The following is a 72,089-nucleotide window of genomic DNA, read 5'->3' on the forward strand; positions in this document are numbered from 1 at the left end:
TGTAGTCGGCTCTCTGTCCTTTCTTAAAGATAATCAGCATAATTTCTATCCTGCGCTATTCTTCTTAAGCCAAGAAGCGAATAAAAGAGCGAAGAATGTTGGTGTTGGTTAAAAAACTATTTTTCTTCTGGAAAGAAAAAACTCAAAGATATTTTGAAAAAACAAAACAAATTAAGTTATTCGAGTTTGTTGAACAAAAATGTAATGCGTACAAGATGAAAGTAGATTTTTTTTTCTTTTGATTTGACCAGTAATTTAAAAAAAAATTATTAGTGCTGGAATTCTTGTACTTTTGTTTTTTAAGTAGTAATTTTTTTATTTGCACAACAGTTTTATTCCCACGAGTAGTAAAATCTTCTGTAGAAACTTGAATTTCAAATGAAATAGGGCTTTTATAAACTATTAAAGTAACGCAGGGCTCCAATGGTGTCAATTAAGTTGTCTCCAAGTTAATAAACCGTTTTTCCCATATGACTTTGTCTACTATAATATAATAAAAAAGTTAAAATTTAATTCACCTTTCAAAAAAAGGTAGCTATAAATTTCATTGCTCCAACACAAACCGACTGAAAGTAAAAGAAAAATCACAAAAGGATTCAGAAAATCGCTTAATTATTACTTTGTTTGTCCACTGTTTCCTGCTTGGTATCGTCATTTCATTGGCCAATAGGAAGGACGTTTTAATTGCGAACTCACTGATAAACCGGATTTTGCTATCACTGCGAGTTCTCGATCGGTGGTATCCTTATGACCCGTCCGATTTCTTTGGAGAAGTGATCGCCAATAAAATGAGAGATTCACCTTGAGAAAGTGGCGTGATATGGTTCTACTTCAGTGTTGACGAATAACCAATTTTTCAAATATCGAAAATTCGTCCCGTCGTTTGTAAGAAAATTGTACTATGATAGACTCTATACCAGGGGTGGCCAACCCAAATGTTTTGCGCGCCATTTTGAAAATGTATGATTATTTCGTGGGCCGCATATAAAAAGTATATCCCCATATTAGATTTATCCTCTCTATAGACTTAATTTGAATTATAAAATTGAAACTTAATTAGTTATTACGATTCTGCTTGTTGTTATTCTTTTACATACACTTAAATAATATAGTAATAAAGATAGTAAGTGCACATTGAAAAGATATTTACTACTCTAACAATATAAATTAAATTGAAAAGAAATGTAATAATTACAAAAATATTTACTTTACTAGTGAGGCATTTGTTTCTCCTATCTTTCACTTAGCTTTTGCAAATCGATCTCAACTTAGGCATTTGCACACCACAATTGGTGTTGTAAGTTAGCGTCCTTTATATTTGAGTGTCTTTTGGGTTTGGTCAAATACTGTATATTTTTAACACAATAGTTTTCATTACTTTGGCCATTATGTATTATAAATGTGATCAATAACGCGGGCCAGTATCTGAGTTCAATGCGGCCCGCCCGTCAGCCGTTCCTGCTCTGTACCTTAGAAACTAAATCAGTGCAGGTCGCGTAGATTTATTAGATATATTCAACATGCTTCGGAACGCATCGATGGGAAAGTAATGTTTGTGACGGGATGGTAAGGCAAAAACCCCTAGAAGCAGTAACGGTGCTTAAGAGATATTTCACCTGCTTTCCTGGAATTCAGAAATCCCGGTATCATCGTTTTACCTTAAATATTTCAGATGTTCTAATCCACAGGAAGATCCTATACTATCTAATAACAAGAGAAAGAGGCAGAATATTTGGGTGCTTGTTTCACAGAATGATATCCAGGGAGGAAGTTGTTTTAAGATGGAAGAAATTAAGACCTTAAAGATTTTTGAAATCTTATAAAATAATAATGAAATATGGCCAAAAGTTGATGAATTTCTTTTATTTTATTTCTTTGCAAAATTATTGAAGTTTGGACGTCAAAGATTGTTTATCTTAATTGTTCAGAAAGTTCTTCAAGTGCAACTTTTTATGGTAAAGTGGCGTTTACAAGCGTGTCCAGCTATAATCCCATGTCTTGACACGTGTCTAGCAAGACTTCAATGTCTAGACTAAGATAATTCATAAGTGAATGTCAACGCTTAGCTAGACGTGCTAGACAAGGCGCATAGCTGAAATGAGATTTCTAGACTATATAACTCAATATCTATGATTGTCAACTGTAGTCGATCAGAGTGTGTTAAGTTTCCCTATGTTCATCATCTATCTTTAACTTTTTAATCTGAAATTAAATTCTTGTTTTCGCATTAATTATTTTTTTCATTTTAGGCAAATATGCAACACCAGACATAATAGTGAAGCACACTAAGGCAATTGTTTTGCTTATCTCATCCATTAGCTTGTGACAGTAAAAATAGGGATTACAATTTTGAAAATTTTGCCCGCATAAGCTCTCTTGATTTGCTAGAAATGACAATTTGAAACTGAATTTGTAGTTTTAGCTAAACACCAAATTTTACTTGTGAACAGTCGTTGCCTAGACATTGGATTCTGGCTAGACATGTGTCTAGACATGGGATTCTAGCTAGACACGCTTGTGAACGCCGCTTAAATTAAAAGAGAAAATTATTCCAAGGTTTTTGTATAATCTTTTCGGGAATTTTTGCAATTTCTGACAATCCACGACTTCTAAATTTCAAAGGTTATTTCTACACCACTGAAATTTGTAGGTAAATTTTATGCTTTAGAAAGACGTAAATATAATTCTACACTATCTTCTATTGTTTATTCAGGTTCCAAAACAAACTACATTGAGTAAAGGTTACGTAAAGGTTTGTTCTGGCGGGGGAGGTCTTCACTAATTCTATGAGCATGCCAAAAACAGACGAGTTAAACGGAAAATATAAGGAGTTATCATAAAATCTCGCGGTGTCGAAGAAAGGACACGTGCCGAAAGGCTTTATTTCCCTGTATACGCGCCTGATTTAAAATCAACTAGAGTGAAAACTACGATTGATGGGAAAATTTCTTTCGAAATTTCCCTTTAAGTAAAACAATCTCTTTAAGTAAAACACAATCGATACATACTTGAGTACTATTTTTTGTGTGTGAAAACCGCATGGGTTGTTTTTCTCAAATTCGCAGAGTAGTGAAATTTTCCTGTTAAGAATCAACTAGTGAATCTGACTTTTTGGAAAGATGTGAAAGGCGATGCGAAAACTGCGCATTATTTTACCATTTAGGAAGTTTGTCAAAAGTTAATGTTTTACTTTCGAGGTTGAACTCTCACACGAACTGCAACCATATTTTAGGAAGGAAATTCTGACTGCACCAGTCGGTGCACCTTGAAATTTCGTGTAGCAATGTGTCACTACTTCAGTTTCCCTAAAAAATGTTACTAGACAGTTTTGGCTGAACGGTACTGAGTTAGTAAACAACACTGGTTGAAATTTAGATTAACTCAAGGGAGGCACGGATCGTTGTGAAATCAGAACTTTTCGAGGCACGTTATTGCCTCTGTTAGACTTGTCATTTGTATTATAGCCTTGTTGGGGTTCCACCCCTTGTTTCTTTTCTTTTCATATAAATGACCTATTTTCTTTTCTGTAATTATATTGACTTACAGGATAATTTTAACAATAAGCTGAACTATCGTTGCTAGGCAAGATTCTTTTACAATAGGTAAGCTTTGAAGTTAAATTATTTCTTTTTCTTCCAGGCCTGGGCCATTGCGAGATAAAGTTAAGGATAAGTAGAATTAATTTTGGATGTTAAGTGAGCGATTTGGCGAGGGCCAAGGGAAGTTCAAACCCTATGCAAAGTTTGTTTTACAGAGCCATTGTTTTTTTAGTTATTTTAGACAGGGACCCCGCTTGGGGGAGACTGGCCGTTTCAGAGATGATATATGTGTCTCACTTTTTTGACAAATCACAAGTACGTTATTTTCTAAAGCCGTGTAGACTATTTTTTTCATAAACCCAGACAGAACAGGAAAAGAGTTACGCTAAATACCGGCATTATTATATCGACAGGGGGGTCCGTTACCTTCCAAGGAGAATCAAATCGCTGGCGCTTTAACTTTGTTCAAACAGAGTTTAAAAACTACTAGCACTACAGACAGTTTAGCAATGTCGAATTGAATTAAAACAGCAAAAAAGAGAACCTAATAACACTAGAATTAAAACCAGTGCAGCAGTGCAAGGTTCGATTAAAAGAGTCATTACCACTTTACTCGGTGATACTAGACATCGCTGATGATTTATCTTTTAGAGACCAACTTCTTAATTTTGGAAATAAAACCTATAATAATAGCTTACAATACCGTCAAAGAAGTTATACAAAACTTTGCAAATGTTGAAAAAAGTTTAAAGATCTGGATGTCTGACACTAAAAATTTGCTCAAATCCACTTCGCCTAAGGGAATAAGTCGGATTCTTGACCAAATAGTAGGTCTAAATGATTATATTCTCATGTTTCAAAAAATTAATTATTCACCAAGGATAGGCAACATTACTTCCTCAATCGATTCCATGTTTAACTGCTCTGTGGCCTTTGTTTCGCTGTTTCCATAGAAATAATTCCCTGCAACCGACACTGACCAATGACCAGGGAGTGTACGCCAACTGTCATAGGAATTTGTCACATGTAAAACCTTACGTTTTTGTGAAGAAACCAGTTTGACCCTAGGACATAGTTCCAGCCCTTGGGGCTAGAAGCATGATAAATGTGCATTTTTTGGCCACCATTTTTTCGAAAAGGGATAAATTCCTCCCCCCTACGTCTAGGTGGGCCCTAGGGTATCCTTTTTAATTATAGTCTGTTGCTAGAATTCAATAGTGCTACTTCCACATGTGGAGCTTGTGGACATTTTGTATTTTTAATTCAGTTGTGTAATGCTATATTGCATTTGGTGCTAGATGTTTTGAAGTCCTATTGCCCCATATTAAGGCGTTTAAGATTCGTTTCTATCATTTCATATTCTCTTGGTGAAAATATAATTGAGGTTTTGTCAAAGGCCAAGCCGAGCGCGGCCTACTTTTAATATGCTAGCCATGGAACTTCACTCAGGGCTATAACCCATTATAATAATGTACTTTTTAGGGAAGGGGTGGGATTTTTTTTTTTTTATGGTACTTCTACTCAATATATAGTACTTTTTTCTGGCTCGGTGAAACATTGAATGTTAAGTGAAGAAGGGAAATTCTTAAGTCAATTTTACGAAAAGATAAGCAGCTGGTATTACGCTTTCCATTCCAGGAAACAAGTTAGCACCTAACTAGTCGTTAGTGTGCTTTAAGGAAAAAGAACGAGGCCAGTTTTAGAAGTGACCTCGAAAACCTGGGTTCAAAATATCAGACAAAAAATAAATATGGCGTTTATCGACCGAAAAGGCAAATTACTTGAACAATAACCTCAATTTCATGGCAAAAAAGATCCTTGGTTCTGTGCTGTTCCAACGCAAATTGCTAACATATTAAGTGCTTTCGAACAAAGTCAGAGAAAAAACGTACGCCTACCTTTTTACTGATGAGATGTCGGTGAGGTGTGGTTTAGGAATGGTCACGTGCCCACTTTGTGCCTCGAATTATCAGACTGAAAATCCATTTACGATACCTGTTAAGACGAGGCGTCATGGGTCTATCTTTCAGCTAAGTCGGGCTTCAATTCATACAAGGTACGACATGCCTGCCTTTCTGCTAAAACTCTCGTGGTGACGGGGAGGGGGCTATTGAACGGGTCACGTTCTTCTTTTGTTTCTTTAATTAAACAGGCCGAAAACATCGTAGTCAAGCAAGGTGTTGCCTGCCTATCTTCTTGCTAAAAAAAATGGCAGTTGGGGAGGACTAAGTTCAGATTGGTCTTGGCTCATTTTTATCCAAGTTAGGACCTAGCTCAATTTCGCACTAAGAAAGAATTTACTTCGTTATTTCACCGATTTAGTTTGCGAATTGGTCTTAGCTTATTTTTGCAATGAGTAAGGAGTTAACTTGTATTTTACTTGACTTAACACCGCGTTACCTAAATTGAGGGAGATATCGTTTTTCCACTTAGCCTTGAGCTTATTTTTGCACGGGGTGTGCACTTAGCTCCTTCTTTTCCCAATTATGAACTTTACTCATTCTGGACTTGTAATGTGCAGTCAAATTAGGAAGTAGCTCGTTTTTACACCGAGTCAAGACTTGGCTCGTGTTTCCACTGATTCTGTCCACAGTTTTGATTTAGTCCTTTTTGCACTGAGATTGAAATTTATGCTTGGTTCTGGTTTAAACAAGGTACAATATGTCTATCTTCCTGCTTAAAAGTTGGCGATTGATGGGGGGGGGGGGGTGGAAGACCCCAATTTTTACTTCGAATCATTACATATGTACATTCTTTGTGTGAATTTGGTTTGAATAAAATGCAACAAACCCAACTTTTCTACCAAAATATATCCGTGAAGAACATGGGCGCCCATAAGCTGAATTCCAGGGGGGGGGGCAAAATTCGTCTAATTGCTACTTTTAATGCTATATAATAGAAATCTCAGAACAAAAATATAAAAATAAGGCAGCATCATTCAGCCAGGGGGGGCAAGAGCCCCCCCCCTGCCCCCCCATATGGGCGTCCATGGTGAAGAATGACTATTCTGAGTGAAATGATCTTAAGATTTCCATCCGATGTCATCAGGGGATAAAGGGGTTCCTCGGGGCGAACAGGGGCATAGAGGGGAGCTGGTCACCTCCCGATAAAATTTGACCCTGTAGAAGGGCAAAAGAAATTCGAATTTCCGATAGAATGAGCCCCCTTTCAAGTTTCGAAGATCGCTCGTTCAATCTGAAGTGACTGGAAAAGAAAATTTAACGTAAATAAGATATCCGATACGAATCGCTCTTTTCTATGTCAGCACTACTCCGTTGACTCTTTAATGCCCTCAAATTAAATAACTTTTTAGAACTAAAATACCATATATTTCGTTATTCTCCCAAATTCAGTTGTTCTACAACACTGAACTTTTGTTTATCCACGAGAAGACGATTTTACCATCCATTTCAGTATAAAGTACATTTTGAGGCGAAATTAGACATAAAATTTAATGGTACGAAGAAATTCATTTTGGTGGCAACCTTGACTTCACTTGTGAAAGTGAGCAAAAATCGTCCACAATGAATTATTTTAGGTAGATTGAAAAAAGAGCATTTTAACCAAACATGTGAAAACTTTTCAGTTCTAAACCCAAACTTCTAATATTATAAGCCATATAACTAATGAGCTGATTCGAGTCTTTTAGAATTCAGCATGAATATGCTGAATTCTGAGTTCATAAACGAAATAAAAGAAAATTAAAAAAAAGGGCTCGTTACACAATTAATTTTAACGCTCTAATCATTTGGTAATAATGTTTCAAATTTATTGGCATTTTTTCGAGGCGTTCTTGCTTATTTTCCCGAGTGCTGAGAATGTGTTTTGATGTGCATTTTAGTATGAACCTCGTCAAAGGTGGTTTATAAAATTGTCAGTCTTCGGTGAAAAAGTAAATATATGTAATACTTTTGTATTCCTTATTCTTCAATAATTTCCGTGTGAACCTGCAAAATTCAAAGCCGATCAACAGCTTCGGCGCTACGACCTCATCAAATGCACAAAGTGGAAATAGTCAAATCAGCTTCTAAAATGCCAAGTTATTAACAACAACACGGCTAGTTTGGTCGCTTCATCTTTCCAGCACAGCTATTCTTCGCAGTGGACCTTTTTTCTTCTTAAAAAAAAGTGTAATCTGTCAAACTTTTGGGAAGCGCAGGATTAGTTTATGTAAAGTAGCAACATATAGCATGGTTTATCGTACATAACAGAGAAACTTTATTGAAAACTAATACAAAAAATGTTCATATTTATGATGTCAAACACAAGCTTAAAATCAACTCGACGTGTTTTCTTAATAAATCAAGGAAAATTTAAAATTAAGTAAACATAAGAAAGTCAATATTTATCCCATGTTCAAAATTTCGTAATAAAATAACGAAAATCAAATCTAATATGGAACACTTTACTAAATTGCTTGTCAGCTATTTGTCTTTTCCTTGAAATATTTTCTATCACAAAAATAAACAACTAAATGCAAGCACGGATAGTTAGGATAAAAAAGAAAAGAAAAATAAAACGTGACTTAATTCAAACTGCTATCCAGTCAAACCTTCATCATTTGAAACAGTAGATCAGATGATGTTTATAGAAAAAGAAATAAACCAGCACAAAATGATATGAAAACTACAGAAGGAGGGGAGAGTGAATTGGGATTAAATTCGGAAGCACGCACCTATATGTTGTTGGTGAAAGATTTTCTAGCATATTCTGAATTAAATCTACTTTTCAGCGCCATATGTACTATGTTTCAATTTGAATTAGTTATGATAATATATACCAGAGTCTAAGTAGATTCGGTAGTTACTAGCTGTGGTAACGTCCAACTGCGCTATGTTCCAGAAATTCCCCCAAATAGGAACATTTTTCTAACTAATAAAGTCATCAAGTTAAAATTGTCGCTATGACTGAAGAAATTAACTTCTATCTCCAAGAATATACTGAGAAACAAACCTTGTCCCGTCCTCCAACGACAATACACATGAGATAAAACATAATAGTTAATTCTCGGGTATAATCAGTAATCTATTTGAGGAGGGAAATTCGATTAAAAAATTGTTAAAAAATACCCAAGAACGTAGATACATTTGACTATTATAAAAAGCTAAGAAACAGAACATTAATTAATTAATGAAATTTTAAACAAATTAAAGCACCAACTTGATGCTTTATTTTTCGTATCTGTATGTAATTTTGTTTTTTCTGTTGTTGCTCATTTATTGGTATAATTTCTTTGCTTCTAATTTCAAGAAGGAATTAATCTAAAATTCAGCTTCATACGCACTCACGCGATAGTCTCTTTACATGCTTAGAAATTTGAATAGTCCTTTGTGGTAAGCCAATCCTATTCTTCTATTAATTTCATTTCTCGGCACTTTTAACAGACTTAAACCAGTTTCGAGGTAGAGAAAAAAACATTCTTTGTTTAAAACTACAGCTTTTCAACGGCAACATCATGTCACTTTTGTTATATGCTAGCGAGTGATGAAAACTGGATATAAAAACAGAGAAAAGATTGACAGCGTTGGAAAATATGTATTTAAAGTGCCTATTAAACGTTGGATAGCGACAAAAGTCAGTAACGCGTAGATTCGCCAAAGAACTGTTAACCAGTCCTCCTCCGATACTCATCCTATGTGCAAATGTTAAGATAGCAGTAAGAGGTCATCGACACTGATAGCAGCATTAATAATTGTAATAAAAATATTATTTCATTCGAACACAGCTCGAAACGTTTGACTGGATTTAAGATTTGATTTTAGTTGATATTAAAACAAGTAATCAAAACGACCATTTTCTCTAAAACACTACACACTCACAATACCTCAAACTATACATAAAATACAGACATTTAAAATAAAAGTAAACTTCAAAAACACTGGGAGTTGAAGAAATAAGAGAAAAAAGGAGAGAGAATAAGCAAATATTTGGAGTAAAACAAATTACGTTTTTTTTCCTTCCTAGCATCTTCCGTTCCATGCATCTTCACATAAACAAAAAAATTGATATATCTTCATCAAAGTTTATAAAAAAGCAGGGAAGAGAGGGGAGGGGGAGAGGGCTTTTTAATATTTGCCTAAATAATCTATTTTCAAAAAATAAGAAGTTAAATTAATTAAACTGGATACTTTAAAGGCACACAAGTCGTCATACTATTACCAAAAAAGGCTTCAAAATATAATTTTCCCTCTCCTGCAAGATAATGCATATGTCGGATGTACCGATTTGTTTTAGGCACAACGATTTGCTCAATTAGCAGCTCAATAATTTCCACTTATAACCAAAATTTTGAAATTTAAAAACACTTGGAACAAAGTCTAACAATGAAAGCACAGAAAATAAAAGAAATTGAGAAATCAGAACAAAAAATTAACATCAACTTTCCTAATTTTCTGCGTACAGTTACATGTTACTGAGAAATCAGAATTTTAAGCCCGTTTGACACCAAATTTCTTTTCCACAAATTCGCCAAGTGACATATCTGGCTTAATAAAATTTTCATATCGATTCTTGATCATAGTGCCCCGACGCTGATCGTCCAAAAGAAAACCTTAAAATAAAGAAAAAAAAATTAAGAATATACGACCCCTTGATCTAATTGAGATATATCACTAGACTTCAATAATAATCCCCTATTCTCAGCAGAGTTCAATAAAGGAAATAAACAAAAACAATAAGGAAAAAAAAGAAGAAGAAAATTGAATAGAAATTCTATTAGGCCATTAATTTTGCAATAGTTACCATTCGCAAATGCCTTTACACTACATATAGACTTGATGATTAATAGAGAGTATAAAAATATGGTGTCAGTTATATGCCACCACCCTTAATGTAACTACGGTTAACGAAAAATCTTTACATTAATAAAATCCTTGGCATCTGGGAACAAAAATTTAGCTCATTTTAGGTTAATTTGTAATTTTAGAGCAATTGTGATTGTGCCGGCCTCAGTGGCTAAGTGCTGCAATGAGTTGTTAGTAGCAGTAGTAGCAGTATTTCATATCAATTTTCAACTATTGTAATTTTTTATAATTCTACACTAAAAATATGAATTTAAATGCAATACAGATATTTACATGAAAACAAAACAAAGAAGAAAACTGGATCAACATAATTCTCATCCAACGTTTTTGAATCCACATTAATGACTGGTAGGGTAGAGCACACACAAATCATTGAATCCCACATACTTAGTCACAAACAGGTTCAAGTGTTACAGGTGGAGCCGGGCACTTGTGGCAAATGAGGCACGCACAACGCAATTTCCTAGGTTTCTAAAGTTTTTTTTTCGAATTTGTTACCCTCTCCTCTCCACAGATAAATTACGGCGTATATCCCTTTCCGAAGGGTATCATTCTAGATAAATTCGAGTCGTGCGGCTGGATATGTTAAACAACAAACACGGATTATCCAGAGGTCATTGCTTTCTAGTATAAACAGTGGTAATCTTTCTAGTGGTAATCCTCAAAGGACCTTAGAGACAATACCTTCTGATATTTGCAGCACTCAAACAGCGTTATCCCCAACAGTGCCATTCTCCTATTTCTAGAACTTAGTTTTCTTGGCAGTCTATCATACAAGTTGTAGTGAATAAATAACGGAGTATGGTTTAGATTCGGAATTATCCTAGGAAATCTTCGAAATTTCTACTGTTTCAAAGCATGAAACTATATAATTTACAGCTAAAGGCTTTTATTAGTTACGTTAATGTAAAAATAAGAAAGAAGCCCAGTTGTCACTCTCACCTTCTTCTGTAAGGAATGCAGAAACGAAATTACGGCCCATGACCGTCATTAGCAGTGTTCTTAACAATCTTAGTAAAAACTCCAGCCCCTTGTAACAACAAGACTCCACCACTTTTTTCCCCAAGCGAGTGATCTGGAGGACAGAGCTTAACATGTTGTGAATAATTTGACGAAATTTGGAATCCTGGATCATAGGACTGTATTTCTGTAACAGAATCCTCTTTCCATAGATTCTTGGCCTCGTTTAAGTTTTAAGCTGAATCATCAAAAATATAAGACTTTAGAAAAATAACATTCCTAAACTTGCACAGGGAACATATGCAGAGATACGAAGAAGTGCATTTCGAAGTGACTTTCTTGGATTTTTCTAAGAAATAGTCCTGTGCACCAATTAAGGGAGGTGTCCCTATTTCTCGCCTCTGTGTGATTATGAGCAAAACTTTTATGATTTTAAATGCGCACAGTGGGTGAAAGGTTATACTACCTTCCCCAGGGATCGTCTAAGGATGTGTGTATAGAGGGAGGCTTTGAAAAGATTGGGATGGAGGAGGATTATGCATAGCTGTGTTGACCTCAGGTGGCTTGATGCTTCGGTGAGTTCTTAGCAGTAGTAATATTATTATCAGGAAGAGCTTTGCTGAGATTGTTAGAAGACTGATACAGCAGAAGTCCATTATCATTTAGGAAATAGAAAATGACATCTGTTTCTAAGATTTAAAATTCATAAAAGGATCCGTTGTACAACATATAACTTTGTTTCAGAAACTTTTACAAAGCCAAACACAAAGAGGGCGCGAAAGTTTTCCGCCTAGAAATGCTCCTTCTAAGCAAAACTTAACCCTGCCAATACTTTAGGCAAGCATTTCCTTGCAAAATATCTACGTATCAGTGGTTGACAACCTTTTAGAGGGTGAGTGGGGATGGATATAACCCATTAAGAACTAATATACTAACCACATCATATACTTACTAACGCCGCGTTCACACCTACGCATTTTTTTTTTAATTTATTTTTTTTTTTGGAAAAGTTTCGAGGCTTGAAAATTGATGGCAAAAGTTTCCGCCTCGTTCTGTTGAATAATAACGTGCACCTATCAAATGACCTTAAAACCAGTTTCTCTACAAATGTTACAAAACATGATATTTAAAGGATTTTTTTTCTCTTCTTACGTAAGAATAAATCTCAAAAGAATATATGAATTACTTCTATTTTCACACTGGCCTCTAGAGAAATGCTTTTTGTACGTACGTATTTGAATCTCTGTATATCTGTCGTAAGAGGATGAGCATATTTCTTAATATACATGATAATTTATTTTTGTTGGGTCAAAAAATCCAAGGACGTGCCTGAGGTTTTCCCCAAACAATGAGTTACATTCCTCCTAAAATCCTATGCAGTCCACTCTTACCTGCAAGACTTTGTGTTTGCAAAATAGCGCGTTTGTTTTATAAGAAGAATGGGAGAACGGCACTGATTGAGACAACTTAAACGTATCAGAACCTCTAGATCAAAGACGAGCAAAATAATTTTGTGCATTTATGGGCTTGACGGTTAACGCTCATTCTGCACATTTTTTGCTCTGTCTTACTTACGTTTGAGAGGGTGTCTCATTTTATTGAAATAATTTCAGTATAAGACTTGTGGAGTTACTTACTAAAGAGGTTGGAAGACGTGCAATCAATCTCATTTGATATGCTGCTTAACGATTTGGCCAGGCAAATCTTCTTCATGGAGTGTCCATGTTTTACGAATTTTGAAATAACTTGTAAAATAAATATTAGCAAAGAAAATGCTACCTTTTCTGTGAAAAAGTCAGCTTACGGTCCACACGTATTGGCTTTTAAAACACTGGGAGAAAACGCTATGTCTGTTCAGTCCTTAAAATATTGTATTCAGTGGTCAAATTTGATCATCCTGAATTGCTAGTGACCAGATAAACTAAATCAGTTTTTAATCTTCCTCATACCTTCCTTCAAAAAAAAAAAACGGAAACAAACTTTTCGTAGAAAATGCAGAATATGTTTACGACGGTTTAAATGGCTTGTTCTATTCAATCTACTCTGAGCTAGTAATATTAGTAATTTTTTTTCTTAGGACCATTCCTCCTCAGAAAAAATAAACTGAATTCACCAACGTTTAAGAGAATAAAAAAAAGCGCCTAAGTATATAGAAAAACCTGAATTTGGATCAACCCGATACAACCAAAATCATGCCACATTAGATAAACGCAGAAGTTTTATCGATAGTTTACCCAAAGTCGTAAAATATTTATTCCCACAGAAAGCTACGCAACCATGAGATCGCTGATGAAATTCAAACATTAAAATTAACGAATACTCTAACTGGTTTTCTGCACGTTGATAAACTTAATTTGTATTATTTCTTGACAATTTGACATCATGGAGCTGTTCCACCATTTTCAACTCAGAAAATATGCCACCATAGAAAGCGACATCACAAATACTACGGGGATTGAATGCTTGTGGTAGCTTTTAAATTTAATCCAACATGTTTCAATAGACTAGCAAAAAAACAATGGTGAATCCTTCATTACTTACAAATTGAAAGCGAGCTTGCGGTTTTGTTTCCGATTTTTGTAGATATATTAGTATTTATTACTACTTACCATGCTCAGCAATCATGGTCAGCTGTAGTGAGTTGAAACGAAAATAGTAAAAAAGGGGAGCCACCAAGTTTTAAAGGTCAGAAAGACAATAGTAAATTACGGTAAAAATAGTTGAAGGAAGAAACATCCCGGTTTAGCCGAAGGCCAAACCGAGATTGGTCATAGTGATAAAAGATCTTCAAAACTTATTTTCGTTCTCGTCTATGTTATGAAAATGTTAAGATAAACCATTTGATCTTAGGGACAAAAAGTTCAAAAGGCAAATCAAACTCAACTGAGATATACTGAGAATACTCACTTGTTGATGAGAGGAGATGGTATTCACTCACAGCATGCAGAAGAAGGCGGTCAAAACTACTTGGGATTTCCAACGTGATAACACCACGGGGATTATTTGTGAAAAAATCAGAGATTTCCTCTTCCAAATAAAAAAGTATCCCCTGAAAATAAATTCCAATAAAAGCAATTACTGTACTTTATAATATTCGAAAGGGTAGATAATTTAGAAAAAAATACATAGGAATTAGGGTGAAAACGGAATATTATAATCGAATTACTTTCGCATAACAAAAAACGAAAGAAAAAAAGAAGAACACTGTATGCTTTTAAAATGGTGAAAGGAGGGGGATTTCAACAGTGGAGTCAACATTTCTTCCTAAATTTTTGTCTGCATAATATGGTATTCGTGAACTTCATGGTAGAAATGCAACTCGTGGGAGGGAGTAAAAGCGATATTCTGAACAGATTAAAATGAGGGAGCAGCGTACGCGGCTATGTTGCCTCGCTATTTAACCATGAATACACCGCTACTTAACACTTCCGATGGCTTGGTGCTTCAATGAGTCGCTAGTAGCAGTAGTACTTCATTGCCACCAATAAACTAATAAAATAAAATGTCCAACCAATTAGCCCTATTCCCATTCAGTCTTGGTACAATTGTACGCCTGTACAATTCTTAGAGAAAGCACCCAATAAATTTCATTAACATTACTGCAGCAAAAATTGGTGTCAAATTTTTGGCAGCAAGAATTACTGCTTCGTCTACTGTGTCACATGATGTATTCTGTGTTTTGTGATTTCCACCTTTAAGACAAAATTTCGCAAAAAAAAAATCAATAAAAAAACAACAACAAAAAACTGCTGAGGGCAGAAGTTGTTTTTGTTTTGTATGCATTACTGCTACAACTGCTACTAACAGCTCACTGCAGCTCCAAGCCCCCTGAGGCTCACAAAACCACGCGCATTTCTATATCCCAATCTATTCAAGGCTTCACTCATTGATCTCTCCCATACCGTCCCTATTTCATTAAAATCTTTTTATGAACTCTCCCCAAACCCATTCAGGGAAAACCTTCTTTTCGTTTGGCCCCAGATGGATGGCCAAAGAGCACAATCTTTTGACATCTGTCACACCTCGTCAGTGAAACCTCCTAACTTTCTTTCATTATAGCCTAGAAAGTGGCATCGAACTAATTTTTATGCATCCTTATGTTGGATATACAGTCAGTCAAACCAGTACCTAAACTATCCTCAGACAATTCACCTGGAAAACATTTAACAAATCTTCCTCAGACTCAAAAGCACTTATGCTTCAGTGACATACTTGACCACTATAATTACTGTGGCTTCCAATATTTTAATCATAGTTCGCAGACGTGTGAAAAAAAACCTGTGCCTTGGCGATTCTACTTTTCACAACTTCACTGCAACCACAATCTTTACTATTAATACTACCCAGTTGAGTGAAGACATCCACTCGAACGATTTTCTCGGTACCTAAAATTACCCCTTCACCCTAATTTATTCCTAGTCGAAGAGACATCTTTAATTCTGGTATTCTTAATCCTGAACTCTCAAAACCTCCAAATTTCATTCATATTGCTAACATTTTTATCAAGGTTGCCCAAATCATCTGAATAATCCAATTCTAGGAAAGTACTACCCTCTCAATTAATACCATGTTCTTTGATAGGCTACCCCGCTCTCTTTAGGATAAAGTTCATCAAAATAATCCATATAAGCGGGAGGTAGGACGAAATTCAGCTTAACCCCCCTGATTCCAAACCGAGTCAACCACTAACATCACATCATACAACAACCGCAACAGTAGTATTCTCGTACACAGCCCTAATCACCTGTATGTACTATTCTGGTATACAATGCAAGGATGGGACCTTCAATAAAGCTTTTTTATCAGCTGCAAAAAATACCTGTTGATAATCCATAAAACCGAGGGGGTCTGATGTAACCGAGCCAACTAATAACCTCACATCCTACAACAACCTCACTAATACTATTCTCGTACATAGCCCTAATCACCTGTATGTACTATTCTGGTATACCATGCAAGGATGGGACCTTCAATAAAGCTTTTTTATCAGCTGCATAAAATACCTGTTCATAATCTATAAAACTGACGACCATAGGGGTCTGATGTAACCGAGCCAACTAATAACCTAACATCCTACAACAGCCTCACCAATACTATTCTCGTACATAGCCCTAATCCCCTTTATGTACTAATCTGGTATACCCTGCAAGGATAGGACCTTCACTAAAGTTTTTTTTTATCAGCAACACAAAATGCCTGTTCATAATCTATAAAACTGAGGACCACAGGGGTCTGATCTTTCAGACACTTTTCAATTAATTAAAGAAAAATTTTAAATTAAGAAGAAAAATTTGGTTGACACATCCTCTCCCCGTCCCAACAACACTCTGCTGTTCTTCTCTCGAGACTTTATAGGCTTAATTTACAGAATCTCTAGTCTAGTCAGTATCACCATGCTTAGTTAATTGCTTCCTACAGCAATTAAGCTAACGCCTCTGTAATTTCTACACTTACTCTTTTCACCTTTCTTATAAAGCATTTAATTACACTCTTTCTTAAACTACTAGGTATTTCCCCCTTTCCCGAATTCATCTTCACAATCTTCAGTGATTTATCTCTAACTTCATAACCATCATATTTCAGAAACTCATTTACAACACTATCAGCACCCAAGGCCTTATTATTTCTCAGTCCTTCTAGTGCTTTCTTTAATTCCTCTGCACACAATAATTCTTCTTTTAAGTCCAAACTGTCAAAACAAAATCCTCGTTTTTCAAATCATTTCATACAATTTTTGACACACCAGGCCAGAATAACTACTTCTTCTCAATTCCATACTGTCATACTAAATCTTTCTAGCGACTTTAGACGACTCGGACTTCACACTTACCCATTTATGGTTAACAAACGGAAAACTATTGGTTTGTCGACACTTTGTTTCCTTGATGACCACAAAAAGTTTCACATATAAAACGAGCACTATTTCTTTAAATTAAAATTGCGGATTATCACCTTAACAGGCATGTATTCTGATTTGAAAATATTTAAAGCAAATACTGACGTCGTAAGGAAATAGTCTAATTCCTAAAACATGATTAAATTGGGTGAAGCAGTACATACAGTAGCGTCCAATACGTTCATACCCTTCGAGACTTGAATAAGGATATTAGCAACTGTAGTCCCTACTCCAGAAAGACAAAACAACCTCTCACAACTCAAACCTGTCCTAGGACTGACAGTTGGAGTTAGAAACAGGTCTCAAACCGAGCTTAAGTGGCTGTGAACTACCAAACTTCAGCCTTCAGATTTTTTTTTCGCTATATATGTCTAGGAATTGTAAGTAACAAATTTTTGTGGTCATCATTTATGTATATCCATAGGAACACAAAATTGTTGCTAGCAATCGTTAGCAATTATGAGATGACGATAATATACCTAAAACTTGAGCTAACACAATTATGATAATTTGCTTTGAACGGGAGTGAAGGGGGGGGGGGGTAACCCGTCAAAACACCAATAAACAGAAAAACATGTTAAAGTCAAAAGAACTAGTTCAGACCCTCCTTACCCCCCCCCCCCTTCCCTTAAATGTCTGCCACTGAGTCAGCCTTTAGTCAAGTGAACTTTCAACCATAATAACTGAGCCTTCATATCTTACCAAGGGAAGTTTTTTCCTTTTCAAAACAGTTTTCAATTTTCCACTTAGTCTGTCAAACGCTTCCATAGCCGTGCAGCCAGGATGCAAAAGTCTCTTATCTTCAAATTCAAATTTAGGTTGATAACTTTCTTCTTGATGGATTGTGCTAAGTTTGTCTAAACCATCCACCCACAATGACTGTGAAGCTAAGATTTCATCTTGTTCTTCTTCGGAACAGGCTAAGAACACATTCCAGGCCTAGTAAAAATTGAACAATAATAATTCTATTTTCGTGAGTGCATTAACCATACATAAAGGCTTCATATTTTTGTTTTGCAGCTTCAAAGCTTTGAAATGGCTTTTTGGAGATAAAAACACCATAAATAACACACCTGAAAAAGATCAAATATTCTAATTTTTTATTCGATAAAGTCTCTTACTCTTTCTAAATATTTATTATAAGTCTTTGCTGAAATGTGTGTAGATCAACGTGAATCAATCAGGTGAGGGAAGTGGAAATCCCCTCATTTTCTGGATAGTTTCCCCTCGTTTTTGTATTTTAATGGCGCTCTTTACTTTCACCTGATTAAACATGAATCTTTAAGCGGATAGGGTACATTAACAGATCGCTCGATCTTGTCCAATATAAACTTTCTTAGTTTGTTTGGTCAAAGTATTCAGAAATGATTGCCATAAATTGTAGGGCTTGTTGGCACACTTGCCGACAAAAGGGACATAGAATTCCATTGTCTCTTCAATCAAATTTCATAGTCATACCACATATTCTCAATAGCTCTTGTCGATGGCCAGTCCCTTGGGAGAATTCGCTAATGGTCCCTTTGTATTTGTGACGGTCAGTCGACGCCGAGGCTTGCAAATAAACTTTAAGGTACCGTATCTTCTTAACCTAATCTTCGTACGTCTTACTATTCATCTTACTATTCAGTCTCGTATCATGTTTTGCAACAACGGTAACCTTGGCCAAGAAGGCAAAAAAGGGTCTTGTTACCCTTCAATCATTTCAAACTCACAATAAGGGCAGTATAACTCACAATTCTGTTAGAAAAAGTGTTCTTCCAATATTTTTGGAACACCTTTCTCCTAGAGCTTATCAATTAGTCCTGGGCCTAGAATATTATATTTGCATCATAAGGGAATGTGCTTCGAATCTTAAAATTGTTCCAAATAAAGTTAACGTGTGTGATCCAGATTCCAACAAGGCATAACATTCTTACATTTCTAATGCAATCCGCTGATAGACTTCTTCATTATGAATTTCATCATTTTCAGATATTGGGGTCCCTTTCCCCCTAACTACCTTTTTAAAGAACTTAAATTATTCCTAACTAGAATATCCGTAAGGTCTTGAGTTCAACAAAACATAATAAGCATATCCTTCCTCAAAGATTTATTTACCAATCCTCTTAAGGGTCACACCCAGTGTTGCAACTGGACATATTTTATGTCAAAAGGACACAATGATATAAAAGGGTAAAAAAGTGACACGGTTAGGAAATTTGGGACATAAAAGGGCAAAGCAAGGACATAAAATGAAAAATTTCCCAACCGGATATTTCCCAACTGGATATTTTGGTAAAAAAAAAAACAAAAAAAACTCACTTTTCATTAAAGTAGTGCTTTTTTTTTTTTTTTTTTAAGTAACCAAGTTTTGCCAGAAATGTCTTAGGTAAAGGATTTTCTCAAAAGTAAGGTATTTACATGTTTATATGAGTTTCATACTTTCACAGTAAGTGAATGTTTTGTATGGACTTTTTTTCATTATATTTGATGTTAACAGGTTTGATTTGATGTTAAAAGGCTTACAAAGTATCTTTTGGTCACTAATACAAATGGTAAGAAAAAAAAGTTTTGAGATGTCAAGATCGACATATTTTAGCTCAAAATAACACATTTTTGGACGCTCAAGGGATTCACTAACAGAAAAGTTGGCAACCCTGGTCATGCTAACTTCAGAGACACATTTTGATACTTCGATCTTTCTGATAAAAATGACTATTCTTAAATTTTGTCATAACACCAAGTTTGGCTTTGATGGGCCACAGCGACAAAATGTGACACAGAAGGTTCCGTTTGAACAGCTTCGTAAGCCACAGCTTTGAATACTTTGAACCGGGGTTACTTTTGATACCCTTATTGCAAACTTCTGGAATAGGTAACGCCCAAAAATCTTCACCGATTGGATTGGAGAAACCATGACAAGGGCTGTAACAGTATTGTAGGAAATATTTTTTAAATGTAGTTAATTGCAAATACAAATTACTCACACCATAAAGTAATTAATTAGTAATTAGAAATACATTGCCAGGGAACTAATTTGTATCTAATTACAAAATACGTATTTAAAAGACAAATTACTCTAGCTACAACACACCTTTTTCTCAAAACGTACCGTTTATGATGAAGATTCTTACAAAATTCATTATCAAAGTTGGGAGTTCAAATTTCTTATATCAAAGCAAACTCTGCTTTCCAGTGAAAACCAAACCCCAAACAGAAAACAGACATTCTAATGGAGCAGAGAATGGTATGGCAGTATTGAACTTTTAGAAAACTCTTGCAACGTCTGGATATTCTTTCAAGGACTCAATCGAATAGTTCTTATTGTCCATGAACCTCAATAACTAAACTTTCATGTTACAGCCAAATGAAGAATCCGTGCTCGTCCCAACACCATCACTGTCGAAAGTAACAAGTCATCAGAATCAATCAACGTCACTTAGCTGTACTCGGCATCATAATCAGTCAAGTGATCATCAGCTTTGGCTTGCGAAATATGTTTCATTCCGTCACAAATCACATCAATGATTCGGTCACGGATATATCCTAGTATCCATCTTCCCTTCAAACCAGCGTAGCTTCCACTAGCTATTGCTAGCTTCTTAAAACTAGGTTCACTTAGCTGCATTGTAAAATCGTGTGCAAACCGGTTCTCTAAACCATCCAAGATTTCTTTCACGAGAGCTTGTGCGTGTTTTAATCAACGTCACTTTGCTGTGCTCGGCATCACAATCAGTCAAATGATCATCAGCTTTGGATGGCAAAATATGTTTTATTGAGTCACAAACCACATCAATGATTCGATCACGGATATTTCCCGGTATTCATCTTCCCTTGAAACTAGGGTCACTTCCACCAGCTATTGCTAGCTTTTTAAAACTAGATTCTCTTAGCTGCATTGTAAAAGCGTGTGCAAACAGGTTCTCTAAACCGTCCAAGGTCGCTTCCACAACAGCTTATGCATGCTTGATAGAGCGTTTTTGTTTCATGTCAATCATTTTCTTTCTTAGTCCTATCTATGTGAAAAATAGCATTCCCAGAAAACAGTTCTTGTCCTCCTGTAGAATGTCAAGTGCCCTGGCGAGAGGTTCAGTTACCTCGGCATAAACCTCAAGAAAATTAAGCTCAATCGCTTTCAACTTTGGTACGTTAAGTTTGGTGTAAACCTGCCTAATCTGGTCCCGCACCTCGACAATCCTTTTCACAGCATCTTGTCGAGAATTCCACAGAGACACGCCTTGCACAAGGTTTTTTGAAAGCCTTTTTCTCTACAGTCACAAGAGGCCGTATTTTTTCAATTATGTAGTTCACTATGAGATGATTAATTTGCCTCTGAGAAAGTTCACTTGGCTTTTTCTTAAAGAAAACTGTGCTTGGAGTTCTTTTTCTGGGAGGCTGTTCTGTCATGGCTTCAGAATCCAAACTGCTGCAATCATCAGGTTGACACCCTCTCCCGACTCTGACTCATTATGATCAAGAGTTTCTGTGAAAACACGTATTTTCTGGCTTTTTTCTTCTCCTGGATCTCCATGTACTTAAAAAATCATAAGCCAGTAATGGATGAAGACGTTAGAAAATGAAACATTTTCAGACACCAATACTACCAGTTTGCCATACCAGTTTGGTTTTCAGAATAAAATAGGGTGCTTTAATGCCCTTAGTGCTGCAGCTAATGTCCTAATAGAGGCTGAACTGGGCCAAGAGGGCCTCGTTCTAGCAGCTCACGATTTGAGGCGTGCATTTGACTCATTGGTACACGGACCCATGCTCCTTCATATGGCAAAAAGAGGTGTTCACCCCTATTATTCGTACCTTGAGAAATTTATATTCGCGGCTTAAAGTACGCATCAAAATTACAAATCTATTTAATTTGCTGGTGTCCGATTCATCTAATCTTTTCCACAAAATAGACTTTCTCGTCCCATAACCCACCAAATAATCTTAATAGTTTTGTTTCTGTTTATGAAGGTACGCGTCAAGGTGCTATCACTTCGCCTACTCTTTTTAACAACGGTGTCCTAGATACTCAATCAAAACGTATATTGCTCATGCATCGAGGCAGCAACAAACGTGACACTTGGCTGTTATGCGGATGCTGTCCTTAATTTTAGCAGGTCACAGCGTACTGAAGAAAACTTCAGCATACACGAGAGTGGATATTCTAAATTGGGGCTGGAATTTAACTCTGAGAAATCTGAGATTCTTCAATTTAATTGGGGTAATTTGGGTCCTACAACGTCAGTCCAACTGGGACATTCTTTAGGAAAGCCAGTTGAAAAGCTTGTTTATCTTGGTCTACCAATTGGCCCATCCTTAAAGCAAACCCGTTTGCTACTGATTTCCTGTGTACTTTTGTATTGTATGACAGGTTAGAAATAAATAAATAAATAAGAATAAATTGTAGATAAACATTTTCTTTAAACACGATCTTTAGCAAAACGTATTCTTTTTGCGGGATACGAATCTACGTTTCATCACTGTCCAGCTGAAGAATTAAGTAAATAAAAAATTAAAAAGAAACAACCTCAACAGAGCAGGATATAAGTGGTACAAAGTTTAGCAGCAATTTCTTTTATTTTGTTCAAAATAGCTAGACAGAAATAAAGTATATGTGAACAGTTGCACTTTTTTTCATTCACCATTTGTGAAATATTTAAATTTTTCTGTTACAATACAAGGCAAAGTAGTCTATCGGCAGGGAAGTAGATGTCCAAAAACCTCTTCTTCAGGTTTACATGCACCGACACCTGAACCCAAAATTATGAACCAAGATTTGGGACAACTTTTAATAAAAGATTTATCCTGAATCTCCTTATAGTTTGTGCATCCACGCTTTAGTCTTGAGTCTTCTTAAGTGGTTCTGTTGCATACTGCATCCAAAAGACCCACAATTATTATTATCTGAATTAAAAGTTATTTTACTTATCAAACCTTGTTTTAAATGTTGAAGGAATTAGTTTAAAATTGCTTAATTAACCTTTCAGTTTTAAGAAAAAAAAAATTGTTATGAAAAGAGTCACAACCAATAGTAAAAAATTTGGCAAATAGACATTTACAGGTCTACTTGCCATCAGATGTTATGAAGTCAACCATTTTTGTGCGTATCACCTGTCTCATCTCCACATGAATATCTGTTGTGACCTGACGTTATTATTTGCCTGACAAGAAGTAAAAGGTTGAAGCATAGACTAAGATTTTAATAATTTCTCAAAACGGCGTCTCCACTTATGTTCCACCTAATTTTAGTGCCTTAGACTTTTTATGAGACAGATATTATACTTTTTAGTTGAATTTTAGTACACAGAGTACTCATTCCAGTTCAGTTAAAACACTTTAAAATGATTTCCTTACTTCAAAAGATTGAATACTAACAATGACAACCAATGAAAAATTTTGCCTTGGCTACTGAACTTTTGCTATTTTTATATATGCCTACTCTTAAAACATAGCTGCCCTCCAGTACAGTGTTCCTATGGGTCTTCTAAAACAAGATTTAAAAAATCTAACTATACAAAATGCAGTCTGGAAAAACAGCAATTACTCTCGAAAACAGTGTTTGATAGACAAAAGTAGTTAGAAATATTGGAAAAAGTTAATTTGTATTTAAATACAGAAAAAAATAATTAAATACGTATTTAAATTATTTGATCTGATTTGTAATTAAATACATATTTAAATACTTGTAAATAATTACTTCTACGACACTGGATGTTAAGCTTTATTAGAATAATCAGTGGGCCAAAATAGGTACCCTGGGGAATACCGCAGGAAATAGACAGGAGATAAGAATAAAAAATGTTTGTATTTGTTCATTTGCTTCTTATCAGAAATTAACTAAAAAAACTTTTTCCACAAAATAAGTTTTTCAACGAAGAGTAAAGAACTCCATTAAACAAAAAATGAGTAAAAATAAAATCAAATAATCTACCAAGCGTGAAACTACCACACATCAGCGTAGATAAATAAATGAAACCCAACACAAACAGAAATAGCAATAAATGACCGAGTCAAACTCAAAACGAGCAGAAATTAACACAAGTTGAGCGCAAAACCCCTATGCCTTCTCAAGGGCGGAACAAAATTTGCACTTTATTGAAAAAATATAAATGTTTTTACTTTTATAACTTTAATAAATCAAATAATCTCTACATTTTGATTACTAAATATCAGTATATGTATATTAAACTGACAATGCACAGTCATTTGAATTTTTTCACTAAAATGTAAATTATGTTCTGTCCTTGGGAAGGCATAGACAACTTTATATGCCCCAGGGCATTACTTACAACCCTTGCCCTGAGGGCTGTGGGGGGAGGGGTTGTCATCCTTAAGGACCTAATTACCAAAACTTTCATCTAAGTTGAATAACATGGTTGTCTAAAAGTGTTGATTGGATGTTCTTGGGGAATAGCTGGGACTGAGAGGGGGGTTAGTTGCCCTCAAATCGACTATTAAAAAGGGCACTATCCCTTTGAATTTCCAATCGAATGAGCCTTTTTTCATGTTTCTACGACAAAAATTTCAATAAGAACCTTATATGCCCCCAGGGCATAACTTACAACCCTTGCCCTGAGGGTTGTGAGGGAATGTTCTCCTCAAAAATACAATTTCTATCTGGAAATCATTTACGCTGAACAAAATGGCTATCTCAAAATTTTGACTGGATGTGTTTGGGGGAATGATAGGCGTGGGGTGGAGGGGGGGGGGGGCTAGATGCCCTCCAATCACTTTCGACTATTAAAAAGAGCACTAGCCCTTTGAATTTCCAATCGACTGAGCTTTTTTTTAAAGTTTATACGAAAACGCCTTCTATAAAAACCTTCTATGCCCTCAGGGCATAACTTAAAACCCTTGCCATGAGGGTTGTGGGGCAGTGTCCTCCTCAAAAACAAATTTTCTATCTGGAAGTCAACTACGCTGAACAAAATGGCTATCCCATAATTTTGATTGGATGTGTTTGGGGGTATGATGGGCTCGTGGGAGGGGGGGGTAGTTACCCTCCAATCACTTTCAACTGTTGAAAAGGGCACTAGCCACTCTAATTTCCAATCTAATGAGTCGTTTTCGAAGTTTCTACGATAACTCCTTCGATGCGAAGTGCCCGGGTGGAGAAAAAAAAACACATTGTGCCCACATCGTTCTTTACTTAGGCAGCGCACAGCATGGGCGCCCATAAGCTGAATTCTAGGGGCGGGGGGCAAACCACGTCTAATTGGCACTTTAATGCTACATAATAGGAATCACAGAAAAAAAAATTTAAAAATAAGGCAACATCATTCAGCCTAGGGGGGCGGGACCCCCCCCCTGCCCCCCCATATGGGCGCCCATGGCGCACAGCGCTGCCTATGAAAAGAAGGAAGTTACAATTTTTACCAGAATGTCATCATTTCGGAAACCATGAAAAAATGTTGCACTTAAAATATTTTGGCTAACTAAATCGAAAGCCTTGCGCAAGTTGACAGAGATAAGATTAAAACAAGTATTAGGTTTTTGAAGGTTTCTCAGAATCGTGCAGATTAAATGAAAAAGACAGCGAGTCGTTGACATTTTCTATAGGCAACCGAAAATCAAGAAATTTAATATCGGTATAAACCTCACTTTTAGGCTTTCACATAAACAAAACACATTCAGAATCAACTGTGTGAAATGAGGGGGCCTTAATAAGTCTACGGTAAAGTTTCAACACATAGATTATAGAAAATTATGCTCTCAATATTTCATAAGCTAAACTTTAGCATAAATTGAACAGCTTTTAGAAGGGGAGCAGCCTCCCTAAAAGCAACCCCCTGGCAGTTCGGTACCACAAACTGGTTCATATGAGGACCTTAGGGGGTTTACGCTCAGATTTGATCATGTTATAGATACTAATTATTCTCTTAAAAAATCATATGCTAGAATCACTCTTAAAGATTGGACCTAAAAGTTTTGCGTTAAAGTGTCAACATAAAATTTTTTGTATTTATACTCTCAACAAATAATTAGCTAAACTTCTGTATTAAAAGCGGTGCATCTAGCGATCTAGATATAGGGCGATCTTTGTCTGGTTTAAGTTTTAATATAGCTCTTTACTTCGATGACACGAAACATGGAAAACCTTTTTTAATAACTGTCCGTTTTCAATTTCACATTCAAGGTTTTCGATTAGAGCTGCTGCTCACCTAGACTGGTCATTACCCTGCAGTTTAACTTTTGCAAACCAATTTTTCAAAAGCCCCCTCTGAAAAAGTGCACTTTGTAGTTGACATGTTTCTTTGGGTTTTTATTGTTGTGAAAGTCACTTGTCAAAAGAACTATGTCTTTGTACATACCTGAAGAAACATGAGGAGGATTTCTCCCGCATTACTGATTTGAAGAACCCCCTCTTGTCAGAAAACGCTGGTGCTGAAATCGTACTTCTTGAGGCAACATACCTCTTCCCCTAGGACAGCTCTTTCACACGTCCCTTGTAAAAGATGAATGTGCCACTAGGATTATTTTCAAACGATTTCTTATTTACTACTACTACTAACAACTCACTGCAGCACCAAGCCGCCTGAGGCCAGCACAGCTACGCACGCTCCTCCTCCATCCCCATCTATTCAAGCTCTTTACACCCTCCCAGGAAGTTCCCACTTCCTTTAAATCTTTTATAATGACATCCTCCCACCCGAACCATAAACGACCAGGTATCCATTTAAACCTAGAAAGTAGACCAAATAGGAAAACCAATTGCAATATGTCACCCTTCATCCGCAGAACACGTCAAAGAATCCTAGCTAACTTATTCTTTCTCTCATTATATCCCTAGAAAGCGGGATTGAACCTCACTTTCCGTACACCCTACAGTCTGAAATACGGTCAGTCAGCCGGGTACCCAGAACGATCGGCAATTTCTATGGAAAACATATAGCATATCTTCATCCGCTTTTCGGAGCGCCCATGCTTCAGAGTCATATATGACCACTGTCATCACTGTAGCTTCCAATATTCTAATCTTGGTTTGCAGACTTATCTTCCTATTCTTCCAACCTTTTTTAACTGTGAAAAAACACTCTGACCCTTGGCTATTCTACTTTTAACATTTCTCGTTTAGTGAAAACATATTCGGGATCCACTAATTTATTTATTTTTCTTGCTCATTTTCTTTATCTTCTGGTTAAAATTATTGGCTTTTCATTCAAGACCATTCTCTTGCCTTTTCTACATCTTAATGAAGGCTAATGGCTTGTTGCAGCATACATCAGTTTATATACATTGTACTAGCTCCTTGGATTCAAGGCGCTGAACCATCCTGTTGTGTATTTCAAGTTCAATACTCTTTGTGAAGGTGTAGCCAACCAGCTTTTAACTGAGAGTGGTAGTTTTTGGTGTTTGAGGCAGTGTTACATACTCTTTCAAATACCGTCAACCGGGGTGACTTTTACATAGTTTTCAACTTTAAAGCCCTCTAGGAGTTAGCAGGGCGGTCAAAAAAAAAATCTGAAGCTAGTGCCAAAAGTGCGACTTTTGCTACGAGATGGCAGCCTGAGACGCTTAATATTGCATCTCTGACGCAAGTACTTCATTTGTAACGATAATTTCGATTATCAAAGTCACCCGGCTTTGGGGTTACTTTGACAACCAGCTTGGACCATCAGCCTTAAGACTGTCGGATTTGCTGTAAAACTCGTTTATTGTATCAAATGTATCAAAAGCGATAAAATACATTAGTTATTACAAAATCATAGAAAAAACTAAAAAACAGCCTTCAAAACTGACCAAATCAGTCGCTTCAGTAAAAGAATAACCCTAGGGGATCATAAAACCGGAAACATCCACCCCAAAAACCAACTGACTAGAGGTTCTCGAGGTGCCACGCCATTTCCACACTGACGGACGAAGATAATCTAAAGAACCATCTAGGATTTTATCGGATATTTTCGTCACACCGCTTGTCGTCAAAAGTTAAAAGAAACATTTTACCATGGTTGTGTCAATGTCACCCCTGATTATCAATCTAACCCCGGTTGACGGTATACTATATGGGTATTAGCACATTACATTCAAATAAGTAATAATCCCTTTTCTCATTTTTTGTACTGTATAAACTTTAATAGGCCTATAGAGAAGAAGGCAGTGAGGCCATTTGTATCGGAGATTTATCAGGAGAAATCCTGCATGTTGAGACCGTTTGAGCCAGTACAGATTCTGTGGCAAATTTTGGAATGAAATTTGGTGGGAAATGGGGATAAATTTGGTTTATTATTCGTTATATGAAATTCTGATAATCTCCATCGAAAGATATGGTTTAGAGGAATGGGTCTCCAACTTGGCTGGTCAATATTTAGAAATTTTCTTTAGCAATTTCATCCGCACAATGGTCATCCATTATACCTGAGTGGTGAGGAATTACTGGATGTACATATGTATACCCTTAGAGGCAAGTGCATTTGTAAGTAGGACAATGTAAAATATCAATGTCATATTGTGAGGCCGAATTTAGGAGCTCAGGGCTTAACATTGAGCCTAAATAAATTATAGCAATTTTTCGCAATTAAAACGGGGCGGTAAATTATTTACGATATATTCCCTGGCCATATTTATCAAATTTATTTCAACTGACATTATACAATAAATTATCAAGCAGTTTCTCACCAATCGTAATATTAAGGAGGGGAAGATATGTTCCATATGAAACCTTATAATCCATTTCTGATACACCAATAAAAATCTGGAAATGCTCCTTTTATGTAATTTTATCAAATTCAGCAAAATTATTCTCCATGTACTGTTGTCTACTGTTGCATGGATCAGTTGTCTATTTTGAGAAATGGGTGTTTTTATGGGAGCATCAAATTCAAAGGGGGTTATGGGTGAAAGTGGGAGCCATAGGCCAACCACGCACTGGGAATTTCATTTGAACATTGGAATTTATTGTTTGAGCGCGTTTTTTTTTTTACTTCTCCTTCTTCCATCACAGTTACAGGCTTTTTGGTTGTCACTCTTGAACCCTTTCTTTTTTTCCTGACGCAAATCAGTGGGTGGTTGGAATGGAATGTGACAATCCTAATCCAATGAACAAAGTAATTCTACCACTAGACACTTCAAAATCAAATTAAAAATTTGAAAGGTATTTTTCTTTGTGATTAGTAATGGCAGTTTCAAATACTGTGGCATATACAGGGATTTGAATTATTTGAAACCCCCCAATTACGGTTTGGACTTACTTCTGTTTAGAATAGACAGATGGTACAAAGCCATAAGTATCTGACCTATAGGCTAAAATTTCAACTTTTCATTGATAAAGTAAAGTAGTACAATTAGATATAATGAATCTACTTGAAGTAAACTCCATTTGTAAAAAAAATTACTTGCCTACATTTTCATGTACAGTATATTTGTGGTCATATACCCCCTACCAGGAACTTGAAAATTTGAGCCTAAACATACACTTTTGAAGAATCAGCCATTTTCTCTAAAGGTATAAATGTTCCAACCCCCACAGCCCCCATCCATTTATGGATTATATGCAATATTCTGGTTTATAAACAGTTATTTCTACTTTAATACTTGTTTCTTCATCGTTTTTTTAGTCATCCCAAAGACGTCGCAATACACCAAGATGAATTCTCTTTCTGTCAGCATATAAGGTGATTAATATTATTCAGCAAGGAACTACTTCTCTATAGAACAGTAAGATTAACTGACTTTCTTTGTTTGTAAATGGAATAAAAGGCTGACAGCCTAAAGAAGGCCCTAGATGGCCTAGACGGTCAATCATTTTGATCAAGTTTCCGTCAATCGATTGACGTGTGCTTCAATCAACCTTCAATTGGCCCTTCAATGAACCTTCAAACTCAACCAAAGCTAATCTAACAAACTGCTTTTGAAGAAAATTATTGAGTCATTCAAACTTTCTATCAATCACCATCAACGCTCGACTCAAGCGTCAAAGAGGTTTCTAGACGGTCAATCAGGCTTGAGTCAATCCATTGACGGAAGCGTTTGATCAAAATTATTGACCGTCTAACGCCTCCTTAAGAGGATAGCATAAATACTTTGAGAGACAAACAAAACTTACCTCCATTTTGGCCGGATCTTGGAGTAGAAGAGCAAAGATGGACTGGGAATTAGGTATAATATCTTGAGTGGTGAGCTCATCGCCTTCTTCGCGTAGGGCAAGCAGAGAATGGACTAGAAAAGGAAAATTTCGCCTGTTTACTCTCATTTGCAAAAAAAGAATTAAGACACTGTGAAAAGCCTCATCTATACTGCTTATGTAGCCTACACAGTATAAATATTAAACATATTTTAAGAAGTTATCAAAGAAAAAGTTGAAAAAAGGAAGGTAAAAATGCCCTTTTCAGCAATACAAAAGCAAAACAGAACATTGAAACAAAATATATATGAGGAAATTTATTACAAGAAATTGATCAAAAAGCAGCGTTATAAGCTAAATGTGCATTTCTTTTTCAGGACAAGAGGGAGGAAATATACATTTGCATAGGTACATATAGGTACAAGTGTCATTTATACAAATTTATACAAGTGAGATTAATCTTGCTTAGTTTTTCTTTTTTGTTCCTGTGTTGTAAGAGATAGCATGATTTAGGTGAGGCTTTTGCCAATACTACGAAAGCTGTTTTGAATAAACAAATCTTGAATCTTGGTACAATCTTGACGTGATTCTTTCAGAAAAATAATGCAAAGAACCCCCCCCTCCTGGTAAGTTCAAAAGGGCAGAACTTTCATGGGGATTGGACGATTTTTCGGGGAAGCTAAATACAACAAAATCTCATTTTTAGGTTCAAAATTTCTATTTCTCCCCCTCCTGTATCCCTCTTCTGTAAACGCAGACGAATATATAACTTAAAATGAATAAAAGAATACTAGAAAAAGAATACCCAGTCAAACTTGACAAAGTGAGATGAAGTAACCTAAAGTTAACAAAACAAAGATTAAAAAGGGGTAATTTTCGTCTAAAACAGACTGAGAACAACGTAAATATAGAAAATCAAAGTAATCTGTAGTGTAACAGATATATGGAAGAGCTCAATTTTATTTAAACGAATGAACTTCCTCAAGAATTTAAAAAAGAATAGGCTAAATCACAGGAAAGGAAATACTAATAAAAATGGTTTCTGGCTATCATTTCATTTCTTCCTTAAAACACCCATGACAAGCCACATCTACTATAAAGTACTCTGGTGAGGGATAAAATATCAGGGATTTCATTTTTTATATCAATTTTCTGATTCATTCTGAGTGTATTCTTTTGACTCATCTACTGGGTGAGGGGTGGGACATTCACATACAAACATGGTGGCATACATCATAAGGCAAACCAATATAATTTATCTAGTAAAGGAACTGCAACCAGTCAAGGCGAAAAAAAGAGAAGCTTACAATTATCTCGCCTTCTTTGTTTTTTTGTTCCACACCTAGAGAAACGACTTTGCTGACTGTAACTTTCGAAGATTCGTTTTTCTGTCTTCTGCCCAGGCCTAGAGAAAAACACTTGATATCCTGTAGGTTGTCGACCTGAAACTGACCTAGCAGCAGATTCTGCGGATGATTCCCTTGACCTGATGTTAATAGTTTCAGTTGACTGATGAAGAGGTGGAGGCACCCTATTAAAAACAACAAAAAACAACAGTGATCAAAGCATCAAAACCCATGAAGATTGATAGGCTGTCTAAACTTAAAAAAAAAACAAGTTAGCTTAGTTAAAAACAGTTCTCTCTCTTGGTAGATATATTTAGGAGAAATGTCAACATGTTATGTTTCACTGAAATAAGGATTATGCATATATCAACATGATTGTTGGTCACCCAAGCCATACTCCTCCCATACTACCTCGCAATCACATTACAACTCTTTTGACTCACGATTGCTTAAAATACTTCTCAAGTGGTGCTTGATCATGTACCTGAATGAAATTTTCTTTAGTTTTGATAAATTTCGGTCTGCATAATCTGGTTTGAAAATTCCATAAATAAACATGTTGTACATCTTTCAACTTGAGATTAGTCTGGAAAGGTCTTAAATGTCACTAAAAGCCACTGGTTACAAAAAAACAAGGATATAATTAACATATCAGCATCCTAAAACAACACACAGAATTTAGGCAGCAAATACCATCCTACGGGATCGATGACAATCCCGTATCGGAAAAAGACTTTCTTAGTAAAAATTTGTGGCAATAGTAGTGATCGTATTATTGAATAAAAGCCCCGTAAGGATGCTTGGCGACTTATTTTGTCTGATAAAGATGCTGCTCCGTCAGTAGCACACGCCCTCAACGATCACGACCAATCTTCAGATGCCAAAGTGAAAAGCCCATCATATTTTGGAATTGTTCATCAGACCCCTGAAAACCTTGCGGTACTTGTCTGTTATAGCGCCTATGTATATAGAAGCTAAGTAGAACTCGTTTCTTTGTTAGTTTCTTTCAGCTTAGCGTGAGACAAACAAAGACAAGTGATAGAATAGATGGGAAATATATAACTTGGGCTACATATTTGCACATTAGGGGGGTGAGGGTTAAGTATTTGGAAAGTACGAAGTTAGAAAACAATTCTTACTTCATAATCTACAGAATAATTGTGCCTAACACATTTTGCATGCACACCCACTATACTTCACCCCCCCCCCTAATGTGCAAAATATAGCCCAAATTCGTTAATAAAGTATTATATTTTCATCATATTTTGTGATATTTCATTACAAATGAGCGTCAGAGAAACAGGTTTTATTTTCAACTTATCTTCTATATACATAGGCGCTATAACAGACAAGTAGGGGAGGATGGGGATGGTTGATCAGTGGGGTAGGATGAATACTCGGATATTTGTTTGCCATCTGTTGAAAAAAAAAATCGGAGAATCCTACTGAATGTGAGGAACTAAAGTAAATTAATGTATTGAAAAAATGGCAGCAGTAGCCTCAATATGAAAAGATTGGACAGAAAGTTTGTCTTTTCTGGTGAGTTTTTTTTTTCAGAATTGTTGCTAGACTTAATGTTGTTTTGAGAGAGAAGACCAATCTCAGAAATGATTCCATGATAGAGCAGCCTATTAATTGGTTTCCTTTTAGGCTTGGAAGCAAGTTCTCAACATTATTAGTTTTTCTTGGAGCCGTATTTTTGTTGGTGCATCCTGTGGGGGGCAGATTGGACAGTTGTTTTTTTTTTTGGGTGGGGGGGCCGGTTGGTCACTTTGAAGGTGCACTTTTCAACCGGCCCCACAGGGTGAAAAAAATAATAAAATTAACATTTTTTCTATAAGTACATATATTTATCATTATTTTTGGTTATCATTATGTCATCTTTCTAGGCGAGACAACATGCAGACTTATAATTGAAAAACACAAAATGGGACCATTCCCCCAGAAGTCGTGAGACAAGCTGTGCAAAAAGTACCGGAAGGTGGAAAATTTACCACCATTGCATGCGAGATAGGTATCCCCCACTTGACTCTAAAACAATATGCCCAGAAATTCTCTGAAGAAGGTTGTACAAGTGCAACCAATGTTAGTAATGTTATGCTAGAGCAGTTTGTGCCACAGTATAAAACGCACAGTTTTGACGGCTGAACAGGAGAAAAGTCTTGAGCAATATCTTGTCAGAGCATCCCATCTTTACCACAGACTGTCACCAAAAGAAGTCAGAACCTTGGCATTTGAGTTTGCAGAGAAACTCGGTAAGGATATTTGTCATTGGGAAGAAGCTAGAACAACTGGTAAGGACTGGCTCTGGGCCTTCTGACAGCATAGCCCAACAGTTTCTCTCAGATTTCCAGAAGCGACAAGCATTGCAAGGGCAACTGCTTTTAACGAACCTGTAGTCAATGCTTTTTTTACACATATGAGGAACTGTTGCATAAACATAGTTTTACTGCTTGTGATGTTTGGAATCCAGACAAGACTAGCCCCACTAAAGTTCAGAATTCAAAAAAAATAGTTGCTGAGAAGGGAGCTGTGTCAGCTCAAGCTACTGTTATCCCACCATTCATGATTTTCCCAAGGATAAAGTATCTCCCACATAGGATGAAGGGATCTCCGCCAGGGAATGTGGGTGTTTCACACCCCTCAGGATGGATGACTGGAGAGAACTTCATTGGAGCACTTCGTTTGCCATGCAAGCCAAGTGTTGACAGACCAGTGCTGCTTCTAATGGACAATCACGCCAGTCATATTACCATTGAGTCACTTGAGCTTATGAAAAAGTCAAACATAATCACATTAACCTTCCCACCCCACACAAGCCATAAACTGCAGGCACTAGACAGAAGTTGTTATGGCCCATTCAAGTCATACTGCAATACTGCTTGTGTCTTGAAAAGAATTCAGGACAACCCATTTCTATTTATGACGTTCCAGAATTATTTGGAACTACCTTTCTTTGTGCCTTGACTCCAACAAATACCACCTCTGGATTGAGGGTTGCTGGAATCTGGCCCTGCGATCACCATGTGTTTGGGGATGAGAAATTCCTAGCTGCTAATGTTACCAACAGACACAAGCCATTCAATATCTCATAAAGAACTGTGACCAATGCTTTTGATGCAGAAGACAGTTCAAGCCACTCAGAGGCAGAACTAGGGTGTCCGAAAATTTCTCAAGCTCCTGTGGCATTAGTGCCTGCTGCTACTAGTCCAGAAGTAGTAAGACCCTATCCAAAAGCTCCACCAAAAAAAATATGATGCAATCAAACAAAAGAAGGGCAAATCTCAAGTTCTCGCAGATACACTAGTTAAAAATGCCTTGATTGAAGAACTGTCAGCTAAGAAGAAAAAAAAAATTGGGAAGGCAGTTTTTAGTGGGATGAGAAACACCTGTAAATCGAGCAAAAAGACTACAGAAGTAAGGGCGCTTTTCGCCAAAGCGGATGCGAGCTCTGATAGTGAAAGAGATATGGTCTAGGATGATGACTTGGATCTTGATGCTGATATGGAAGACATTCCAACTGAAAAGGATGAAATCAGAGTGGGTGATTTCATTCTTGTGGCATTTGTCGGCAAGAACAAGAAAAAATACTTTGCAGGTGAAGTGAAGGAAGAAACGAGCAAGGGATATGTTGTGACCTACCTTTGCAGGAAATCCTTCATTTGTCTTGGGGAGTAGGCTACTCAGTTGAATAAGTCATATCTTTTCAGTTTTTGTTGTACTTGAAGCTGAACAGTTGATAATTGAAGTGGAAAAAATTGTATTTGAAGCAAAATATACACCTTGTAAATGAAACGAGACTACTACTGTAATTATGTCAGGTATTGGAAGTAAAACAAAGATGACCCATTTTGTGATCAACTTGCCCACCCCTGGGGCGCATTGGTCACTTTTGACCTCACCTGTTAAAAATGTTGGTGAAAAAAAATTATGATTGCATAAATCTAAAAAAAATCAAAGAAGCTAGAACAATGAATGCTGCATCTTTCTATGTCAAAATCATTCTTCTAGCCTTCATACTTTGGCTAAACTTTCTATTAGAACAAAAATGTGACCAACCATCCCCACCCTCCCCTACCAATGTTACATTTGATGATCTTATTCGGCTAGTAGCAAACTGCTCTGAAGCTAAGCAGCTATGTAGAACGTGCTCCTTTCAGCTCAAATTTGCTGGAAAGACACATCTCAAACAAGCCTCTCGTGAAAGTTTATTGGTTGGATATGAGCGCCTACCTATTATAGCGTGTTCAAGTTTCTGCCTATGCAATGCTATAATTGTAAACAATTCGGTCATACAGCAAAATTGTGTAAGAATCCTCCCAAATGTGGAAGATTTTCTGGCATTCATCCAAAAGCTAAAGACAATCCGTGTAAAAAACCTAGAAACCTATGAAATGCAGCGTATGTGGCTCAGCTGACCATCCTTCTTAAGTGTTTAAGTGTCCAGTTGCATAGGCTATAATTAATAAATGACTGATTCTACAATCCGATTTTTTTCCTGGAAAATTAATGGTAGTGTTTAACAAAGCAACCTCTTCTAGAAAAATTCATTCAACATGAAATAAGTTCTAAGCATTTTGATTTTGTTCTATGTTCTATTGTTTTTTTTCTGTTTTATTTGTTTAAAAAATGGGGCTATTCCAAGCTGGGGGTGGGTAGTACTTGATGAATACTAGTTTGAAGGTAATTTAAATTTGCCTGATTCTAGCCCCAGAGACATCCTCTCCTTGGGTGAGCGACTACTTCAGCTTCAAAATAATCCAATTGATGTTTTTAGTTCAATAAATAATCCAACAGGTCAGTCTAATAAATTTCCATCAAATCCCCCTTTTTCAGCTGTTAGTAAGTATATTTTCGAATTTAGATGGTGCTTCCAAATAAGGTGGTAGTTGTTCTATGCTCCAGCTCAATGTTTTTGTTCCTCATTTGATGAGTTGAAACCAGTAGTACCTAGTGTCCACCCAGATTTTATAGGTCTTTGTGAGAATATCCTCGATTCGAAAACTGAATCTCTATTGCATCTCTCAGGTATATGATGGAATATTTGAATCATAGTAGGATGGCTAAAGGTGGCCTTGCTGTTTATGTTTCTGAATATTTTCCATACTCTGTAAGACGTGACCTGTCAAGAACTGTAGAAGGAATTTTTGAATCCATGCTTATTGAGATTAAAACCCAAACTAAAACTCTGATTGTTGGTAACATATATTTGTCTCCTAGTGGGTCTGTTCCCCTTTTCCTTCAGATTCTTAATGAGGTTTTGGAAGTAATCCACCAGCATTCATGTGAACTTGTCATTATGGGTGCCTTCAATATGAATTTGTGTGACAAGAGGTCATCTTCTTCCTTGGATTTTCTCTCAGCTTTGCTTGCTTGTGGCACATTACCTTCAGCATGCATTCCAAATCGCATTACTGATACCAATGCTTCTTTGCTTGATAATGTTTTTTCATCGTTGACTTTGCTGCAAAATTCTCTTTTGATGAGTGATATCTCAGACCATTTACCTGTTTTTTTTTCTTATGATTTTTCTGACTCCTTACCTAAGAGGCTCCAGGGAGCTCGTTTTTTGTCTTTAAAATTTAATGACCAGGAGTTGGCTCTTCTTAGATTGTGGTTGGCAGGTCCTTTGTGGAGTATTTTTGAAAATGAATTTAATGTGGATTCTCTTTTTGATTCTTTGAAAGAAATTATGTTGGATACATATGATGCATCCCAGTTGAATCCCTTATCAAAGAGAGCAACCCCTTCGAATGCTTGGATGACTCCTGGACTCCCTAAAAGCTGGAGGAAGAAAAATAATCTTTGAAAGGCTTACAGGTCTTCTAAGTCATCTTTGCGCAATTCTTGACTTCAACTTTTTAAAGTTAATAGAAGAGTTTATAATTCACTTTGCAGGAGGGCCAAATTATCATTTTACTATAGTAAATTCTCATTTTACTATAGACATTACAAAAACATGGCAAGTAATTAATTCTGTTATCAGGCCCTCTTTTCAGTCCACTTCTGTCCCTTCAAGTGTTTTGATTGATGGTAAAATTGTAGAGGTTGAGCTAAAAGTTCAAAATACACTTACTTCTTACTTTGCCAATATTGGGAAAACTACAGCCTCTTCTGTAAGTCCTTCTTCTTCTCTAAATTATTTTAGGTGTTATCTTGGACCACGTTGTCTTAAATCAATGGATTTGGCACCTATCTCTGAAGTTGAAATAGCCAGAATTGTCAATGGTTTGAAGGTTTCTTCATCTTTTGGCCCAAACTGCATTTCTACTAAGGTTGTCAAGTTCATTCTTCCTGTCATTGCTTATGCTCTTACAAGGCTTGTCAATATTTCTTTTGAAAATGGTGTCTTCCCAAGTACTTTAAAGTATGCTTGTGTTATTATTCTTTTTAAAGGTGGTTAACACAATGACCCTGCTAGTTATTGCCCTATATCTCTCTTATTAGTGTTTAGTACAATTTTGAAAAAGCTATGCTTTCTCAACTTCTTGATTTTCTTAATTCTAGACATTTTTTTTCATGATTCACAGTTTGGTTTTAGGGCAAAGCACTCAACTGAGCATGCATGAACAAATCTTTTGAATTATTTACATACATCTCTTGACTCTAGTCTGATACCTGCTGCTCTTTTCCTTGATGTAAAAACGCACAATATTCTTCTTTGGAAACTATCCCCTATTGGAATACAAGGGAGTACTTATCTGGGTTTCTATCATATTTATCTGGTTGAGTTATCTCAGTTTATCTGCTCTTTTCCACCCCATCTGAAATAGAGTTTGGTGCTCCATAAGGATCTGTGATTGGGCTGATACTCTTTTCAATTTATGTTAATGGCCTCATAAATGAGGTTAAAAACCAAAACCTACCATTTGTTGTCATCTTTGTCAACCTGCATCTGTCACTAATTGTGACAACAATATGTTCTTCTCCCATATACTTATTGCTTTTGTAGATGGCAGTACTCTTGGCACAGCTGGTAGAACTGAATGTGATCTCTGTTCAATCATGATCGCTTTTTTTGAAAGAGTTATTCAGTGCTTTGATGTTAATTATCTTGCCTTAAATGTTGGAGTCATGTTTGACCTTACATCAGGCATCATATTGACCTCATTAAAATGAAAGTCTCAAGAAGCCTTGGGATCCTTAACCAACTGAAACACATTTTTCCAGGTCAATTCTTAGAATCCTATTCTATAGCCTAGCTCAGCCTTATGTTTCATACTGTTCTATTATTGGGAAGTCAATGTTTCTCTTATCACTGAAACCACTGTAAAAAATATGTGATAAAGCAATGTCTCTGATACAGGATACTAACCATTCCCTACTTAAACCCTTGCTTGACTTGAGATCTCTTTATTTTCTGTCTTGTGTTTCTTTCAATTTTTTGAGGTTACATGGCCAGCTTCCTGCTGCCCTATGTAGTGATATATCTTTTATATCTGAGCAATAAACTTGTTATTTCTGCATTTCTAGTAACTTACAGATACCTTATACTCCATCAACATAGTCTGATTTTACCCCTCTGATAGCTTCTAACATGAATTGGAACACTCTCCTGATTCTGCACAGGGCTGTCACTTGTTTGGTATCTTCAAAAGTATATTAGGGAATTTCTAATTAATAATTAAGTTTTCCCCAAATTTCAGAGGAATTGATGTCTCTGGATCAGGAATGCTTTTTATTTGTGTATGTGGAATCATGTACTAATCCCTTGCCTGGCTTAGACTTTTTTTTTTTGGGGGGGGGGATTGTTTGGGTTGATTTTGTGAGTGTCATATTTAAAAAATGTTTGATGTAAGTATTTGTTTAATGTTTCATTTTGTTTCTCCCCTTTTTTGTCCTGGCCATAAAGCCTTACAGGGGAGATTAAGTTGAAGAATTTTGTAGTTTTCGTGTGTAAAACACTGTGGAATTTGTTAAGTATTTATATATTTCTTATTTTTTTTTTCAATGATTTCAATTCAATTGCATTATCAAACCGATAAATACCCAGAAAGGCTGGTCAATAGTCCAAGATCAGAAACTACTATGTCTAGTTCCTATGATAGTTGGTTAGCACTTGAGTTGAATTGATTTTTTTTTTTTTTCTGACTACAAGGTCTAGGAAAAAACTTGGTATTTGTAAGAATTTATTTTGATTTTCCTGCTCATCAAAATAGCATCAGTCTAGTAAAAAATTATATGTCTCTAATTATTAATTTTTGGCCTATTCATATTCAGCAAAATCGATGGAAGTTGGGGAAGGTTCACTCAATAGAAAATTAGGGTGTTTGAGCCCTTATTGAAAGATGGCAGCCAACCATTGTTTGTGCTCCTGGGTGCCCTTGCAATCCCAGATGACATCACATCAATATATGCAAACAGTCATTTTAATCAGAATAGTCAAAAGAATGTACCAACACAGGCAACATATTCACAGAGCACCACTGCAAGGGCCCCAGAACCAAAGGGATAACAGCGAATTTAAAACAGACATGTATTTTAGTAAAAAGTTATACCTAGTTATATCTTGTTATACCATGCTGAAATCAAAACTATGTCAAGATTTGAAGTCTATAAAATTGCAGTATCCTGAAGCATAAGTTTAACTTCTTAGCCATCAATATAATGTGTATCTTTTGACTCAAGATTGTTCAGAAACCTCCTTAAATATAATGTTAAATGATGAGATGACTGCCCTAAACCAAAACATGGCTACTAGACATCTCTCATGCATTGTTCAATTCTGTGTATGGATGACATATTTCTTTAATTTTTATAATTTTTGGTGTATATGATTGAAGTTTCTGAAGCATTACCTTGGGCAACTCCCCCCAGTTTTGTAAACAAACATCATAACAAATCTTTCAGCTCATGATTGTAGAAGGATCACTTAGAGGCATTGTTGAAGGACCCTAAGCAGGGCCCTGTGGCTCACAGCCCCTTCCCCAACTTCAGAGACATGTTACACCTCATTTAACTCAACATTATTCAAAAGAGGTTTTAACCAAATTCCAGCTAAAAAGCTACCAATTATAAAATTGAAGACACAATTAATTCTGGATGACATAACACAATTCAAATTCAAGAAAAAATTAGAAAGGCATTTGGATCTAGAACACAGCAAACTTCTATCTACTGTTGTGATATTTTAGGTTCTATTTTTAATGCAGTAGCCCTTTCCCATACCCCCTCCCCCTTCTTCTTTTGAAAATCACCATCTGGACTAAAAAATGGACTCTTTTCAGCTTCTAGAAAGTTTTCTTCTGATGCTCACATCACCAATGTAATCTTGATGTAAACCAAAATATTTTTTTTTCTTATAGGTTTTTCTTTTTTCTTTTACCATACAATTGGGATTGACCATATTCCTTCTGGTTACCAGAAATAAACACAATAACACAAATGTATACTGTAATCAAAAGACAAGATAAGAAAAAATTGGATAGCTTGTTGGAAGTGTCAAATTTGTGATTTTTCATCAATTTACATTTGCTATTTTAAATATTGGAAATTTTGCTTGGTTCTCCAATTTGCTTTATTAACAATGAATTACCATTGAAATTCTTAGAATTAAAGTGACATTGGAATTAGCTAGGATTTAGATAGATAATGTCTAAAAATATTCTCCCTATCCATATCCTTTTTTGCTTTTTTCCAGAATAAAAAAAATATTTGGGATATTAAGTATTATTTTTTATTTGATGTATTTTATTCAGTTATGTTTTTAAGCCTATTGTAAATCCTTACTTCCTTCTAATTTCTTATGTATTTCTGCAGTCTCATATAGTGGAGGTGCAGTTGAGATGTTTTAATTAAATTATTATGCATATTATGAAGTAAGAGTTGTTGTTTTAAACCCTTTTCTAGCCAATAAAAAAAGAGAAAAGGGTACCATCTTTAAGGATCCATAAGGGGCTTAAAATGGAATTGCTGACTAAAATGATTGTTAAATTTGGAAAGAGCATAAATAAAGTATCTATATTTACTGGTGGGAGTAAAGTGAAGCAATCTGAATTTAAAAATAATATAAGTATTTAAGAATGTTTTAAAGTTGTTTCCAGAATAAGGAGGTTTCTAAAAAAAGGAATTAGGTGCTGCCTTAGGGTTCATTTGAGGACTTAAAATTTAATTTGTAAGCGAAACAATTATTATATGTAGAAAGAGCATAAAAAGGCATTGAAAAGTACATTCAGCTTGTCTCTATATCAGTGATGGAAACTGACATATATTTACCTAGTTCAACTTTGCCTTGAGACCAGAATAGAGCTAGGTAGAGAGATCCACTTTTTTGTTGGTATTAGTTCTGCATTCCCACTCTCCAGAAGGAAACACAATAAAATTCTGAAAACTAGGCCTACTTTGCAACAATCTGAAATGCTTATGCTACTAATATCATTCCTTAAAGTGGCCTACCTGCTTATATTATTCCTATAAGCACTTCATTTTACTTTATCCTTATCCAACCCCCTAATTTACAAATATACACTAAAGAAAAAAATCCTCTATGGATTTTCCTGTTTTTGATGTTTTTTTAACAATGTTTTTCAAATAAATCAAACTGTAAACAAATATCACTGACAACATCAAGCAGTAGGAAAATTGGGTAAGGTTTATATTAACAGACTATTCAGGTAGCTAATAAATAAACTTACCTTTAGGCTATAGTTAGAATTACATCCTGGATGCAAATTTGCAATGCATTTACATTGGAAATGAACTTTACCCTAATCCCTACATATACCAATTCAGGTAGGCTATAGGCTAGGCCTATTCTAATTCAGGGTAGGCTATACATTTGCACATTATGGGGGGGGGGGCAAAGTTTATTTCTGACACAAATCAATGTTAAATTTGGATTCAGGATGCAATTCTGACTAGCCTATAAGGCCCCCTCCCCCTAGTATGTAAATATATACCCTGAATTGGTATACATAGAGGTAGGGATAGAGTTAATTTCCAATGCAAATACATTTCAAATGTGGGTTCAGGATACAGTTCCGACTATAGGCTAGAGGTAAGTTTATTTCTTAGCTACCTGAATAGTCTGATAATATAAACCTTACCTTGAAAATCTATGGAGAACATGGGCTATATATATATATATATATATATATATATATATATATATATATATATATATATATATATATATATATATATATATATATATATATATATATATATATATATATATATTATGGGCTATATATATATTTTTACATTAGCAGGAATGGAAGTAAAATAGCATAAAGTGAAGCACTTTGAAGAATATTGTAGCCTAAGCCTAATGAAGTTGGCAATGAAAATTTGGCAAGCCAAATTTTCAGAAATTTATAGTTTTTCCAGTAAATTTTCAGCAGTTCATATTATTGAATTACAAATAAAGTAAACATACTACTTGATGCCTTTTTTTATGCTCTTTCCAAACACAAGAATCATTTTTGTCAGAAATGAATTTTACCACCACCTTTATATATACCAATTCAGGGTACATGTTTACACATTAGGGGGGTGGGGGTAAAGTTTATTTCTGATGCAAATGAGAGGTATGTTTAAACTGTACCCCTCCCCCCTAATGTGCTAATATATACCCTGAATTAGTATATATAGGGGTGGGATAAAATTCATTTCTGACAAAAATGATTATTATATTCATAAAGAGCATAAAAAATGGCATCACTTTTTTTTGTAAGTCAATAATATGAACTGTCAAAACTTGGTAAATTTGCAGGTGGCACTATAATTTAGCTACAATGAAAGTGAATACATCATTTGATGCCTTTTTTTATGTTCTTTCACAACTCAATAATTGCTTCTGTTTGAAATTGCATCTTGAGCCCTTAAAGGGGCCCCAAAGGTATTTTATATGAATTATTAAAGAGCATAAAAAAAGCATGAAATAGTGTTTTCACTTTCATCCTAGCTAAATTATATAGGCTAGTCCACTGCAAAGTTACCATGAAATTTCCTGGGACTCCACCCTTTGACTATTGGAAAAAATTAGTTTATAAGCTTATATAGAATGGTACTATCCAACCTCCTTATAATTAAAAACATTTTAGTCATCTAGTTAGAAAATTTGGCCCATCTGTATAGGAAAAATCTAAATTTGCCAACTAGTTGACTAATATCTTCTCCCCAGCAAAACTTTCATTTTCTAACTAGTTGACTAAAAACTTCTCCCCAGCAAAACTTGAATTTGCCAACTAGTTGACAATAAATGTTGCCCAAGCAATACTTTCCTTTTCCAACTAGTTGACTAATAACTTCTCCCCAGCAAAGCCTAATTTTGCCAACTAGCTGACTAATAACTTCTCCTCAGCAAAACTTAATTTTGCCAACTAGCTGGAAAGAAACATTGCCCCAGAAAACAATTCATTTTCCAACTAGTTCACCTGTAATAGTTAGAATTTGTTTGACTAGCATAAAATATGTTAATAATATAGGTTTTTCTTCAAATTTAATTATCCCTATTATTACTATTGTGTTACAACTTCTGTCTCTCTCCCTGTCTCCCTCTTAATGGGAGATATAATTTGAGTTATATAATGGGCTTTGAAGCCAGATATTTTTTTTTATTAATTCCCAGGATAATTAGTCTTATAATACCTTAGTCCCAAAAGTGAGATTGAATTTGTCAAAGCTTGGAGGGTTATTCCTCCTGTCTGTTAAAGAAAATGGATGCATATTTGAAGTTTTGTTCAATTCTATCTTGCATTTAATGGACATAAATTGTGTATGTTCCTTCATTGATCTGTCTTTGTTTCTTTACTGGAGGAATATTTATGTCTCATTTTTAGAATTTTTAATTAATTTTTTGGTAAAATTCTACTTTAGCTGCTTTTGACTATCTTGGAAAGGGGTTAGGTTAGGAAAATGAAACTTTCAGGGATAGGTCTTTGGGCTAAAGTATGTCCTGGGAAGGTATTTTGAAGTACCTACCTGCACTCCTCCCTCTAGAGGGTCCTGACCTTTGATGACCTTTAAAAATCTGTGTGTTATAAAAGTGAAACCTTGCAAAATAGATCATCTGCTTAAATGAAGTATAATACAAATTTTTTCATCTTCATAACTATGCTCAAACCTAATTTATAAGGTTTTAAAGATATGTAAATACATTTCCTAAATTTTGAAAAAAAACCCATAAATTTGCCAACTAGTTGACTAATAACTTCTCCCCAGCAAAACTTTTATTTTCCAACTAGTTGACTAATAACTTCTCCCCAGCAAAACTTAATTTTGCCAACTAGCTGGAAAGAAACATTGCCCCAGAAAAACAATTTATTTTCCTGGGGTAAGACTGTAAAACTATCTTGCAGAGTGTTGCCTAAGATTGGAAAGCACACTTATAGAAGGAGAAGACTTTTAGTTCTGTGGCTTCAAGACTATTTACTCCTGAATTCAGTTTGTTTGATTTACTTTAGCTGTAGTGCATTTGTTAAAAGCAAATACTGCCAATTTTCATTGGACTGGGAATAGTATGTTTTTTTTCTCTTTACATCATGTTGTTAGCTAAGAAATTATTCTGAGGAAAAGTTACTTGCAGAATAGATGGCTAACAAAAGTGTTTATAGAGTAAGTTTGTTTCTAGCTAGTTGGATAAAGAAAGTATTGCTGGGGAAAAGTTGCCAGTCAACTAGTTGGAAAATAAATTGTTTTTCTGGGGCAATGTTTCTTTCCAGCTAGTTGGTAAAATTAAGTGTTGCTGGGGAGAAGTTATTAGTCAACTAGTTGGCAAATTTATGGTTTTTTTTCAAAATTTAGGAAATTTATTTACATATCTTTAAAACCTTATAAATTAGGTTTGAGCAAAGTTATGAAGATGAAAAAATTTGTGTTGTACTTCATTTAAGCAGAAGATTTATTTTGCAAGGTTTCATTTTTATAACACATAGACTTTTAAAGGTCATCAAAGGTCAAGACCCTCTAGAGGGAGAAGGAGTGGAGGTAGGTACTTCAAAATACCTTCCCGGGACATATTTTTAGCCCATAGACCCATCCATGAAAGTTTCATTTCCTAACATAACCCCTTTCCAAGATAATCAAAAGTAGTTAAAGTAGAATTTGACAGGAACATACACAATTTATGTCCATTAAATGCAAGATAGAAATGAACAAAAATTCAAATATGCATTTTCTTTTCTTTAACAGACAGGAGGAATAACCCTCCAAGTTTTGACAAATTCAATCTGACTTTTGGCACCAGGTATTATAAGACTAATTATCCTGGGAATTAATAAAAAAAAATCTCTGGCTTCATAGCCCATTATATAACTCAAATTATATCTCCCATTAAGAGGGAGATAGGGAGAGAGACAGAAGTTGTAAAACAATAGTAACAATAGTGATAATTAAATTTGAAGAAAAACCTATATTATTAACATATTTTATGCTATTCAGAATAAATTCTAACTATTATTAGTCAAAGAGTTGGAAAATGAATTGTTTTCTGGGGCAATGTTTCTTTCCAGCTAGTTGGCAAAATTAAGTTTTGATGGGAAGAAGTTATTAGTCAACTAGGCTAGTTGGAAAAAGTATGTTTTGCTGCGGAGAAGTAATTAGTCAACTAGTTGGAAAAGGAAATTTTTGCTGGGGCAACATTTATTGTCAACTAGCATAGTAGCATAGTTATGAAGATGCCCAATAAATGAGGATTGAATTTTTATAAATAACACTACTCTTGAACAACCTACTTATAAACTAGTGATATGTTTTAAACAACTTTTCAATAACTTACCTTCTTTTGTTGACTTCTTTGTGTGGTTACAAAAATGGGTAAATAGGCTATATACCAAATCATATTATTGAGTTTTAAATAAAGTGAATATACCATTCGATGCCTGTTTTTATGCTGATTATGAATATAACAACCATTTCTATCAGAAATTAATTTTAGCTCCCCCCCCCCCTATATATGTAAATTAAGGATATATATTTGCCCATATGGGGGTGGGGGGCTGAAAATCATTTCCAATAGAAATGATTATTATATTTGTAACCAGCATAAAAAAAGGCATCAAATGGTGTATTCACTTTATTCCTAACTCAATAGGCTAATATGATTTGGTATATATTTACCCAAAATGAAATACCTTTGGGGTCCCTTAAGGGCTCAAGATGCACCATTTTATCTTTTTTTTGGTAAAATTCTACTTTAGCTACTTTTGGCAATCTTGGAAAGGAGTTGGGTTAGGAAAATGAAACTTTCAGGGATAGGTCTACAGGCTAAAGTATTTCCTGGGAAGGCATTTTGAAGCACCTATCTCTACTCCTTCTCCCTCTAGAGGGTCTTGACCTTTGATGACCTTTAAAAATCTCTGTGTTATAAAAATGAAAAATGAAACCTTCTAAAATAGATCTTCTGCTTAAAATGAAGTCCAAGAAAATTTTTTCAGCTTCACAACTTTGCTCAATCCTGATTTATAGAGTTTTAAAGATATGCAAATACATTTCCTAAATTTTGAAAATTAACATTGATATGGCTTAAAATACTACTCAAATAACAGGAATTGTATTTCCAGAACTAGCCTAAAGCCAGAGAAAAAGAATCTTACAACTGAAAATTAAGGTAAAATGTTTTTTTGTCAAAATTTCAATAGGTATAGACCTGTCATGTAGGCAAATTTCAGGATTCTCTAGAGGGAGAAGGAGAGGAGGTAATTACTTCAAAATACCTTCCCAGGACATATTTTAGCCTGTAGACCCATCCCTGAAAGTTTCATTTTCCTAGCCTCACCTCTTTCCAAGATAGGAAAAAGTAACTAAAGTAGAATTTTACCTTTTTTTTACAATTGAGACAGGTAGGCCATGAAGTAAATTGCCAGATAGCCTAGCCTACAGCATTACAAGTTGGGAAGATGTTGAAACACCTTCCATGGTCTTAACTTGACCCATAGTCTACATGAATATCTTAACTCGTACTGTTTTCCATCAAGAACTGGAAGTATTTTCTTTTCCAGGACTCCCATTTCTGTGGTTTTAAACCTTACAGCCAAACTACTTCTTTTCTAACAACTCTAACGAATTTATGGTCTATTCCCAGGGTTGCCTTCCGGTGAGAAAAAATGATTAGATCCTCGAAAGAAAATCACTAAATCAGCATATAAATCACTAGATTAATGACCAGATATCACTAGGATTATAATACTCTTTATCATTGTAATTAATAATTGTTTTGTTTCTTTACCTTATTCTACACAGGTACACCTACAGGAAGGGGGTGAAATTTTCCTCTCTAGATGTGGAAAAATACCTTGTTTTTTCTTGTTTTATTTTGTTTTTTCTCAAGCGAAAATTACCCTTGAAATTTTGAGAAATGCCTTTTTGCATCTTTATGCAGAGAATAGAACAAAATTCTTGTTTCCTCGTTCCTCCATGTATGTTCCCGAATTGGTAACCTTGGCTTATACAACGATCACCAAAAATTGGTTATCGGTGATCTAATCGAAATATTTGCTTTTCTTTCTAGTTTTTTATACTTGTCGATCCAAAACCTCTGTTTTTTTCCCAAAAAATGTAGTAACCATTTTTCTTTTTACTCTAGTTAAGCCAGTATAATTATTTGGACACCAGTGACAATTTCGAAAATAGCTTTGTTATAATTTCATAGATAAAATGTGTTCCACTCTTCACAAATTTTGATAAGCATCGGTCTTATTGCTTTTTCAAAAACAAAAGAAGCACTTGTTGATTATACGGAACACACCTAAAAAGTAAATTTTTGTTAATCCTAGTGAAATATACCAAAATATGATGAAAATATAATAGTTTAGCTTATATAAGAATATAATTAGGGCTATATATTTGGTGTGTTTTCCTCCACCTCCCTAATATGCAAACATATAGCCCAAGCTATAGAAGTCCAATGGATTCTATCACCCGTTGTTTGTCTGTGTGGCCATGAAACTGGTTTTCTTAGACCGTACATTATCCTTATTATCCTTAGTATACTTTCATCGCCAGACCTATCCTCAGGGGCTGCATAGATCATCTTAAACCTAAAGGTATAGTAATGGAACCTTTCAACTATACTAAACAAAATGGCTATCTCAAACTTTTGATAAAATAATTTTTGGGGAAAAAAGGGACATGGCAAGAGGGCTAACAGCCGTCCGATCATTTTGATCAAATAAAAGGGACACCAGTAATTTTGATTTCCGTTCAAATGAGCCCTCTCCTGATGTTCTAGACCGTTGGTTCGATACGAATACCCCTGGGGAAAAAAAAACAAATTAACCCACATCCGTGATTTTTTCTTCTTGCAAATAATACAAAATTCAACTCTTTTTCAGATAGGGGCTTGAAACCTTCACAGAAGGGTTTTCTGATATGCCAAATCTAATGGTTTGATTTTATTTAAAATTCTTTCACCTGTATTTGATGTTTCCTCCCTCTTTCAAAAATTAGGCAAATTTTCAGAGTTTCTTAGCCTTTTATGGGTAAAACTAAGCTTAATGAATCTTAAATATTCGGAATCAACATATTAAGCTGATGATGTATTGAGTGATATCAAAATTTCGTTTCTAGAATTTTGGTCACTATTGAGCCTTGTAGCTCCATTCTTACAGTTCGTTACTACAAACTGTTTGATATATCAGCACATAAATCGAAAAACTTAAAGAATAAGAGGTTATCTGCGCTTATTAGGTGTTTTAATTACAAATAAGAGAATTTGGAGAATTATTGAAGTTTCAATTAGATATTAGAATTAGAAATTAAAATCATTAGACCATTCCCAGAGTAGATACCCTCCCCCCCTTACTCCCAACTGACTTCAATCATCAAACTACAATCGATTTAATCTATCTAGTTATATTACAAATCCTATAATAAGAAGCACTAAGTCTTATTTTCTTTTTCAATGATTTCCTTTTTCTATTTAGAAAACTATATTTAATGTATAACTACTTTCTTATTGTTCTATTACTCCATTTCTGTTCTATTTGCAGATGTAGAAGGTGCATTCATATCCACCATTCACTTCACTCTCAAAGGTTTTAACAGAAGAAAATATAATTCAGAACTGATAGATTACAGAAAATAAGAAACACATAAATAAGAAGACCAAAATTTCACCTGGGCAAACGTCGTAAAATAGAAAATATAGAACATTTTGCAATTTTGTGATTAACAAAGTTCGCCTATTATCTTGGTTATAACGCTCTGGGGGTATATCTGATATGGACATATAGTGGGAAATCAAAAGTTTCAAAGGCGACATATTTGGGTAAATGCTAATTTGGAACATATTAAGAACTGTAGTGAATCACGACTTTGTGTATTTTCTTATTAATTAGCTTCTTGTATAATTTATTCGATTGAATCATGAATCAGCACGCTATAACGTGAAAAATCACTAGACTTAGGAAAAATCACTAATTTTAGAACAAAAACAACTATAAATCACTAGCTAGAAAAAATAACTAGGCAACATAAAAAATCACTAGAAATAGTGATAAATCACTAAGGGTGGCAACCCTAGGCATGCCAACTAACTATGATTACCATTTGCAAGTGACTTTCGTATCCCACGTCCCTTTGCCGAGATTATGCATGCGCAATTGCTTAGTGAGGGGGCACTTAGACACACATTCTGAATCATATTTCTAAGCACTTTAATCGATTCTTAACCTTAAAACGCCTATTCACGAGTACCGCCCCCCAAATAATGAAACTTAACGTCTGGGTTGTAAAGGTACATGGCCGTTCGAGAAGATAATAACTCTCCTCGTTGGCACATCCCGAACTGGGAGCCAAGAGCAGTAATCAAGGTACTATTTTGCCGCCTTTACGTTCCCTGGCAGCTTTCCAGTGCATGTACCTATGGATCTGGTTTGGTGAGTACAGTCTGGTTTGGTGGGTATAATCTGGTTTGGTTCAAGTTTTTCTGACACAATTTACCGGATTTCTAATTCATGGTATACATGTCTTTTTTAGGGTAAGCCCCGTGTTAGAAAACCAGCGTGTCTTGTTTCGCTGTTAATAAAAGGAATTCAAATATTTTGTCTATGAAATAGAAGCTAACTCAATTTGCGAAAAGGTATTCCATTTGCACAACTCTGATCTGATTGAATTGTCGCCGACAATGAGATGTAATCACTGCTAAGCCTTTTCTTATTGCGAAAGGGTTACCAAATTGGTGATTAAGACGGGCTTTGTCTAATTCTAGTCGGAAACTCAGAATTGATAGGAGGCAAGATAAAAAAAGGGGTAATTAGTGATTGGATAATTTTTTAACGTGAAATCTCTGAATAAAATATTTTTGGAGAAATTATTTAAAAGGTATAGTTTATTTATTCTAATGATAATGACGTATACCTTTCCAGAGCATGTACTTGACGATGGAGAAAAAGGGTTAAAGTGATTAGCAGTTACGAGCGAGGATTCCCCTCTGGTCTCTGAATTGCCTTATGTTCCGAGGTACCTTTCCAGAGCATGTACTTGGCAATGGAGAAAAAGGGTTAAAGTGATTACCAGTTACGAGCGAGAATTCCCCTCTGGTCCCTGAATTGCCTTATGTTCCTAGGTACCTTTCCAGAGCATGTACTTGACGATAGAGAAAAAGGGTTAAAGTGATTAGCAGTTAAGGTAACCTCAATGGCGTTTGAACAGTGTTGTCAGTTTAAAATAGAGTCTAATGTTATAGTATACTAGAAAGTAGATACTAAGAGAGATGTAGATGGCAAGAAAAGAATTTTAATATTGGATAGCTCTACCTCTCCGATGTATTCTGAATAAAACGCAAGCGGTGCTTGGACAGTGTTTTCAAATTAAAATAGTTTAGTGTTATGCTCTACGAAGAAGTTGATACTAAGAGGGATATAGATGGCAAGAAAACTGTGTTTATCTCTTTGGGATGTTTATGTCTCTTTGGGCTGTTTGTGTTTCTTTGGGCTGTGTGTGTCTCTTTGGGCTGTGTGTCTCTTTGGGGTGTTTGTGTCTCTTTGGGCTGTTTGTGTTTCTTTGGGCTATGTGTGTCTCTTTGGGATGTTTGTGTCATTTTGATCTGTGTGTCTTTCTTTTGGATGTTTGTGTCTCTAAGGGACCGTGTGTGTCTCTTTGGGCTATGTGTGTCTCTTTGGGCTGTTTGTGTCATTTTGATCTGTGTGTCTTTCTTTTGGATGTTTGTGTCTATTAGGGACCGTGTGTGTCTCTTTGGGCTATGTGTGTCTCTTTGGGACGTTTGAATCTTTTGTTCTGTTTGTGTCTGTATGGGCGTTTTTTGTCTCTTTGGGCTGTGTGTTTGTCTCTTTTGGCTGTGTGTGTCTCTTCTGGCTGTGTGTGTCTCTTTAGCCTGTGTGTGTGTCTCTTTGGGCTGTGTGTGTCTCTTTAGGCTGTGTGTCTCTTTGGGCAGTTTGAATCTTTTTGGTCTGTGTGTGTCTCTTTTGGCTTTTTGTGTCGTTTTGGGCGTTGTCCGTCTCTGTTGGATGTGTGCGTCTCTTTGGGTCGTGTGCATCTCTTTGAGCTGTATGTGTCTCTTGGGCTGTTTGAGCCATTTTGGTCTGTGTGTGTTTCTTTTGGCTATTTGTGTCACTTAGAGGCCATGTGTGTGTCTCTTTGGGCAATGTGTGTCTCTTTGGGGATGTTTGAATCTTTTTGGAATGTATGTGTTTGTATGGGCGTGTTTTTTCTCTTTTGGCTGTGTGTGTGTGTCTTTGGGCTTTATGTGTATCTTCAGACTGTGTGTATGTCTCTTTAGCCTGTGTGTGTCTCTTTGGGCTGTGTGTGTCTCTTTAGGCTGTGTGTCTCTTTGGGCAGTTTGTTTCTTTATGGTCTGTGTGTGTCTCTTTTGAGTGTTTGTGTCGTTTTGGGCTTTGTGTCTCTATGTTGGATGCGTGCATCTCTTTAGGCCGTGTATGTCTCTTTGAGCTGTATGTGTCTCTTTGGGCTATGGGTGTCTCTTTGTGATGTGTGTCTCTTTAGGCTGTGTGTGTCTCGTTGGACTGTGTGTCTTTTTTGGGGTGTCTGAGTCTCTTTGGTCTGTATGTGTCTCTTTGGGCTGTTTGAGTCTTTTAGGTCGGTGTTTGTCTCTTTGGGTTGTGTTTCTCTTTGGGCTGTCTGTGTCTCTTTGAGCTGTTTTTGTCTCTTGAGGCTGTGTGTGTCCCTTTGGGCTGTGTGTATCTTTGGGGTGTTTGAGTCTTTTTGGTCTATTTGTGTGTCTCTTTGGGCTGTTTGAGTCTTTTTGGTCTGTGTTTGTCTCTTTGGGCTGTTTTTGTCTCTTGGGGCTGTGTTTTTTTCTTTGGGCTTTGTGCGTCTCTTTTGGATGTGTGTATCTTTTTTGTGTTTGATTCTTTATTATCTGTTTGTGTCGCTGTGGGCTGTTTGTGTCTTTTTTGTCTGTTTTTGTTTCTGTTTGCTGTGTGTGTCTCTTGGGGCTGTGTGTGTTTCTTTGGGCTATGTTAGTCTCTTTGGCCTGTTTGAATCTTTTCGGTCTCTGTGTGTATCTATTGGATGTCTATTTCTATTAGGGGCTATGTGTGTTTATTTTGGATATATTTGCCTCTTTTGGGCATTTGATTCTTTTTTTTTGTATGTGTCAGTATGGGCGTTTTTTTTCTCTTTTGGCTGTGTGTGTGTCTCTTTGGGCTTTGTGTGTCTCTTCGGGCTATGTGTGTCTCTTTAGCCTGTGTGTGTGTATCTTTGGGCTGTGTGTGTCTCTTTAGGCTGTGTGTGTCTTTGGGCAGTTTGAATCTTTTTGGTCTGTGTGTGTCTCTTTTGGCTTTTTGGGTCGTGGTGGGATGTGTGCCTCTCTGTTTGACGTGTGCGTTTCTTTTGGGTGTCTGTGTCTCTTCGAGATGTACATGTCTCTTTGGATTTTTGTTTTTTCTTCGTCTGTGTGTGTTTACATTGGCTGTTTTGGTCTCTTATTGGTCATTGGTGTCTATTCGGGCAATTTGTTTCTCATTGGAGTGATTTACTCTTTTTTGTATTTCTGTGTCTTAATGGGCGTTTTTTTGTCTCTTTGTGCTTTGTTTTTGTGTCATTGGGGTTTGTGTGTATCTTAGGAAAGTGTGTATGTCTAGTTAGACTGTGTGTGTATCTTTTGGCTGTGTGTGTCTCTTTGGGCTGTGTGTCTCTTTGGGCAGTTTGAATCTTTTTGGTCTGTGTGTGTCTCTTTTGGCTGTTTGTGTCGTTTTAGGCTTTGTGTGTCTCTGTTGGATGTGTGCGTCTCTTTGGGCCGTGTGCATCTCTTTGAGCTGTGGGTGTCTCTTTGTGATGTGTGTCTCTTTAGGCTGTGTGTGTCTCGTTGGAAAGTGTGTCTTTTTGGAGTGTCTGAGTCTTTTTGGTCTGTATGTGTCTCTTTGGACTGTTTGAGTCTTTTAGGTCTGTGTTTGTCTCTTTGGGTTGTGTTTCTCTTTGGGCTGTCTGTGTCTCTTTGAGCTGTTTTTGTCTCTTGAGGCTGTGTGTGTCTCTTTGGGCTGTGTGTCTCTTTGGGCTGATTGAGTCTTTTTGGTATGTTTGTGTGTCTCTTTGGGCTGTTTGAGTCTTTATGGTCTGTGTGTGTCTCTTAGGGCTGTGTGTGTCTATTTGAGCTGTGTGTGTTTGTTTGGGCTTTGTGCGTCTCTTGTGGCTCTGTGTATCTTTGGACTGTGTGAGTATTTTTTCTCTGTTTGTGTCTCTTTGTGCTGTTTGTGTCTTTTTGGTCTGTATGTGTCTCTTTGTTCTGTTTATGTCTCTTTGAGCTGTTTGTCTCTTTGGGCTGTTTGAGTCGTTTTGGTCTGTGTTTGTTTCTTTTGACTGTTTGTGTCTCTTAGGGGTCATGTGTGTCTCTTTGGGCTATGTGTGTCTCTTTGGGGTATTTGAATCTTTTTGGTCTGTATGTGTCTCTTTGGGCTTTGTGTGTCTCTTCGGGTTGTGTGTGTCTCTTTAGCCCGTGTGTGTCTCTTTGGGCTGTGTGTGTCTCTTTAGGCTGTGTGTCTCTTTCGGCAGTTTGAATCTTTTTGATCTGTTTGTGTCTCTTTGTGCTGTTTGTGTTTCTTTGGGCTATGTGTGTCTCTTTGGACTGTTTGAGTCATTTTGCTCTTGGTGTGTTTCTTTCGGCTGTTTGTGTCTGTTGGAACGTTTTTGTGTCTCTTTTGGCTGTGTGTGTGTCTCTTTGGGGTTTGTGTGTCTCTTTGGGGTATGTGTGTCTCTTTAGCCTGTGTCTGTGTCTCCTTGGGCTGTGTGTCTCTTTGGTCAGTTTGAATCTTTTTGGTCTGTGTGTGTCTCTTTTGACTGTTTTTGTGTCGTTTTGGGGCTTTGTTTGTCTTTGTTGGATGTGTGCGTCTCTTTGGGCCATGTGCATCTCTTTGAGCTGTATGTGGGTCTTTGGGCTGTGGGTGTCTCTTTGTGATGTGTGTCTCTTTAGGCTGTGTGTGTCTCGTTAGACTGTGTGTCTTTTTGGGGTGTTTGAGTCTTTTTGGTCTGTATGTGTCTCTTTGGGATATGTGTGTCTCTTTGGGCTGTTTTGTGTCTTTTTGGACTGTGTATGTCTCTTTCGACTGTTTGTGTTTCTTTGGACTGTGGGTGTCTCTTTGGGCTGCGGGTTGATTGGCAGAAGTATGTATTAGCGAAGTTATAGTGGAGGGCGAGTTGCTAGAGAAAAATCTAAGTTAATAAGGGTTTTTGACCGTAAACTTTTGTAAGAAAATTATGGAAAATACAATATGTCGGTTCATAGGTGAAACTTAAGTCCAGGTATGGATCGAAAAATAAACTATTTCTGTAGAATCTGAGCAAATAAGGGTTTTTGATCATAAACTCTAGTTTCCTATAAGAAAATTATGGAAAATACAATTCTATCGTTCAAATGTGAAACTTAAATCCATTCTCTGGTTCAAATGTAGAAAAACCCGTGTGGGTGAGTTGAAATAAAAATTTTTTAACAAGAAATGACTGAAAAGTGTTTTGGGGGAGATGGCTTGATTGGCAGAAGGATGTATTAGCGAAGTTATAGTGGAGGGCGACAAAGTCTTCAAAGTCAAGGCTATAAGAAAAAAAAAGTTCTGGATATTTTTGTAAGTTTGTAGTTTACGCACTAATATCATATCAGTAACGATTCTATTTGAACTTTCTCCAAGTTGATCAATCAAATGTGAAACTTAGGTCCATTCTCTGGTTCAAATGTAGAAAAACCCGTGTGGATGAGTTGAAATAAAATTTTTTTTCTACAAAAAATGAATGAAAAGTGTTTTGGAGGAGATGGCTTGATTGACAGAAGGATGTATTAGCGAACTTATAGTGGAGGGCGACAATGTCTTCAAAGTCAAGGCTATAAGAAAAAAAAAGTTCCGAATATTTTTGTCGGTTTGTAGTTTACGCACTAATATCAATATCAGTAATGATTCTATTTGAACTTTCTCCAAGTTGATCAAATTGGTCTCTAAACGGTTCATGATAAAAAAATAGTTTGAGACAAGAAAAAAAAAAACTAAAATAATGTCGTGAAATCATTTTCGACACTCAGAGAAGTTCTTTTTTTTTGTGTAAGTTTTTTTGTGTGTATTTGTAAGTTGTGTGTGTGTGTGTGTAAGTTTTTTGTTTGTGTGTAAATTTTTTTTGTGTGTGTGTAAGTTTTTTTTATGTTTTTTTAATTTTTTTTTTTTTGTGTGTAATTTTTTTTTTTGTGTGTGTGTAAGTTTTTGTCTGTGTGTAAGTTTTTATGTGTGTGTAAGTTTTTGTGTGTGTGTAAATTTTTGTTTTTGTGTGTAAGTTTTTGTGGGTGTGTAAGTTTTTGTGTTTGTGTAAGTTTTTTTGTGTGTGTGTGTGTAAGTTTTCGTGTGTATGTGTTTGTGTAAGTTTTTATGTGTGTGTGTGTAAGTTTCTGTGTGTGTGTGTGTGTAATTTTTTGCGTGTGTGTGTAATTTTTTTTTTGTGTGTAAGATTTTTTGTGTTTGAAAAAACTAAAATACTGCCGTTAAATCATTTTAAACACCCAGAGCAGGGGGGGGGGTGTTGGGATTTAATAATAGAGAGACAACGAATTTAATTTTAAAAAAATTTTGAATCAAAGACGAAAATTTTTTTGTGTGTAAGTTTTTGTGTGTGTATGTGTAAGTTGTGTGTGTGTGTGTGTGTAAGTTTTTTTTGTGTGTGTAAGTTTTTTGTGTGTTTGTAAATTTTTTTTTGTGTGTGTGTAAGTTTTTTTTTGTGTGTGTGTAAGTTTTTTTTGTGTGTTTGTAAGTTTTTTTTTTTTGTATATTTTTTTTTGTGTGTTCTATTTTTTATTTATGTGTAATTTTTGGTGTGTTTGTAAATTTTTGTTTGTGTGTGTAAGTTTTTGTGTGTGTGTGTAAGTTTTTGTGGGTGTGTAAGTTTTTGTGTTTGTGTAAGTTTTTGTGTGTGTGTGTGTGTATGTTTTCGTGTGTGTGTGTGTGTAAGTTTTTATGTGTGTGTGTGTGTAAGTTTCTGTGTGTGTGTGTAAGTTTTTGCGTGTGTGTGTAAGTTTTTGTGTGTGTGTAAGATTTTGTGTGTGTGAAAAAACTAAAATAATGTCGTGAAATAATTTTCAACACTCAGAGCAGGGGGTGTTGGGATTTAATCATAGAGAAACAACGAATTTACTTTTTAAAAAAGTGTGACTCAAAGACGTTTTGTTCTTTTCACTGGCTTAAAATTGCATACAAACGGGCCAATCAGGTGTTACAATCCTTTTGTTTGCTCAAAATTTTGTAAGTTTACGTGTTTGCGTAAGTTTTTTGTGTATGTATTATTTTGTGTGTGTGTGTAAGTTTTTTGTGTGTGTGTGTGTAAGTTTTTCTGTGTGTGTGTAAGTTTTTTGTATGTGCGTAAGTTTTTGTGTGTGTGTGCGACCTAGTGGTACTAAAATATCGTAAGAGGGCTCATTTGACTGGAAATTAAACTCACGCCTCTTTTTTCCGAAATCGTGCAGACAAAATTTGACACGACACACACCCAGAGTCATAGTGAGAGAGATATCCAAAAAGTTGGGTTGATCTAGGTTCACTTAGAGTGGCGCGCCACTCTAAGTGAACCTAGATCAACCCAACTTTTTGGATATCTCTCTCACTATGACTCTGTTTGTGTGTCTTGTAAAATTTTGACTGCACGATTTCGGAAAAAAGAGGCGTGAGTTTAATTTCCAGTCAAATGAGCCCTCTTACGATATTTTAGTACCACTAGGTCGCACACACACACAAAAACTTACACATATACAAAAAACTTACACACACACAGAAAAACTACACACACACACAAAAAAAACTTACACACACACAAAAACTTATACATACACAAAAAACTTACGCACACATGGAAACTTACAAAATTTTGAGCAAACAAAAGGATTGTAACACCTGATTGACCCGTTTGTATGCAATTTCAAGCCAGTGAAAAGAACGAAACGTCTTTGAGTCATATTTTTTTTAAAAGTAAATTCCTTGTTTCTCTATGATTCAATCCCAACACCCCCCTGCTCTGAGTGTTGAAAATTATTTCACGACATTATTTTAGTTTTTTCACACACACAAAATCTTACACACACACAAAGACTTACACACACACGCAAAAACTTACACACACACACAGAAACTTACACACACACACATAAAAACTTACACACACACACATACGAAAACATACACACACACACACACACAAAACTTACACACACACAAAAACTTACACACACACAAAAACTTACACACACACACAAAAATTTACACACACACAAAAACTTACACACACATAAAAACTTACACACACACAAAAACTTACACAAAAAAAAAAAACTTACACACACACAAAAAACTTACACACACATAAAAAAAAACTTACACACACACAAAAAAAATTTACACACAAAAAAAAAACTTACACACACAAAAAAAACTTACACACACACACACACACAACTTACACATACACACACAAAAACTTACACACAAAAAAATTTTCGTCTTTGAGTCACACTTTTTTTAAAAGTAAATTCGTTGTCTCTCTCTGATTAAATCCCAACACCCCCCCCTGCTCTGAGTGTTGAAAATGATTTCACGACATTATTTTAGTTTTTTCACACACACAAAATCTTACACACACACAAAAACTTACACACACACGCAAAAACTTACACACACACACAGAAACTTACACACACACATAAAAACTTACACACACACACAAAAACTTACACACACACACACAAAAACTTACACAAACACAAAAACTTACACACCCACATAAACTTACACACACACACAAAAATTTACACACACACAAAAACTTACACACACACAAAAACTTACACACAGACAAAAACTTACACAAACACAAAAAAAAAAATTAAAAACACAAACAAAAAAAATTACACACACATAAAAAAAACATACACACACACAAAAAAAAAATTTACAAACACACAAAAAAATTACACAAACAAAAAAAAACTTACACACAGACATACACACAACTTACACATACACACACAAAAACTTACCCATAAAAAAAGAACTTCTCTGAGTGTTGAAAATGATTTCACGACATTATTTTAGTTTTTTTTTCTTGTCCCAAACTATTTTTTATCATGAACCGTTTAGAGACCAAATTGATAAACTTGGAGAAAGTTCAAATAGAATCATTACTGATATTGATATTAGTGCGTAAACTACAAACTGATAAAAATATCCAGAACTTTTTTTTCTTATAGCCTTGACTTTGAAGACATTGTCGCCCTCCACTATAACTTCGCTAATACATCCTTCTGTCAATCAAGCCATCTCCTCCAAAACACTTTTCAGTCATTTTTTGTTAAAAAAAAATTTTATTTCAACTCATCCACACGGGTTTTTCTACATTTGAACCAGAGAATGGACCTAAGTTTCACATTTGATTGATCAACTTGGAGAAAGTTCAAATAGAATTGTTACGGATATGATATTAGTGAGTAAACTACAAACTTACAAAAATATCCAGAACTTTTTTTTTCTTATAGCCTTGACTTTGAAGACTTTGTCATCCTCCACTATAACTTCTCTAATACATCCTTATGCCAATCTAGCCATCTCCCCCAAAACACTTTTCAGTCATTTCTTGTTAAAATTTTTTTATTTCAACTCACCCACACGGGTTTTTCTACATTTGAACCAGAGAATGGATCTAAGTTTCACATTTGAACGATAGAATTGTATTTTCCATAATTTTCTTATTGGAAACTAGAGTTTATGATCAAAAACCCTTATTAGCTCAGATTCTACAGAAATAGTTTATTTTTCGATCCATACCTGGACTTAAGTTTCATCTATGAACCGACGAATTGTATTTTCCATAATTTTCTTACAAAAGTTTACGGTCAAAAATCCTTATTAACTTAGATTTTTCTCTAGCAACTCGCCCTCCACTATAACTTCGCTAATACATACTTCTGCCAATCAACCCGCAGCCTAAAGAGACACCCACAGTCCAAAGAAACACAAACAGCCGAAAGAGACATACACAGTACAAAAAGACTCAAAACAGCCCAAAGAGACACACATATCCCAAAGAGACACATACAGACCAAAAAGACTCAAACACCCCAAAAAGACACACAGTCTAACGAGACACACACAGCCTAAAGAGACACACATCACAAAGAGACACCCACAGCCCAAAGACCCACATACAGCTCAAAGAGATGCACATGGCCCAAAGAGACGCAAACATCCAACAAAGGCACACAAAGCCCCAAAACGACACAAAAACACTCAACGAAGACACAAGGAGAAAAAACATATTCAAATACCCAATATAGACACAGATAACAAGTAGACACACACACAGTAGATAGAAAAATAAACAGACCGAAGAGAAGCTCACACCACACAAAGACACACACACAGCCCAAAGAGACAAAAAAACATTCATACAGAAACATACAGCCGAAAGAAACACACAAAGAGCAAAATGACTCAAACAGTCCAAAGAGACACACATAGCCCAAAGAAACACAAACAGCCCAAAGAGACACAAACAGATCAAAAAGATTCAAACTGCCGAAAGAGACACACAGCCTAAAGAGACATACACAGCCCAAAGAGACACACACGGGCTAAAGAGACACACACAACCCGAAGAAACACACAAAGCCCAAAGAGACACATACAGACAAAAAAGATTCAAACACCCCAAATAGACACACATAGCCCAAAGAGACACACATGACCCATAAGAGACACAAACAGTCAAAATAAACAAACACACACCAAAACGACTCAAACAGCCCAAAGAGACAAACAGCCCAAAGAGACACAAACAGCCCAAAGAGACAAACACAGCCCAAAAAGACTCAAACAGTCCAAAGAGACACAAACAGATCAAAAAGACACAAACAGTACAACGAGACACACAGCCCAAAGAGACACACAAAGCCCAAAGAAACACAAATAGCCCAAAGAGACAAAAACAGCCCAAAGAGACGAACACAGACCAAAAAGACTCAAACAAACCAAAGAGACACACAAACAGACCAAATAGACTCAAACAGACCAAAGAGACACACAGCCCAAAGAGACACACACAGCCTCAAGAGACACAAACAGCTCAAAGAGACACAGACAGCCCAAAGAGAAACACAACTCAAAGAGACAAACACAGACCTAAAAGACTCAAACAGTCCAAAGAGACACATACAGACCAAAAAGACTCAGACACTCCAAAAAGACACACAGTCCAACGAGACACACACAGCCTAAAGAGACACACATCACAAAGAGACACCCACAGCTCAAAGAGACACATACATCTCAAAGAGACGTACACGGCCCAAAGAGACGCACACATCCAACAGAGAGACACAAAGCCCAACACGACACAAACAGCCAAAAGAGACACACACACAGACCATAAAGATTCAAACTGCCCAAAGAGACAAACAGCCTAAATAGACACACACAGCCAAAAGAGACACAAACACACAGTCCGAAGATACACAAAAAGCCAAAAGAGACACACACACAGCCACAAGAGACAAAAAACGCCCATACAGACACATACATACCAAAAAGATTCAAACACCCCAAAGAGACACACATGGCCTCTAAGAGACACACATGGCCTCTAAGAGACACAAACAACCAAAAGAAACACACACAGACCAAAATGACTCAAACAGCCCAAGAGACACATGCAGCTCAAAGAGATGCACACGGCCCAAAGAGACGCACACATCCAACAGAGACACACACACAGGCTAAAGAGACACACATAGTTCGAAGAGACACACAAAACTCAAAGAGACACACACAAAGTCCAAAGAGACAAAAAACGCCCATACAGGCACATACAGACCAAAAGATTCAAACAGCCCAAAGAGACACACATAGACCAAAGAGACAGACACGGCCCCTAAGAGAAACAGACAGCCATAATAAAGACAAACAGAACGTACTTAAACAAACTCTAAAAAGATATACATAAACCAAAAAGAGATATGCAGATAACAAACAAACCCAAGAAGCACACGGAGAACAAAACAGACCAAAAAGACATGAAAAGCACACACACACAAACAAAGATACCACAGACACCAAAACTCAACAGATACACACATCCCAAAGAGACGCACAAACCCCAAAGACACACACACACACCAAAGAGACGCACAAAGCCCAAAGCGACAAACACAGACCAAAAAGACTCAAACAGCCCAAAGAGACACACAAACAGACCAAAAAGACTCAAACAGCCCAAAGAGATACACAGCCCAAAGGGACACACACAGCCTCAAGAGACACAAACAGCTCAAAGAGACACAGACAGCCCAAAGAGAAACACAACCCAAAGAGACAAACACCGACCTAAAAGACTCAAACAGCCCAAAGAGACACTTACAGACCAAAAAGACTCAGACACCCAAAAAAAGACCCACAGTCCAACGAGACACACACTGCCTAAAGAGACACATATCAGAAAGAGACACCCATAGCCCAAAGAGACACATACAGCTAAAAGAGACGTACACGGCCTAAAGAGATGCACACATCCAACAGAGAGACACAAAGCCAAAACGACACAAACAGTTAAAAGAGACACACACAGACCATAAAGATTCAAACTGCCCAAAGAGACACACAGCCTAAAGAGACACACACACCCAAAAGAGACACACACCGGATAAATAGAAATAAACACCGTCCTAATATAAAAAAAAAGCCAAAACACACACACACCCCGCCAAACGAGAAAAAAAACACTCATACAGACACATACATACCAAAAAGATTCAAAAACATCCCAAAAAAGACACACCTTGCCCAAAGAGACACACATGGCCTCTAAGAGACACAAACAGCTACAAGAAACACACAGACCAAAATGACTCAAACATCCCAAGAGACACATACAGCTCAAAGAGATGCACACGGCCCAAAGAGACGCACACATCCAACAGAGACACACAAAGCCCGAAACGACACAAAAAGCCAAAGGAGACACACACAGACCAAAAAGATTCAAACTGCCAAAAGAGAAACACAGCATAAAGATACAAAAACAGCCAAAAGAGAAACACACAAAGGATAAAGATACAAACACAGCCCTAAGATACACACAACGCACAAATAGACAAATACACCCCACAAATATACAAAAAACGCCCATACAGACACATACAGACCAAAAGATTCAAACGCCCCAAAGAGACACACATAGCCCAAAGAGACACACACGGTCCCTAAAAGACACAAACATCCAAAATAAAGACACACATATCAAAATGAAAAAAAAAGCCCAAAGAGACACACATATCACAAAGAGACACACACTGTTTGTGTCCCTAAGAGATACAAAAATTCAATAGAAAGACACACGGATCAAAATGACTCAAACATCCCAAACAGACACAATGAGCCCAAAGAAACACAAACACCCCAAAGAGACAAAAACACCCCAAAGAGACACACAGCCCAAAGAGAAACACACAGCCCAAAGAGACACAAACAGCCCAAAGAGACACAAACATCCCAAAGAGATAAACACAGTTTTCTTGCCATCTACATCCCTCTTAGTATCAACTTCTTCGTATAGTATAACGCTAAATATTTTAAATTGACAACACTGTTCAAGCACCACTTGCGTTTTATACAGAACACGTCGGAGAGGTAGAGCTATCCATTATTAAAATTCTTTTCTTGCCATCTACATCTCTCTTAGTATCTACTTTCTAGTATACTATAACATTAGACTCTATTTTAAACTGACAACACTGTTCAAACGCCATTGAGATTACCTTAACTGCTAATCACTTTAACCCTTTTTCTCTATCGTCAAGTACATGCTCTGGAAAGGTACCTAGGAACATAAGGCAATTCAGACACCAGAGGGAAATCCTCGCTTGTAACTGGTAATCACTTTAACCCTTTTTCTCCATGGACAAGTACATGCTCTGGAAAGGTACCTAGGAACATAAGGCAATTCAGAGACCAGAGGGGAATCCTCGCTCGTAACTGCTAATCACTTTAACCCTTTTTCTCCATCGTCAAGTACATGCTCTGGAAAGGTATATGTCATTATCATTAGAATAAATAAACTATACCTTTTAAATAATTTCTCCAAAAATATTTTATTCAGAGATTTCACGTTAAAAAATTATCCAATCACTAATTACCCCTTTTTTGATCTTGCCTCCTATCAATTCTGAGTTTCCGACTAGAATTAGACAAAGCCCGTCTTAATCACCAATTTGGTAACCCTTTCGCAATAACAAAAGGCTTAGCAGTGATTACATCTCATTGTCGGCGAGAATTCAATCAGATCAGAGTTGTGCAAATTATACCGAGTTGAACCAAACCAGATTATACCCACCAAACCAGACTGTACTCACCAAACCAGATCCATAGGTACATGCACTGGAAAGCTGCCAGGGAACGTAAAGGCGGCAAAATAGTACCTTGATTACTACTGCCAAGGCTTGGTATACCAATATCTGTCAACCGCTGACTTCAAGGCTTCAGTACTAGGGAGCATAAAAGTATTCTGGCTAAGGAATTTCAATAGGTTAACAATACGGTTTGAAAATAATTTTTTGTACTGCCTGGTATTACCATGCTTGCGGTAAAGTTTAAAGGGCTGCCCTACTGTCGTAGAAGCAATATCTATCCGGAACATGTCCAAGATGATATCGTGCTCTCAGACCAATTAACAAGTTGTTATTGCATCGACTCACCTGTGTCATTCTTCAAGAGATAGTAGTTGAGTCTCTGGATTCGGGTAGAGTATGGCAGAGGTTGGAAAGCCCTTACAAATCTGTTGTTCGTAGTTGCACAGATTCTATAATAGACTAATCACTTTTCATGACTGGGGTAGCAATACACATCCTAATTTTAATTTTGGTCAAATTAGGCTCTGCATGACCTTGGTAGTCAGCAAGGACGGATACAGGATTTTATAGGGGGGGGGCAAAATAGGTTGATTCGAAAAAAAAAATTTAGGGGGGAGGGGGGCAAAATAGGTTGATCCGATAAACTTGCGTTATGAGCAAGTTTAATTAACGCAAACTTGAGTTAATTAAGTAAATTACACTACTTGACTACGCTAGGGAGGGCACCCCCTCGCCCCCACTGGTGGTCAGAGCAGGAGATCTGCTGCGAGATGTTCTTTTTATTATCCCAAGGGTTGGATTGGTCCTTGCCACAACAGACGGTGCATTTAAATTAAGTGTATTAGCCACGCCCCGTACCAAAGTTAAACAGAGATGCTATATCAAACTAAAAGGATTAGCTATATTTAAAGGATTAAGAAAAGCTATGTTTTTGGAGAAACTGCATTTGACGAAAACGGGCCCTGGTTTTGTAACAAAAGAGGTCCTTGTGTGTAAGTTCCACTTTATGGATTTTTAGCTTTACTCAATAGGCAAAGCAGTATTAATTGTTATCAATATGCCAGTGACAAAAAAAACTCTTCGACCGCCATATGGACGGGCTGCTGCAGTTAATTTCAAAACTACAGACAGAGAATAAAATACAGAGAGCTGAAAATAAACTAATGAAGACTGAACTGATTCATAATAAGACCACTGCTTTACGATCGAAAATGTATGCCAGACGAAATAATATTCTAATACATGATATGAGAAAACCTGCAAGATACTGTAGTGACTCTCCTCCAGTCTAAACTCGGAATTAGAGATGCCGACCAGCTACGTGTAAGTACCATCTATCGTATTTATAAGAAAACAGCTTCCTCCCAGTCAGTAGCCTGTCCGACACTGTGGCAAATTGCGCAAAAACAAAAAGTCACTGATCCGATCTTTATTAGCCTTGATAAGACGGATCACTCAATCATTATGAAGGAGTGTGGACATGGGTACTCATAAGGAGGGGGGGCGCCACCCTTACTGAATGATGTTGCCTTATTTTTATATTTTTGTTCTGAGATTTCTATATTATATAGCATTAAAAGTGTCAATTAGACGAGGTTTGCCCCCCTGGAATTCAGCTTATGGGCGCCAATGAGTGTGGAAGGCAACAAAAGAGGGGTTTTAGTGTGTCTGGAGGGTTGTGTCGACCTTGGAGGCATTTTATAGGATCTTTGGACAATTTTGAACAAAATACCTATCTAAAAATTTCGATCAGATGCATTTGGGGAAAAGAGGATACGGGGGAGTCTAGTTGCCCTCGAATCACTTTGACTCTTAAAAAGGACATTAGAGCTTCATATTTTCAATCAAGTGAGCCCTTCCATAGTTTATACGACCACTCCTTTCATAAAAACCTATGTCCCGGGGCATAACTTACAACCCTTGTCCGGGGCTTCGGGGCTGTGTCAGCCCTGGAGGCATTATTATATGCTATTTGGACTATTTTGAACAAAAGAGCTATATCGAAATTTCGATTGGATGTATTTGGGGAAGATAGGGCGGGGGGGGGGGGCTAGTTCCCCTGAGATCACTTTTGGATCTTAAAAAGTGAATTAGAACTTTCAATTTCCATTCAAATGGCCCCCTTCAAAGTTTATGCAACCACCCCATCTATTACAATGTCATATGCTTCCGGGGCATAGCTTACAACATTTGCCCCTGGCTTCTGGGAGGTTGTGTTCACCCCGGAGTTTTTATTACCTGATCTTTGGACTATTTTGAACAAAACGGCAAGTAAATAAAATAAAAAAGATCGAGATTTTTCGTAAATCAGTAAATCAAAGTAAAGAAAGCATCAAAGTAGCTATAAGCAACTTGCATAACTTACAATCTTTGACTCTGGGGCTGGGGGGATTTCAACTCCGGAAGAATAGCTATTTGGCCTTTGAACTATTTGAACAAAATGGCAATCTTAAAATTTTGATCTGGTGCATTTGGGAAAAGGGGGTATGTGAGGGGCTAGTTGCCCTCTGATCACTTTGAAATCTTGAAAGAGTAGTAGAAATTCCGATTATTTATCAAATGACAGAGTGTTAGTAATATCGAGTTTTAGTGAGTGAGTTCGAGTGTTCGTAAGCTCTCCTTTGAGTGTAAAAGTTTATCCGACCACTCCCTGCATAAAAGCTTTTTCATTCCCCCCGGGCATGACTTAGAACCCTTGCCCCAGGGGTCTGGGGAGTTGTGTCAGCCCCAAAGGCTGATATGATATTTTGACTACTTTGAACAAAATGACTATCTCAAAATTTTATCGGTTGTATTTGGGGAAAAGAGGGTTTGGGAGCGATAGTTACCCTCCGACCACTTTTGACTCTTAAAAAGGGAACTAGAACTTTCAATTTCCAATCATATAAGCCTCCTCCAATGTCTATACGATCACTCCTTCCATAAAGACCTTATATGCACCCAGGGCATAACTTATAACCCTTGCCCCAGGCTTTGAGGACTGTGTCAACCCCAGAGTTTTTCATCTGACCTTTGGATTATTTTTGAAGAAAATGGTTATCTTAAAATTTCAATCGGATGCATTTGGGGAAAAAAGGCTGTGGGGGTAGCTAGTTGCCATCCAATCAATTTTTACTCTTGATAAGAGAACTAGAGCTTCTGAGTTCATATCAAACGAGTCCCCTCCAAATCTTTTACGGCCACTCCTTCCATAAGAATCTTATATGCCCCTGGGGCATAACTTACAACACTTAACTCCAGCTCTAGAGGGTTTTATCGACCCCAGAGTGTTGCCATATGTCTTTTGACTGTTTGGAACGCAAAATTGCTATCTCAAAATTTTGATCGGATGCATTTGGGAAAAAGAGAGTGTGGGGGTGGGACTAGTTACCCTCCAATCACTTTTGACTCTAAGAAAGAGCAAAATAATTTCCAATTTCCAATCAAATGAGCCCTTTCGAAGTCTATATGACCATCCGTTCCACATAAAGGTCATCTGGGGAAAAATATAACAAATAATACAACATTGAAGCCTTATGGCTTTTACTATAGGCAATGCTATAGCGATGCCTTTGATTGAAAATCAATTCTGTTACTGAAAGATTTTGCCAAGACCCATAGTACTTTGAAAAAATGGTGGAATTTGCGTCATCTCTTGGTTACAAATCTGTCGTCGTTGGGTTTTAATACCGATTTAATAAATTCAAACCCCCGATCGGAAATGGTTTTGAGACTTTGTAGTACAGTCAATCTAAATTAATTTTAGGGGTTTCCTCAAACAAATTGCAATAGCTATGATTTTGGTATCATTCGAACCGGGGAAAAAAATGCCTACAATATATAAAAAAACGGCCCAAATCGATCGAGGTGAAATTGAGTTTTTTTTTGTCTTTTCTTCTAAGATATCGACTTAAAAAAAAATGAACTTGTGCTTTTAAAAATTTGGTGACAGGGAAATCTGGTACATAGGTCATCCCTGAGGATGCACCCAATCAAATAAATTGTTTTGCACACATCTCAAAATTGTCCTGCATCTGCAATGATCTTCAACGCTCTTGATGAGAAATTAAATAAAAAACAAGCTTTTTTTTAACTGAAAGTAAGGAACGACATAAAAACTTAAAACGAACAGAAATTATTCCGTATATGAAAGGTCCCCTCCTCAATGCCTCGCTCCATACGCTAAAGTTTGACTCTGTCTCACAACTTTATTTTTTAAAGCAATAAAAAACTTTAGCGTAAAGAGCGAGGCGTTGAGGAGGGAACCGCCCCTTTCATATACGGAATACTTTCTGTCCGTTTTAAGTTTTAATGTCGCTCCTTACTTTCAGTTAAAAAAGTTTGTTTTTTTAATTTAATTACTGAACGTTTTTGAATTAATACAGGTTTGATTTTGGCTCACCGTACATGAATAATCAAAACAAAATTTGCATATTAATTTGCTGTGTTTGACTAAATGGCTTTCTCGAAATTTTGTTCTGAGGTAGCTTACGAATTAACTTACGTAACGAAATTCTATTTTCGTATATTTTTATTACATATATTAGGGAGTTCGCTCCCCTAGTCAATACCTCACTCTTTACGCTAAAGCTCGAATTTTGTTCGAATCACAAACCCCTGATTCACAAATGCCGGTTAATTAGAATAGATAGCTCTTTTGGAAGTACTAAAAGAAACTTTAGCGTAAAGAGCGAGGTATTGACTAGGGGGAGAACCTTTCATATACGTAATAATTTCTGTTCGTTTTAACTTTTAATGTTGCTCCTTACTTTCAGTTGAAAACAACTTGTTTTTTTTTATTTAATTTCTGATCGTTTTTTAAACAATGCTGGGAAATCTGGCGCTCCCTTCATAGAAATATCCCTTCCCCTAAGGAAACATCCTCCATGGAAAGATCCTCCCCCGTAACTCCATCCTCCACCCCCCCCCCCCACCAAAGAAAAAATCCCTCCTGAATCAACCAATAGTATATGTAAATAATGGGCAAAGTTGCTGAACAAAATGGCTATCTCAAAATTCATATTGGGTAACTTCTGGAGAAAAATGAGCGTGGGAGGGGGCCAAAATGCCCTCCAATTTTTTGGTTACTTGAAAAGAGAACTAAAACTTTTAATTTCCGTTTAAATGAGCCCTCTCACGATATTCTAAGATTACTGGATCGATACGATCACCTCTGGGGAAAAAAAGACAAACAAATAAACACGCATCCGTGATCTTTCTTCTGGCAAAAAAAACAAAATTCTACATTTTTGCCGATATGAGCTTGAAACTTCTATAGTAGCGTCCTCTGATACGCTGAATCAGATGGTGTGATTTTCATTAAAGTTCTATGACTTTTAGGGGTTGTTTCCCCCCTTTTTCGTAAATAAGGCAAATTTTCTCAGGCGTATAACTTTTGATGGGTAAGATTAAACTTGTTGAAACTTATATATTTGAAATCAGCATACAAATCTGATTCTTTTCATGAATCTATTGGCATCAAAACTCCGTTTTTTGGGGTTTTCGGTTACTATTGAGCCGGGTCGCTCCTTACTTACAAGTTTGTTACCACGAACTGCTTGATTATTCAGTAGATGCGGTGATTCGCAAGAACAGGCTGATATATTTTGGTGGTATTCGAGTTTGAAAGAACGTGTAAGCAGTACGCTTACTGATCAATTTTGGCTTCTAGCTCAATTTTTATTTACATTAAAGATCCAAGGTAGGGGTTGCCAAGCTGAAATCAGAGCATAGCTAAATAATGTAAGGACGTGATGGGTATGTCTTTCTATGACCCATCAAAAGTAAGGATACATTTTATTGTCAATAAATACTGCATCTCTACTAGAATGATTGAGATATAACCACAACTTTATAATTGTACGTACGGTATGACAAGAATGTCTTGTAAAGCTGTCAAAAGCATCTGAAGAGATTGGTGTTATTCATACTCTGAAGCGATGAGCTTTTAATGCACGTGAGACCCAGTTTTACATAGGAGATGTCGAGGTTGCACTAGTCATGGGTTGAACCGGACACTCTCAATTATTCATGTACCAATCTCTGAAAAACTCTACAAAAATTAGTAAGAGTTCCATCTAGCCTTCATGTCTCAAGGAAGAATTCCCAGTTTGGTTTATTGATCCTTTCGACAGTTAGAGTGCAAAAACTTTTTTAGGTAGGTCAATTTTTTATCTGGTACCTTGAACATTGGTGTTTGCATCATTTGTAAACAGTTTATGACATGCTCCTTACCTTGCAGCAGCAGGTCACAACAACTACACAAAGTCGGCGAGGTTGTACCTACAGCAGATGAACAGACTTAAACATACAACCAACACTTTTCTAGTTTTTCGAAATAGATTGCCAGTTGTGAGAAGATTGGAAAGATTTCGGGCCGGTTTATCTACAGATTTGGTCATAGAACAAGAACTGATGATAAGTCTGAAAACGGCAACCAGATTGACTAGAGGTGAAGGAATGACGGAAGTGCAGAGACTTCAGTGGGTAATCGGACGTCCAGCCTGTGCTCACGTTAATCTTCTGATGCAAGGACTGATGGATGTTTCGCATCACACAAGCGACCAACACAAAGAGTCTGTTAAATAAAGGCAGCCGAGTGACCGCAAAGACACACACATAGTTATTGACTTTGTCGAGCAGTCGTCTCTTTTCGAGGGTGATCCGCTATCGCTTCAAAGCCTTGCTACTGGCATGACTGCTGCAGAAAGCGTGAGCGCCGACAAAGCAGTGGAAGTTGGGAAGAAGATCGGGAAAGTCGGGAAAAATGACATGGACACGACTTCTTTTCTGCATTAGCAGTCTAATTTTTTCCTGCATGAATTCAACTTTGCGTAATATTGCTCTTATACCTTTATCGACGCTTGATTCTCAACATGAGCGTTCAAAATAAAAACAAGTTGCATATTCGTGATCAACGTACTAGATTTACGTATTAGTGACTTTTCATACTTAAAAATTCAGTTGTTTTTGAAAAGTCACCATTTTAGAAGAAAAAGACGAAAACCAGTCAATTTTGCGTCGCCTGATTTTGACCGATTTCTTATATGTCGCGGAGAATTCTTTCCAGTTTGAACGGTACCAAAATTAAAACTATTACAATTTGTTTTATGTTAGGCCTTAGTTTGACTGTACTTTTGTTTGAGTTTAAGCTATAGAATAAAAATTATCTGTTCTTTTAAATGTATCATTCTGGGAGCCAGGCCCGCAACGATCACGTTCTATTTTTTCCAGTTTGTTTGTTTCAACTGTCTCTGTCGATGAAAAAGAAAGTGACATAGAACACTTATCCATCTTGTTTAGGTTTAGTGTTCCTTTTTATCACAAGTCATAGCTATACTACCTTTGTAAATAGTAGATGACTTACCAGGCAAAATGGGTTATCATGGCTACAGCAGTAGCTGCAATATAGTACAAAGTGAACCACAGCTCATAGTAACCAAAAAGTTAAAAATGTGTTTTAAAAAATGTACAGTGAAAAAAATCGCCATTTGACTCTCTTTCAGAAATGTAACTATTATTTTAGTTCATCTTAAAAGTAAAAGTTTATTGCTAAAAAAAAAAAATTATGGTGATTTTGAAAACCTTGAAGACGGAAATTACAGTCCTATACCTAGAACAACAGGAAAAATCACTTTTTTGAATGGGTAGCACTGATCTGTCTCGCTTTTTTTAGGGCTAGCGTGTTACCAGAGCATCATAGAGAGGTGTTTAAGCTTTCAAAAACTAATTATCATATCTACGTTCTTTTTACAAAT

The 72,089-nt window shown here is 36.3% G+C and overlaps 1 protein-coding gene and 1 pseudogene across 1 annotated transcript; one reads left to right on the forward strand and one right to left on the reverse strand.

Moving 5' to 3' along the window:
• Positions 1 to 9,536: 9,536 nt before the first annotated feature.
• On the reverse strand, positions 9,537 to 47,591 carry LOC148939385 (R3H domain-containing protein 4-like). The gene is made up of 6 exons (XM_089106791.1): positions 47,484 to 47,591; positions 31,542 to 31,765; positions 30,217 to 30,329; positions 17,901 to 18,137; positions 14,210 to 14,351; positions 9,537 to 10,089 (listed from the first exon to the last, which is right to left on the reverse strand). The coding sequence occupies exons 1-6, from the start codon at positions 47,528 to 47,530 to the stop codon at positions 9,968 to 9,970; spliced, it is 885 nt and encodes a 294-aa protein (XP_088962917.1). The 5' UTR covers positions 47,531 to 47,591; the 3' UTR covers positions 9,537 to 9,967.
• Positions 31,952 to 35,258, forward strand: LOC148939386 (uncharacterized; annotated as a pseudogene).
• Positions 47,592 to 72,089: the final 24,498 nt, after the last annotated feature.

Source organism: Artemia sp. Qi Xiang Cuo, chromosome 21 (genome assembly GCF_049724085.1).
Source record: "Artemia sp. Qi Xiang Cuo chromosome 21, ASM4972408v1, whole genome shotgun sequence".
In the NCBI taxonomy this organism is placed as follows: Eukaryota; Metazoa; Arthropoda; class Branchiopoda; order Anostraca; family Artemiidae; genus Artemia; species Artemia sp. Qi Xiang Cuo.

Coding starts and splice junctions, on each gene's coding strand:
- LOC148939385 (XM_089106791.1), bottom strand. CDS start 47,530: ATGGGAGTCCTGGAAAAGAAAATACTTCCAGTTCTTGATGGAAAACA. Junction 18,138..30,216: donor AAGATCCGGCCAAAATGGAG/GTAAGTTTTGTT, acceptor AATTTTTACTAG/GCCTGGAATGTGTTCTTAGC. Junction 14,352..17,900: donor AAAGGAAAAAACTTCCCTTG/GTAAGATATGAA, acceptor ATTTATTTTCAG/GGGATACTTTTTTATTTGGA.